Source organism: Equus caballus, chromosome 1 (assembly GCF_041296265.1).
Source record: "Equus caballus isolate H_3958 breed thoroughbred chromosome 1, TB-T2T, whole genome shotgun sequence".
In the NCBI taxonomy this organism is placed as follows: domain Eukaryota; kingdom Metazoa; phylum Chordata; class Mammalia; order Perissodactyla; family Equidae; genus Equus; species Equus caballus.
Window position 1 is genome coordinate 15,277,328 of NC_091684.1, and position 72,089 is coordinate 15,349,416.

Consider the following 72,089-nt stretch of genomic DNA (forward strand, 5'->3'; position numbering starts at 1 on the left):
TTCCCGAGTGAGGAACCACACGACTCACCTGTCCGTGGCCATGCTGTGGCAGTGGCTCACATAAAAAAAGAGGAAGATTGGAAACAGATGTTAGCTCAGGGTGACTCTTCCCCAGAAAAAAAAAAATCCATCAATAAATAAAAATACTGACATTAAAAAAAAACTAAATGAATTTCCATCACTAGAAGATTGGCCAATTAAATTAGGCTTCATGCCCACTGTGAGTGAATGAGAGCTTCATCATCAAATTTGGGGGGTGAATTTCCATGACATAGTGGAGAGTGAGAAAAGCAAGATGCAGTGGTGCATATAACATATGTATCTTGTACACTTGTTTATATTCATGTGTCTGTGTATGATTCCAGAAGTATCGAGTAACGTATAGGACACCAAACACGTTGGTAGAATGAGTTGGAAGTGGGAGGTGGAATAATAATGGGAAGAAGCAAGTTTAAAAAAGCTTGCCCTAAAAATCAGCTTATGGGATAAGATCTTAAATATGCAAATTATGTGTGTGTGGTTGCATATAAACTTCAAAAGAAAAAAAAAACAGATTTAGGTAGATTCAGATTCACCGACTTGCAGAGCCATCACAGCAACGTCGATGGTGAGGAATTTATAAAGGAGGACTGCATTTCCATGAAAACAACACTCCCAGCTCCCACGTCTGCCTGTGTGTCAGGAGAGGGCTGTGTGGCACGGACCCGCGCGGGCCTCGAGCCCACGCACACTGGCTGCTGGGCAGAGGGCTGTGGGCACAGGTGATGGAGACGGCTGTCCTTTATGCAGCTTCGTCTTGTCTCACCTAACACTTTAAAAAAAACAAATCCTTTTGTACTCTGAAAAGTATCAAATTGACGATGTTTTTAACGCTCCAGTGTGAGAATCCCCCCTTCTCTGGCGATTTTAAGTGGTACATTAAGTGATTCTCTAAATTACCCAGACCGGTGGTGCTCTTAGCCCCCAGCTGCGCTTGAGTGTGGGGAAGGCCTGGGACTTCTGACTGCTCTCTCAGGATTTGGGGCCAGGCAGCGGGGACCCTCCTGGTCACTGGGTGAAGGGCTGTGGGGTCTCCTGTCAGGCACTCGGGGAGGCCTGGACGTAGTGCCAGTGGAAAAGCAATCCTCACACAGCCCCAGGGGAGGCAGTATGCCTCCGGGGTCCTTTGATGGCTGCACACGGCCAGCATGGCCCATTCCCCACTCCGGCCACCTGGAACCAGGCTGCTGCCCTCTGGGCCTCAGGACTGGGATAGGCCCAGAGTGAGGCATCATTTCCGAGGAGGCAGAATCGGGGTCCTGAGGGACTGACTCAGCCCACGTCGTGGGGATTTTGGTCTCTAGCAGTCAGCCCAGGGTGTTATAATTGTGATACACATTGTGCACATGAGAACATGGGCAAAGGAAGGGGCTGATGTTAATTTAAGTTCCTGGAAAGTTTTCACATAGAGGAAAAAGCATGAGGTAGAATTCTCCAGACTCAACTCTAACAGAGATGGGAAAGGAGGAAGGTTGAGGTCGCGGGCGTCAGACATCCATAAATGTCCCAGGGAGGAAAGCGTAAGCCCTCCCCTGGACTGTTGTGGAGATCAGCCATGGTCATAAGCTCAAGGTCAAGACTTAGAGCTCTTCTCCGGCCCAGGAAGGAACATGGCAGCCCCTCCACCTAGACCCATCCGGCTCTCTCTGTCCCCTTCCCGGCAGCCTTCCACGTGGCACATATGCCTCCTGACACGCTCCATTTTACTTGTTTATGGTCAAGTTTCCTTTATTAAATTGTAAGCTCTCTATGCTCACGGGTTCTCATCTGTTTTGTTCCCTGCCATATTCTCATTATCTAGAACAGTGTACATGGAGCTGCCCAGCAGGTACATAATATGGGAACAAATAAATAGTGAATAAGTGAAGCCCAGAATTTCAGTGAAAAACTGAAAATATAACTGTTCAACAATGAGAGTAGGGAAGTAAATAATGTGTGGTACATCTACTTGAAGGGATATTATATAGCCATGAAAAATGTTTTGGGTCATGGCATGTGCTCCAAATGACAGGCTGATTATCTCTGGGGGTGGGTTTGTGGGAGGGGTGGTGCCTTCACTTCTCCTAATAGGTAATTCTGAAATATTTACATTTTGTATTACTTTGTATTTCATTTGTAATCAGAAAAAGAAAAATACATTATTTAATATGGGGAAAAGGTTTGAAAGTTTTTGCAATGACATGAAAAAATGATTTTGAAGCAGGGTTTATTTAAAAAGAAATCAAGGTACAAACCTTTAGACAGAATAATTTTATATATTTATATGTCCAGAAAAGGAAGACTAGGAGGAAACTTTAACAGTGATTATCTCATTTTTTTCCTTTTGCTGTATACTTCTCTGTCATTCCAGATTGCCTGCAGTAGGCATCTAGGCAGAAAAAAACTTTATCCAAAAATATAAATTTAATGGAGCTATATTTGAACATGAGAAATGTGATTATGTAGAAATAAAAGACGGGAAACAGGAGAGAAGTTTGTTTTTTTTAAGTTGTTTTAATTTTATTGTAACTTTAAAAACAATCTTTTACTTTAGAACAATTTTAGACTTATAGAGAATCTACAAAGATAGTTCAGAGTTCCCATATACAGTGTCCCCATTATCAACATCTTGCATTAATTTAGTACCTTTGTTACAATGAATGAACCAATATTGATACATTATTAACTAAAGTCCACACTTTATCGAGACTTCCTTAGTGTTTACTCAACATCCCTTTTCTGTTCCAGGATCCCGTCCATGACAGTACATGTCGTCATCATATCTCCTTGGTCTCTTCTTGGCTGACGGTTTCTGACACTTGCCTTGTTTGATGCCCTTGATAATTCTGGGGAATACTGGTCAGGTATTTTGTAGAATGTCCCTCAACTGGGATTTGTCTGATGTTTTTCTCATGATTCAACTAGAGTTATAGGTTTTGGGGAGAAAGACCACTGAGGTAAAATTATAATAACTTTTTATTCCAACTATCACCTGGATAGTCAGCTCGCTGAGGGCAGGAACCATGTCTTATTCTCACTTGATATCCTCAGTCGGTAAACCACAGAGCCAGTGCATGGCAGACGGGGCCTTGAATCGGGACTCCTAACCGCCAAGCCGTAATTCCTTCCACGTATCATACAGTTTAAAAGGTCTCTTTCACCTTCGCATCTATGAAATATTGAAGGTTGAACTACTAGTCTTTAGACCATCATCCAATTCTGAAAATCCACTATGATTTTTTTCTTGTTAGATCAGATTGAGCGTTTGGCCTCTGGCGAAGGCCGTCCCTACTGCTCAGAAGACAGGGTTTTCAGGAAGGGGCAGATTCTACAGCCTCAGCTGGAAGATCATCTCTGTGATAAAGCAGCTTTACTTCAAGTCAGCCTTCTTTGGGTCTGACTTAATTCCCTCTTGCTTCAAAAAAAAAGCCCACCACTATCCTGCACTGAAATAAGTCTGGTGACATAAAAACCCTCTGCAGACTTGAAAGTGGTCAGCCCTTCTCTCTCTCTCCGCATCCCTGCCCTCCCATCCCTGCCCCAATCAAAATGCAAAATCCTTCTAGCTCCCTTAATCCTGCTTTTCAACACTCCCACGTGATGGCTGCCTCCCTCTGGCCTCTTCTCAAGATCTCTGCATCGTTCTCCAAACTGGGGGCCCAAAGCAGAGCTCAGGGACGGACTTGGCCCATGTGAAAATGGCTGAGCAGTCCTTTCGTGGGTCTTCGAAGCCCTCTCCTATTGATTTGTTCCCATGTCAATGACTTAAAAGAGAACAGCACTTCACTGTCAATAGGACCGCTGCCAGCTTCTCCGGGTAGCCTGGCATTTGGGGACTGCCTCGGTGTCCCTCATCAGCTAGACCTCACAACTCTGATTCCTGGGTCTCTTTGCCTTCTGGGGTTCAGGATGCCTGCGTTCACACGGTCTCTTTGCGCTGCTTGCTGCAGTCATCAGCCACTATCTCTGCCCCACGAGAAGAGCTGCCATTGAGCTGGGTGGCAGTTTTAAACCTTCCTGTTAGCGCCATCCTGCTGGCCCAGGACAGTCCAACACATGGGCGACGGCACCAGTGCTGCCACCCACCTGGACAGGAGGACTGACAGTGACATTGACATCGCAAACAGCCAGCTCTTCTGTGAAGGGACAGGTGGAGCCCATTCAAGTGCAGAGCAGCTTATGTCAGAATGGTCGGGCTGAACCACATGCGCGCGCACACACACAGCTTATTGCTGCCTTCAAAAACAAATTTAAAACACATTTATGGAGTTAACAGACCATGAGAGTTATTTTTAAATAAAATTAATTTGTAAAGGTTTCAAGATGTTAACAAATGATCAATGAGACTGTTTCATAATTGATTTAAAAAATTCATTAGGTACACAGTGTGGCTTTCTTATTAACTTTTACTTGAGTTTCCACTTGAGGCTTTGTTACACTTCAGTGGCTCCAGGAAGAGGAATTCTTGTGGTCGCTCAGGTTCCAGCCTCACCCTGGGACCCCACCCTTTGCTTCAAGGCTTTGGGCCGGGACATTGACCCAAGATCATGCCAGAGGGGAGGTGGGGCGTGGGGAGGGGGCTTCAGGAGACTGAGAGTCCTCCAGGTGCCACCCTGAGTCTGTCTCATCTTCCCCAGAATGTGTCTCAAGGCAGCAGGCAAAAGTCAGGGTGAGGCACCCACACTCCCAAAGCCCACTGCCCCTCTAGATGGGTCCAGGGCTGTCAGCCTCCAGCCCATGCCAAAATATCCCCATGACAACACCCTTTCATCCCTCCATCCATCCATGCGTTAATTTATCTGGTATCCATTGAGTGCCCACTAAACGCCAGGCACTTTGCTGGATACTGGAAATTTAACTCCCTAATTTTCTCTTTTCACTTGTTTCTTTCCCAGGAAGGGGAGAGAAGAAGCAGGAGCCCAAGAATCTCAGCAGAAAGTGAGCTGCCAGTTGGTGACCAGTGACTGCAGGGACTTCCCGTCCTATGGAGGGCAATTCTGGGAGGCAAGTTTGTAGAAGTCTTTGAGGTCCTGGTGGTGGAGCCCCCATTGCCCATCACTTCCGCTGCCCACGTTGCTTTATTTTTCTTCACAGCACCTATTACCTAGATGTGTTCTACACGTGTTTGATTTCTCGTTATGGTCTCTCTCCCTCACCAAAATGTAGGCTCCATCCATGTAGACATTTTGTTTTGAAACTGTGATTTCCCTAGTGGCCAGATCAGTGGCTGGCACTCAGTAATATTTGTTTTGGGTGGCTGGCTGGCTGGCTGGCTGGCTGGCTGGCTGGATAGATGCATGGATAGGTGGATGGGCAAATGGGTTGGTGGTAGATGAATGGATGGATGGATGATGGATGAATGGAAAACAGACATGGCTCTCGCCCTTGTGAAGTTTTTAATTTTGTGAAGACTATGGATTAAATGAATGAAATGAGTCATGAATGTAAAGCAATGCAAAATCGCAATCGCGTCAAACGCCGCAGAGAAGGAAGAAGTACTCAGTATCAATGAAGAATTTAACAGAAGGCTTTCATCCAGTCTGGGGACCTCACTCTTAGGAAGTGGACTGAGCTAAGAGCAGCTAGTGAGGAGGAATCCACTGGAAGATACAAACTGTCCCTCTCTGTGTGGTTTCCAGTTGTACAAACCTTGACCCTCATTTCTCCCTCTTGCCGGTTTCTGCCCCCCCAGGACAGAGTCACTAGCAGGAGGCCAGGTTTCTCAGGACGAAGTGGCCTGCCAGCTGGTGGCCACGACTCTCCGAGAAGAGACACAGGAGCTCGTGCTTCCTCCTTTCTCCCCCTAATTGCCCAGCTACGACAGCCCATGGTGGGGCTACAAAACCAGATTGAAAACATAACTTTAGCCAAATGGTGCCACCTGGGGACGGGGTTCTTTGGAGAAAAATAGAACTTCGGGTGACCTAGAAATCAATTGGGTACTTTATCTCCTCCTGGTACCCTTCAGTGCAGCTGGGTAGAGGGAAGGGCACTCAAAGTGGTGACAGTTCCCTCGGTTCAAACCCCTGCTCTGCGGTTTCCCAGCCTTGTGACCTTGGGATTGTTCCTTCACCCCTCACCCTCAGTCTTGTCATCAGCAGAATGGAGACAACGGTTGTAAAGGTGTTTTCTAACACAAGGCAGTAAGAGCTTGATAAATATTACTGCTTTGTGATTAGTGGTCAACGAGCCTTACAAAAACAATAAAAATGGACAGTTCCTCTGGTGCCAATTGAAATGCCTGTCTCCACTCACTCAAAAAATAGAACTCGTGGGTGTTCTCTGTGTTCCAGCACTGTGCTGGGCACAGTGAGGCTGCAAAGATGAGCCTCTAGATATACGATAACATAGTAAGCCAGACGCATGGGCAGGCGTGGACAGAGCAGATAGCTCTATTGTTCATTTTAAGCATCATTGTTATAATATTATAATTTGTTCCATGGTATTGTAATCTGTACAAGGTTGTCATAACAAAGACATTGGGCTGGGCTAGGAGCCCTGGCGGGTGGGAGTCGAGGAGGGGACATGGTGGAGCAGGAGAAATATATAAATAAGGAGAACACCCAGGGTCAGTCCTCAGGGGGCCCGGAGCCTGCCTCCACTTCCTGGCCTCCAGGCCCCAGTGCCTGCCATCTACTTGCACTTCTCTTCTTGCCCACTTGTGGCCCAAGCTCGAATTCCTTCTGCAGGTCTCAGGCCAAGTCTTACATTCTGCAAGATCTCTCAGCTGCCCTCCGGGCCACAACTATCCAGAGACGCCCTCTTTTATTCCCTTACCTGCCTCCATTCTTTTCCATCATAGGATTTATCACACTTGTAATTGTACATTTATTTTGGGTAGGGGTTTTTTTTCCGGTAGGTCCCCCGCTAGACCCTAAGCTCCATAAAAGCTGAAACCACACCTGTGCTGTCACGGCTGCATCCCCACCTCCTGGCCCAGGGCCGCACACTGAGCCATATGCTAGTACATACTTATCAAAAGATTTGACTTCTTAGGGAGGCAAGAAATACACGGAATGACCAGAAAAGAATTTAAGGGAATATAATTTATCCCCTTATATTTTTATCATGCTTTTCGTTCACACTGCCTTTTGCCAAACACAGAGGTGGGTGTAAAAACTCCACGGAATGGAGCGCACCTCCATACAAGTGGTTAATTATTATTCTCTCCCATAGTTCTGCTTATTCCCCCAACATCCCTGATACCACGACAAGGATTTTTATCCCCATCTTAGAGAAGAGGAGTCTCAAAGATGGGCAGTGACCTGCTCTAGGTCACCTGGATAGTATCTGATTTTAGATTCTAAACTTAACCCTTCCAAACACAGGCTCCCACCAAGGGCCCAGGACCTGCGCTGGTTGGTTAAATGTGGCCGCTGTTAGGTTTGAGTTCAAAGAGCCGCTAGAATGGCTAAGGAATCTTGCAAATGAATTGAGTTCGCGATCTTGCTTGATTTTTTCAGCAGACTCTTCCATTTCTTCCTCTAGGAAAAAACCCATATTCAGAAAGGGCCCGGGGTCTCCGGAAGGGAAGGTCCTGAGCATCTCCAGGGTTTTCTCCGCCAGCCCTGCCTCGGGGCTTTATCTTCACTGCTGAGTTTGGTCAGTTTTGCATCTTTGCCACACTTGTCCAAGTCAACCCCTCCTTGCCCGTGGCTTTAAGGGTCTAAGGAAGAACACAGAGGAAGAGGCTATGGGAACCCTGCCTTCGAGGAATTCCAAGCCCTGCTGGAGGGGTGAAGCTCCCGTAAATGCAAAGCCAGCCCCAGGCACTGCTCAGAACCCCGAGAGGCAGAGGGAGGAGCCCATCTCACTCTGGAGCCAAGGAGGGGCCCCCGGGAGAAGGCAGGAGCTGAGCTCCACAGTTCTTCCTCAGTGTGAGGAAACATTCCCGCCCAGCAACAGAGACTCAACTCAAACAGGCTTCAGGGGGGAATACAAGAGGAATTTGGGCTCATGTCATTGAAACGTCCTGGAGTAAGGCTAGATCCAGCCTCAAGAACTTGCCTCTCCTCCTCAGCTCTGTTTTGTCTGTGGCAAGAAGGCCTTGTGCAGGTAGGGCCCTGGCCACTCCAGGCTTACACCTTTCTAGGTTCAAGTCCACTGTGAAGGGAGGGCTGCTTTCTAGATTGTTCTGGCCAGAGACCCAGGGTTTGCTCTGGCTGGTTCTGATTGGGCCTCATTGAGGCCAGAGGGATGTGCTGCTCTGATTGGCCAGGCCTGGTCACATGCTCACCGCTGGAGCTTGGGGGTCGGAATCAACTCCCACCAAAGCGAGTGACTGAGAGGCAAGGAACCAGGTTTCTGCAGGCAGCGTTGGAGGCCACTGCTGGAAGGAGGGGAACTGTCTACTCAGCGGGACAGAGCAAAACTTTGCTTTAGAGAACTGTTACTATTATCCTGCTCTTAAAAGTGAGAAAATTGAGGTCCAGAGAGATTAAGCAACTTCCCCCAAGTCACACAGAGATTTAGGGAGAAATTTCTCAAATTGTTTAACCATCATGCTCCTAACAGTACCCATGACACTGGGTCACCTGCTGCTGTGTCCTGAAAAATCACCATTTCTGTCTGCTCTTGTGGGAGACAACGCTCCAGGAAGAATGTTTGTCACTCAGAGCGGCTGCAGTCTGAATAACCACACCATCTGCCCTGTGGGTGAGTGAGAGCTCCACATCCTTCTCGATGAATAGAGCTCGGAGGCATCCTCCCTCCACCACTCTTATTTTCTTTTTACTCCTACTGGGTTGGAATTGAAACATTATTGTGGTAACTATTAGTTTCAAGGAAAAATTGTAATTGCTTCTAGATCCACTCACTGGTTTCAAGAGCACTTTAACCTTTAACTTTCTCAGTACAAAAGCAAGCTTGCTGCGCAGGGAATCTAACAAGACCATCATTTATTGCTGGCAGAGTTCATTAGTCAATCGTAACAGTTTAATTATTAGCATTTTAATGCACGAGCATTTAACTAGACAGAACAACAAGCTTTGGCATACAGAAAAAGACTTCTTAAACAGAGCTGAATTAACCCACACAATTGTTTGTATTGTGGTGTGTTATTAAAACGAGATGATTAAAATGCAAGAAACAAATGGATCCATATATTTAGCCAACAAACCAGCATTTGGCTTCATGGTATTGAGAGCATGCTTTCTTTTTTTCTTTTAAGCTTGAATTTTGAATTTTAAAATCTTTGTTTTAGTTTTTCTGCTCCAAATTATGGGCTAAAATGATAGAAAGAGGATCCCGTTTGATCCACCGATGGTAATGGGCAGCTTTAATAAAGAAAGAAGAGCCCCAGAGAAGGAAGCCTGCAAACGGCCGGAGTGCTCCAGCCTGGGAGTCCTGCTCTTATGGGCTCCATGGCCCTCGATTCTGGCTGCATAGAGGAATCACCTGGAGGGTTCTTTCCACTGCTCCGTCCAGGCTGCATCTCCAGAGAACCTGCCATTCTGATGATCCAGAGTCTAGACGGCGGGGAGACTGGGGAGCTATTGTTTAATGGGTATAGAGTTTTGTTGGGGATGATGAAAAAGTTCTGGAGGTTGATAGTGGTGATGGTTGCACAATGTCGTAAATGTGCTTAATGCCACTAAATTGTATGCTTAAAAATGGTCAATTTTGTGTTATGTATATTTTACAATAAGAAAATGGAAAAAATTAATAAAGCTCGCCATATTCACATTGCAGAATCAATGTGTGTTATCAAATGAGATTGTGGATAGAAGCCTTTTGTAAGTTTAAAACGAGGCATGCATTTAAGGTGGTAGTAATATTCTTTAATTATTTGTTTTAATCATATTGTTTTAATAAGAGGCTACAATATAAACAGCTGAGAAGGTTAATTAATAATGTCAAACCTAAATGAGTATAATTAACGTCACTCAGCAAAGGCCTTCACTAGACTCAAAACATATTTTCTCTCTGGGGTAATCATTGTCTGATTTTTCTAAACAGTTTCTCCTCTGACTGGGAGGGAGGAACTATTAGAGAAGATGGGAAGAGACAGAAGGCCTTGCATTTTTCATTTGAGGCTAGATATTCATAGAGGGGTCTCACATGTTGTCAGTGCCACCTACCTCCTGGCTGTAGGAAGAGAAGGTCCTCAAGCCCCAGGATGGCCTCTGCTATGAGAGACACTGGAATGGACAAAGTGTAACAAGCAACAGTCATAAGAGCCAGCATTCCTTGAATCTTTACGAAATGCCAGGCTTCTGATGGAAATAATGGTTGGGGATGGTTGGAAGGTTGTACGGGCAGAGAAGAGGTGGGAGATCTCCTCCCACTGCCAGGTCAGAACAAACTCAGAATCCCAAAGAATTTTCTGTTACTTCTTTGCTTCTGATTCAAGCAATAGGTAATCCAACCCAGAGGGTCTCTGGGGATTTGGGCCTGACTCCTAGACTGTGAGGATATCATTGCCCCTCAGTGAACAGAGAGAATCGCTCCTGTCCCCCTCTCTTGTGCCCTTTCTCCTCTCTGACCATCCTTTTTGGTTCTTTTAACCTCTTGCTCTCCCCTTCCCACCCCTCATGCATCAAAATCCTGCAAAAGGAAGAGGGAAAAGTGAAGAAGCCCCAGGATGCGCTGCCTCTGGGTTTGCTGAAAGGTCAGACTGGAAAGAATAGTTCTTGTGCCTTTTTGTGCTAGAAGAGCTTATGACTCCTTCTCAGCTTTGAGTCATAAGCTATGAAATGTAACAACCCCTTCCTGTTGTTGACACTAAGACAGCCAGCCTTCCAGAAGTGCAGGGTTGGAGGGCAGGACAGGGGAAACCCACCCTGCCATGTTTTATTTATTTATTTATTTATTTTATTTGTCTTTTTTTTTTTGAGGAAGATTAGTCCTGAGCTAACATCCACCACCAATCCTCCTCTTTTTGCTGAGGAAGATTGGCCCTGAGCTAACATCTGTGCCCATCTTCCTCTATTTCATATGTGGGATACCTGCCACAGCATGACATGATAAATGGCACGCAGGTCGGTGCCCGGGATCCGAACCAGTGAACCCCGGGCTGCCAAAGCAGAGCTCACAAACCCAACTGCTATGCCACCAGCCAGTGGCCGTGTTTTATCTATTTTGATTAATTTAAACAGTGCCTTGTTGAATTATTTCTGAAATAATTTAATGCAGCTTGCAAAATTGGATACACTATAACAAGATAAAATAATTTGATTAAGAAAGAAAATGAGGTAGGATATAATGGGGAATAACGGCAAATACCACAACGTCACACCATATGGGATAAAGAAAGGGATTTGGGGGCAGGGGTTGGGGGGAGGAATTTACAAACCAAGGATCCACAAGCAAGGGATCAGTCTGGTCTCCCCTCCTCTCATCATTCCGTTAGAAGAATACCAGGGCCCAGGCACATAGTGGGTCTGTGTTCCAGGGGAGCGATGGATTCTGCTGGTCTGCCTTCTTACCATGTAAGCATGGGAAGATCCTAAAGAACTTAGGGACAAACAGACTATTTAGATGACTGAGCTTAGATGTCAACTGTTTACAGCCATTGCTGGGAAATGCCGCTACCCAGAACTTGCAGACCTTGGGGGCCTGCGGGAAATTGCAGCCCCTACTAACGGAGAGGCTGCTGTGGCCAGTTAAATTGGGAAACCCCTCCCACTGGAGATGGGACATTTGGGGGTGCCCCAGTCTCAGCTAGCTCACTGCCAGACAAGCTGAGCTGAGCATCCAGAGGGATTCTCAGCTGACCCTGTGTGTCCTTGCACTTCAAAAGAAAGTTTTTGACCAAACCAAGAATGAATCTAAAACATAAAGCGGATGCCTGGAGCCTTCTATATTTGTAAAAGTGGGCCTCAGTTTTCCATATAATTTTTCCAACGACGAATGCAGAGAGAGAAATATGATTCTATTCATGAAGTAAAAATAAGTGGAAGTAAATTCTAATCTTAAAACCAGAATTTCCCCCATGAATCCTCTAGAAAATTCTAGGTGTGATGTAAGGAACACCATCCTCAACCAACTCCAGTAATTGATTTTATGTGGTTTTTTCAATGACACTACTAAAGGGTTTTGTGTGGCTCTGCCTTAATTTAGCAGTAGATTTTAGAGCTATTCTCTCCAATGCAGTAGCCATTAGCTACCATGGCTGTTTAAATTAAATAAAATTTAAAATGCAGTTCTCAGTCATGCCAATCACATTTCAAGAGCTCAGTAGACACATGTGGGTAGTGGCTACTGTATTGGACAGCACAGACGTAGAAAACTTCCATCAGAATGTTCCATTCGACAGCACTGTTTAGGGTTTTTTTTTTAATTTTTTTTTTTTTTTTTTTTGAGGAAGATTAGCCCTGAGCTAACTACTGCCAATCCTCCTCTTTTTGATGAGGAAGACTGGCCCTGAGCTAACATCCATGCCCATCTTCCTCTACTTTATACGTGGGATGCCTACCACAGCATGGCTTGCCAAGCGGTGCCATGTCCGCCCCCGGGATCCGAACCTGCGAACCCTGGGGCTGCTGAGAAGCGGAACATGCGAACTTAATCTCTGCTCCACTGAGCCAGCCCCTGCTTTAGGGTTTTGAGGATGAATCGCACACCCATCAGACTGTTTGCTCTAAGCATTATGTCCCTTTGCATCACCTTTTTTTAATTAAGATTATGATAGATTACAACCTTGTGAGATTTCAGTTATACATTATTGTTAGTAATGTTGTGGGTACACCACTTCACCCTTTGTGCCCTCCCCTCACCCCCCTTTTCCCTGGTAACCACCGATCGGTTCTCCTTGTCTATATGTTAACTTCCACCTATAAGTGGGGTCATATAGAATTCATCTTTCTCTGTCTGGCTTATTTCGCTTAACATAATACCCTCAAGGTCCATCCATGTTGATGCGAATGGAACAATTTGGTCCTTTTTTATGGCTGAGTAGTATTCCATTGTGTATATATACCATATCTTCTTTATCCAGTCATCAGTTTCTGGGCATTTAGGTTGGTTCCACGTCTTGGCTACAGTAAATAATGCTGCGATGAACATAGGGGTGCATGGGACTCTTGGGATTGCTGATTTCAGGTTCTTAGGATAGATACCCAGTAGTGGGATGGCTGGGTCATAGGGTATTTCTATTTTTAACTTTTTGAGAAATCTCCATACTGTTTTCCATAGTGGCTGCACTAGTTTGCATTCCCACCAACAGTGTATGAGGGTTCCCTTTTCTCCACAACCTCTCCAACATTTGTCACTCCTGGTTTTGGATATTTTTGCCAATCTAACGGGGGTAAGGTGATATCTTAGTGTAGTTTTGATTTGCATTTCCATGATTATTAGTGATGATGAGCATCTTTTCATGTGTCTATTGGCCATCCTTATATCTTCTTTGGAGAAATGTCTGTTCATGTCCTCTGCCCATTTTTTGATCGGGTTGTTTGTTTTTTTGTTGTTAATCTGTGTGAGTTCTTTGTATATTATGGAGATTAATCCTTTGTCGGATAAGTAGCTTATAAATATTTTTTCCCAGTTAGTGGGCTGTTTTTTTGTTTCAATCCTGTTTTCCCTTGCCTTGAAGAAACTCTTTAGTCTGATGAAGTCCCATTTGTTTACTCTTTCTATTGTTTCCCTCATCTGAGGAGTTATAGTGTCCGAAAAGATTCTTTTGAAACTGATGTCAAAGAGTGTACTGCCTATATTCTCTTCTAGAAGACTTATTGTTTCAGGCCTAATCTTTAGGTCTTTGATCCATTTTGAGTTTATTTTTGTGAATGGTGAAAAAGAATGGTCAATTTTCAATCTTTTGCATGTGGCTGTCCAGTTTTCCCAGCACCATTTGTTGAAGAGACTTTCTTTTCTCCATTGTAGGCCCTCTGCTCCTTTGTCGAAGATTAGCTGTCCATAGATGCGTGGTTTTATCTCTGGGCTTTCAATTCTGTTACATTGATCTGTGCACCTGTTTTTGTACCAGTACCATGCTGTTTTGATCACTGTAGCTTTGTAGTATGTTTTGAAGGCGGGGATTGTGATGCCTCCGGCTTTGTTTTTCTTACTCAGGATTGCTTTAGCAATTCGCAGTCTTTTGCTGCCCCATATGAATTTTAGGATTCTTTGTTCAATTTCTGTAAAGAACATCCTTGGGATTCTGATTGGGATAGCATTGAATCTGTAGATTGCTTTAGGTAGTATGGACATTTTAACTATGTTTATTCTTCCAATCCATGTGCATGGAATGTCTTTCCATCTCTTTATGTCGTTGTCAATTTCTTTCAAGAAAGTCTTGTAGTTTTCATTGTATAAATCTTTCACTTCCTTGGTTAAATTTATCCCAAGGTATTTTATTCTTTTTGTTGCGATTGTGAATGGGATTGAGTTCTTGAGTTCTTTTTCTGTTGGTTCATTGTTAGTGTATAGAAATGCTACTGATTTATGTATGTTGATTTTATACCCTGCAACTTTGCTGTAGCTGTTGATTGTTTCTGATAGTTTTCCTATGGATTCTTTGGGGTTTTCTATATATAAGATCATGTCGTCTGCAAACAGCAAGAGTTTTACTTCTTCATTGCCTATTTGGATTCCTTTTATTTCTTTTTCCTGCTGAATTGCTCTGGCCAACATCTCCAGTACTATGTTGAATAGGAGTGGTGAAAGTGGGCACCCTTGTCTTGTTCCTGTCCTCAGAGGGATGGCTTTCAGTTTTTGTCCATTGAGTATGATGTTGGCTGTGGGTTTGTCATATATGGCCTTTATTATGTTGAGGTAATTTCCTTCTATACCCATTTTATTGAGGGTTTTTATCATAAATGGGTGTTGGATCTTGTCGAATGCTTTCTCTGCATCTCTTGAGATGATCATGTGGTTTTTGTTTCTCATTTTGTTAATGTAGTGTATCACGTTGATTGACTTGCGGCTGTTGAACCATCCCTGTGTCCCTGGTATAAATCCCACTTGATCATGGTGTATAATCTTTTTGATGTATTGCTGTATTCGATTTGCCAGAATCCCTTTGCATCACTTTTGACAATGAGTGGCAGTAAGCTTGAGCTTTTCTTCCTTGTCAGGTACCTACTATTCCAGGTTGCCGTTTGGGTCCATAGGTACATGCTTTAACTATCAGTTGAGCTGGAAAAAGATCCACTGATGTCCTCCCGTTAAAACTGGGGGGCTTGTCTACAGCACACACCTGTACACTCTCCTTGTGTTTAGAGGGAAGCCAGGGAGAGCCCACAGCAGGGCCAGGTTCTCCTCAGACAGTGACTCTGGTTCTGGGCTGACACTCAGACCAATAGGCAGTAGAAGTTCTAACAAACCCACCATGTGGCATGGCTCCTCGTTTTGGCTGAGAAGTCTCCTAAAGCACCTGGAACCAAATACCACTTACATCTTCATTTTATCTAAGTAATGCCCCCATCTCGCATCTATGTTTGGGCAACAGAACTTGCTGGAAAACTATCCAAGGCAAACTAGTTGCAAAATGAACCCAACAGGCAGTAGGCCTGAGGCATCACACAGAGTGATTTTTAACTTCCTCCTTTCCCACTTGCTGACTTTCTCAGCAATGTTTGCATAGGATCCCAGGTCCTCCATAGGGTTGCAGAGGAGCTGGAGGTCTGGCCACTGTTATATAATGTACGATTGACCACCCTCAGGGGTCTTTGATGACTCATGATAGGAGAGGATTTCAAACTGTGCTATGATCCCATACATGATATTTTCGGGTTCCAGACACCATCTTAGTCTATGAATTGCCTGCCTTGGAGCATATGTGTGGGACACATACACATAGATTAAAATGTAGAGAGGATTACAAACCATGGCATCGCTCAAGAAACCACATCAGCTATTCTGCACCTTTGTAGACAGGAGTCCTTTTCCTTCACTCCCTCTTTAACTGACATTTATTTTTTATTTCAGCCTAAACTATCACTTCCTTAGGGAATCTCCCCAGAATACTCCATGTACCGCCCACCAAGACTTGGTTAAACGCCTCCATTGTAAGATTCTCTCTTCACCTGCACAACATTCCCCATATCTGTAACCACTGGTTCACTGTCAGCCTTGCCTGTTAGAGTGTGAGAACCGTGGGAGCAGGGATGGTTTCTAGAGAGTTCACTACTCTATCTTCAGGTCCTAGGGGAATGTGTGGCAGAGTGTATACTCAGTAAAGATGTGTGGAATAACAGAATCCATCTCTGAGCATCTCTATAAGGATGTGCAGATGGAGAGAAGAAACTAGAAGAGGAAAGGTCCTGACGTGCCAAAAGAGAGGAATCAGAGAAAATGTTTTCCTAAGAAACTGGTACTGCAGGAAGCAGGAGAAAATTTTAGGAATCATCTGATTTGTATTCTCAACATCATATCAAGAGCAAGTGATAATTTAAAAAGAACATCAGAGATTAGGGAACTTTATAAAATTATGAGAGACACAATTGCTGAATTGAAAGCAACAAATAGCAGCCGGAATAACTTTTAAAATTTGAAGTCAATGACATACAAAATTAGGCCGAGAAATTTTCCCAGAATAAAGAGATGAACATTTTAAAAGGAAAGAATTTCTAAAAAAAAATGATTCAATAGATTCAATTATCATTTATCAGGGATGTTAATGCAGCTAGCCAAAAAGATGGAAGACACAATAACCTACCAAGTAACAGAAGAAAATTTTATAAAACTAAAAAAATGAAGACAATGATTTAATAAGTCTTTAGATCCAAAGGGCTCCCTGAAGATCAGGACATATTAATTAAAATACCCAATATATAGAAATATTCTGGTAATTATGTTTCAGCCTCAGGCTAGAGAAAATTCTATAATCCTACACAAGAAAGGGAAACCTGTCTGGCCTCAGAATTCTTCTCCTTAATATAAAACAAAAAGATTATACAGCACTGGCCATTAAGGTCTTTTTTCTTCTTGGAAAAAAGTAAGAAATAATATACAAAATTTAAAGTACACAAATCATGAGTGTACAGCTCAATGAATTTTTTTAAAAGAAAACATTCTATAATCAGCACTTGGTTAAGAGCTAGGATATGACCATGAGCCCAGAATCCCCATCACACTCCGACTGCCATTCCATACCCCAAAAGGGTAACCACTGTCCTAACTGCTAACACCATCGGTAAGTTTAGCCTATTTTAGAACTTTATGTAGACGGAATCATAAAGTGTGGAGTCTTCTGTGTCTGGCTTCTTTTGTTAAACATTACATTTTTTTGAATGTAGCTGTGGCTTGTGCATTCTCGTTGCCATTTAGCGTTCCACTGTATGCATATACTACAACTCATCCATTCTACTGCCGGTGGACATTTTACTAATGAACATTAATTGTCTTTGGGGAACAGATATATGCATTTCTTCTGGGTGTATGCCTACAAGTGGAATTGCTGCATCATAGGTAGACGTACGTTTAAATTTAATGGATATGGCCAAATCATTGTCTAAAGGGACTGTACCAATTTATATTCCTGTCAGCAGTATATGAGGCTTCCAATTGCTCCACGTCCTTCCAACACTCGGTACATCTGTCCTTATTTTTAGTCATTCCGGCAAGTGTGTAGAGGTATCACATTGTAGTTTTAATTTGTAGTTCCCTGATGACTAATGAAGTTTAGAGCCTTTTTATATGTTTATTGGCTATCTGAATACACTCTTTTCGAAGGTCTATTCAAGTCTTTTATCCATAATACTCCTTCATCTTAATTACTATCATTTTACATAAGTCTTGATATCTGGTTTTATAAGTTCTTCATTTTGATATTTCTTTTTCAAGATTGCCTTAGGTTTTCTTGGCCTTTGAATTTCCATATAAATTTTAGAATCAGCTTGTTGACTCCATAGGAAAAAAAAGCTGTCTAGAATTTCTTTGGGATAGCATTCAATCTATAGATGAATTTTGGGGTAATAGGCATCTTTACAATATAGAGTTTTCCAATCCATGAACATAGTATGTCCTTCCATTTACTTGGGTGTTCTGTAATTTCATTCAATAATGTGTTGTAGTTTTCAGAGTGGCTATCTTGCACACCTTTTGTTAGATTTACTCCTAGGTATATGACATTTTTTTGAATGTAGTATTACCACAAGGATAGACAAATAGATCTCAGCAGAGGTTCTATTCTATTCTAGAGTGTGGAAAATATTTTATATTTTAATCTGGGTGTTTACACAGATGTGTACAATTGTCAAAACTAACCTAACTGTACTCTTAATTAATGCACTTTATTCATTTTTCCTATGTTTGTTTTACCACAACAAACCAGTATGAAAAAGAAAAATATGTAAAAGACATGGCAGACACTTCAAAACTGGAAAAATATATTAATAATAAAAAATGTAAATTACAATAAGATACAATAATTTTTGACAAATTAGCAAAGTTTTCCTCTTTTTGATGATATTACCAGTATAATTTTCATAGGGTCCTAGGATGCAAGTACTTTTATGTACTACTAGTGGAAGTATAAATTAGTATAAACTTACTGAAGGGCAAGTTGGCAAAAGACCTAAAAATGTGCATGCAGGTCCACTGGAAATTCCACTTCCAGAAATTTATTTTAAAGAATCTATCATGGATATAGCATAAATTTAGCTATTAGGATGTTCACTGCAAAGTTATCTATGATAATAAAATACTGAAATCTATCTAATAATAGAGAAGTAATAAAAAACTATGAAAGATAATGAAATAATATCAACCATTAAAAATATGATATAGAAGAAAAGTTAATGATGTAGGAAAGTATTCTCAATCAACATTCAGCAAAGGAAGGTAATCTACAATATTAATAACTCAGGAAGTTCCCAATTTATCTATCTATCTAGATCATAAATCACCATGAAAACTAAAAGGAAACAGCAGTGATTTCCCGCACTGATGGAATTTTGAGCCTTGAGTAGTACTATAAACATCTTTCAGAGCTCTGGACACAAATACAGAAGCACCCTCTTTACCCAAACAAGCTTGGTCCCAACCTGCACACCCCACCCACAGCTTTCACTCTTGTTCTCTCACTGAAACCTCACAGCAGCCCATTGAGGTCGGCATTCCTCTTTGGATTTTTACACGTGAGGAAACTCAACCCAGACAGGATGATCACGTACTCAGAGAGGTCCAGGTAATATAAGGAGGAGAAGGGATTTGAACCCAGGTCCACCCATTTTCAAAGCCCACGCCCTTGTCCCCACATGAATACTTCTTATTATCACACCAGAAGCAAGACCACCAAAAAGTTGTTATAAACCCTTACACTGCAGTGCAGAAGGGCCTCCTTCAGGATAAATACAATCTGTTTGGAATGCACCAGCTTTATTGAAAAATATTACTGAAATCAAAGCATTTTGCACTACTTTATTCATTATTTTTAGGATACTTCAGGATTTTTGCAGGATTTGTTTTTCATTTCACTTCTGTAAGCCTGCCAATGGTTTAAAGGCAATATTTCAATTCAAGAAGAAAAAACAACTTTCCCAGCAAATACTCAACAATGTTTTCCATCCTTCTTTCATACAGTTTTTGGAAATTCTCCCCTCCCCCTCCTCCCACCCCACATCCCTCCTCCCCAACTCCCATAAAGTGCAAATTTAACACTCAAGCTACTGTTTAAACATCCCCAAATATTCAAAACAAATTCAATTTGTGGTTGCGAAGTTTTGAAATGTTAATTATATCACCAGCCGTTCCACCTGAGAAGCCACAAATCATTCTGATACAAAGGCAAGGAAAGCGCAAACTCGCCATCCGGGAGCAGCCGGAGACTGTCGCCTGCCTTACAGGGTCATGAAGGACTGCAGCGAGGGCGTCCCGGGACTGAGAAGCTGAGCCAGACCTCGGAAATGAAAACAAAGGCTTCACTCCTCCATCCACTTCACAGACACTTGTGTTTTCAGCAGGCGCCAGGTGCTGCTGGCCCTCAAGAAGCTTCCAATCCAGGTTTGGTTGGGGGCAGGTAGATTTTAGAAAGCGTTTTTCATTCTGCTTATGGCGCGCACTCCTGTAATACTGTGCTTTCAAACTGTGCTCCCTGGAACTCCGGGGGTGCCTCAGGGGTGCCCTGGGGGCTGTGAAAGGGAGGAGAGCGAAGGGTGAGGATTCTTCACCGACAACCCCACCCCTCACTTCAACCACAGGAGTTCTGCTATGATCTGTTTCAGGCACTTGGATTCCCCATCAGTTTTATTTTGGACGAAAGATAATGTGGCTTTTAAAAAAAAGTTGGAGAGGAATCCCTGCTTTAATGCATTGTGACAGTGGAATGAGAAGAGAGGGCCACACTGCTCATCAGAACATGGAAAGAAGAAAAGCATTTCAATCTGCAAGTGCCCAGAACCACCTCCCTTGGCCTGAATTCTTCTTTTAATAGCCGATGAAATTACAGACCAGAGCAAGGGAGAGAGACAAGCTCAGGGTCACAGAGATGTCTCGGCAAGTGCACAGCAAAAATTAGGAAGTGTTAGCGTAGCTTGTCCATACCAGAAAACTCAGCCACAGGATCTTAGGAAGCAAATCACATTTCCAAAATGCATTTATTTACTTAAGTCCTGCTTCTTTTCAAAGCACAGAAATAAGTAGGTGTAGCAACCTGAGAGCTAATATTATTCTTGAATGTCGAAATTAATTTTGAGCTTCCTACCACTCAAGGTAAAAAGAGAAATCCACTAGGTTCTATAGTTCTTATTGATGAGAAAATATCAATTCTTTTTAAAAGAGATTAATTCATGAAGAAATGTCCTTATGTAACCTTACAGAGGGAAAAGGTTGTGTTCTTCTTCTGATGGAATATACCAATAATTCCAAAGATACTAGCTTTCCCATCTAGGCTGCCTCATTGGGTCAGTTCACATGTTAGCATGTGAACTCCCTCACTGGCCATTTCCACTGATATTATAAATGAAATCATTGGTTTTGTAAGTTGAGAAACTGAAAATCCGTGGTTTTCCTTTTCTCATTCTTCAGTTACATCAATTACCCCAAACTTTGCATTCTGTGTGACTTCTATCTGCAGGTAAGAAGTAGAAACTCCATAGAGAGAAGAAAGGAGCAGAGGGAAAAAGAATAAAAACATTTGTGATTTGGGGGCCCTGAGTATTCCGTACGCCATCTCATAGTTTAATCTAACACCGTGGATTCCCGCTCTGTGTCGCTCACTTCTCGCACTGTGAAATCCGTGCTCCGTCTCTGCTCCTCTCTGCCACACCACAACCCTTTGAAGCGCCTCCTGGTATCACAGGTACAGAAAAGCCAAGGACTAATGAGCTCAGAAGCTGGCCCTGGTTACAGGGGTCTTTCGTCAACACTTCAGCCACCTGCTGTGACCCAGGGCTGATCAAGGCGCTCCAAGTCCCAAAACAATACAGATCAAGCCCCTGCCTTCAGAGACCTCAGGCTCCTGGCCAGACACAGCCAGCAGTCAACAAACAAAAAAGAACAACAAAGAAACACCAACAGGTAAATCACAGACTGTGACACATGCTGGGAAGGAAACAGACCAGGGGAAGCGATGGAAGGCAACTAGTTGGGGAGGAGCAGGCACAGAAATCTCCTGATTTCCACGGGAGATCAGGGCAGGCCTCTCTGAGGAGGGGACGGATAAGCTGAACCTGGAAGATGAGAAGCAGCCAGTGAGCCGAGGACCAGATGGAACCAGGAGAGCCTGGGTCTGCACCCGGAAGTTCAGGAGGCCTTGGGCCACTTCCTGTCTAGTCACTCCGACAGCCCTGCAGGGTTGGCATCTTTTTCCACTGCATAGGCACACACACTGGGGCTCAGAGTGGTTGAGTGACTTGATCAACACCACACAGCCAATAGCAATGGAGCAAGACTTTAATCCAGGAACATTTGGCCCAAACCTCTGCTTTTAGCAATGACCTCATTTGGTTTGACTCATTGATTGATTGATCCTCTACCACTGCTGGCAACTCAATTTACACTGCGCCAGTCAGTTAACTAGTTAATTGTCTGTCTATACATTTTGATTCATACTCAGCCTCATTCTAAAGGGGGTTTGAAACCCCAGATTCTCTGTACTTGCCGGAGTCTCCTTCAAAGAAAGCCCCTCATTCTGATTGGTGGTACAGAGATCCCATGAGAACGTCTTCTCAGGTGCAAATTCAGACTTTTAAAGAAATTCTCGCATCCAAGATGCCCAAGGTGATGCTTAGGAACCTTCTGATGCTCTGCTGGGAGCTGGGGGCCTTCCCACAGCAGGCGAGTCACAACACATGTTCTCCCAGGATGCTGCCACTCAATTTTCAAGGGGTCCTACGTATACCTGGAAACTCAAGCCTCCCTTTACCAGGCCAAAAGCCGAGCAAAGAAACAAAAACCCTCCTACCTCCTCTGGTGATGCAGCAAACATTCCCTGGAGGGCCAAGTGGGCAACATGCGCTCTGCTCCTCCGCCTGTCTCCATTGCCATCATCCTGAACGTGGATGTCACCATGGCAGCGTCCCTCCACCCCCTCCCCAACCCTGATTCGAGCTGCAAGCTGTGAAAGCGGTCTAGAGTGGCAGAAAGAGCTCTTTCTAACCCTGGGCTCACTTCCAAGCCTGCTGGTTGATGAAACCCATTGCAATGACCAAGACGAAGTGCAGGAAAACGGGTCATCCCCTGAATGGCCAAGTGTGCCAGAAACAGGTACATTACATCATTGCCACACAGGGCCTGATTCTTACTCAACCAGGTGTGCCATTTGGGGGTTTTTCTAAATAATCTGCCAGCTGAAAAAAGAGGCTGCCTTTCAGGGAGCCCTTCCTAGCTCAGAATAACAGCCAGCACATGTTCAGCTTTACCATGAGATAGGAACTATTCTCAGGCCTTAGCGTGTTAACTGAGTAATTCTCACAACAGCTCCATGGAGGTAGATGTTATCAGCATCAGTATTTTACACGTAAGGAAAACAAGGCACAGGAGTTTGCATCACTTGACGGAGGTCCCACCCAGAAAGGAGTAGAGACTGGATTCCAGATCCTAAGTGCTCACTCTGCTGGATCTCCCCACTGGGTGCAATGAAATGGCTTTTCCAAACCATATGGGAAGGTTCTCAGCCTGTTACTCATGCAAAAATCAGAAGCTCGTATCCAGCCATCACTATAGACAAACAAGGAAAGATGGAGATGGTGCTGTCAACACTAGCAGGTGGTTTTCCGATTCCAGGCTCACTCTGATGCATGCAGAAAGCATGCACTGAAAAAAAGTAGGGGGCCGGACATGGGTAGCAGAGATCAGAGAGAATGTTAAAAGTCGCCATCATGGGGCCTGAGTTAGCAGCTGCCTGTGACGTGTCATTCCCCGGCTCTGATTGCCCCATCATTTGCAGGTGACAAGCCTCAGCATCCCACAACCTCAGGTGTATTCGAGCCAGATCCACCAGGTGACGTTCCAGGAGACGGTGCTGCGTCCATGGGCATCACCGGGGCCTCCGTCCCCTGGGTTCCTCAACGCCCAACTCCCAAAAGGAACGCCTTCCCCAGGCAGGCATTTTTATTTGGGGCGGTGATGTGTAAATTCAGAGAGAAGCTCTGGGCTGGAGACAACATTTGCTTCCTTCCAGAGAGCAGTGTCAAGAAATTGCATTTTCGAGGTAGAAATGGTTCATCCCTGTAGTGACACGGCCTTTTATCTCCTGTTAGTTCTGAGACAGGATTAGAGCGAGAGAGAAGTGGAGACAACACACAGCCTCCCTCCTCGCCCTCAACCCCAGGCAAGCAGGAGGCTAGACACCCAGGGAGCCCTGTCTGGCCCTGTTCACGGCCTTCAGCAGTGGGAGGACACAGGCCACACGCGTTCCTCAGGGGACACACACGTGGACATGCGTGGACATCATATTTGGGTCCAAGTGAAAAACCATAGAATCCTGAGCGCTCCTGTTCTGAAGGGACCTTAGAGACCATCTAGCTCAGTGCTGCCCAATAGAAATGGAACATGAGGCACGTATGTCATTTAAGATTTTCTAATAGTCATAGGAAAAAAATTAAGCAAAAAGGAACAGGTGAAATTAATATATTAGTTAACCTAATATATCCCAAATATTATCATCTTGGCATGTAATCAACATAAAAATTATTGAGATATTTTACATTCTCTTTTTATATACTAAGTTTTTGTGTATTTTACACTCACAATGCACCTGAATTTGGACTCAATTAGCCACATTCAAGGGCTCAACAGCCACATGGCAGTGGCCATCACTGCCGCACAGGACAACAGAAGTCTAGCTCATGGATCCATATGGATTATCATGTGCCTTCTCTAGCATCTCCCCCAGGAATCATCTAGCTCCCTGCCTCTCAAGTGTGGCCAATTAGCAGCAGGAGCATCCCCAGGGACTCGTTAGAAATGCAGACTCTCGGGCCTCACCCAGGACCTATTTAAATCAGAATCTGAATTTTAACACTATCCCCAGGTGATTCATTTGCACTAGAAACTCTGAGAAGCCGGTTGCCTCCTCTTAAATACTTCCAGTGGCAGGGGACTCCCTCTCCCATCCCCAAGGAAGCCCACACCATATTTAACTGGCTCTAATTATTAGAAAAGCATTTCTCCTCCCTTTGTTGTGTTCTCTCTGTGAGCCCGGCACTACGTTAACTCAGCCTGAATCATCTCGTTTAAGCCCAGCCCAGCTGGATGAGATGGGGGCTAGCTGTGGCTCCTTCTGATTAGATGAAAAAACAGAGGCCCCACCATCTAGATGACTTGCCCCAGATCACGTAGCTAGCCAGCAGCCTGTCTCCGGCACCTGCTTTCTAAGCCACTCACAACACCAGGGCCTCGCTGTACCTTCTGCCTGCTGGCTCCTCCTACACCCTCCCTTGAGGCCACCAGGAGCCCAGGGGACTTCTCCCTCTTCACAGTAAAGGAAAGCGTAGTTGGTACTCGGTAGAGATGCAGTCTTCAGTACCACGGCTTTCTATTTTGGTGTGTTTCATTTATTACTGATTTGATGTCTTTTCATTCAATATTTCATTTATTGCCTGAATAAACTCTGTGGGTACCTGCCTGCTCAGCATTTCCTTTCCTCATCACAGTTTCGAACAAGTTTAGAAATTGACAACTAAGCAAATAGGCAGAAATTAATAAAAGTCATATGATGTCATTAGATAGCTCAAAGGTTCCTGGTTTCCAATTAAATAAGGTCCACGGTTAAAGCAATTATGTAAGGTACACATATTACGTGAGGGACCCCAATTATACAAGGTTCACACGTAGGTACCGCGTTGAGGAAGACCCTGAGCTTGCCACAGAGTGTCAGGAGACGACAGCGAGCTGAGGGGTACGCTCAGAGCGGGGACAAAAGTAAACAGCAGTAAGTGGCCGTGAAGGAGGTTTACCCCCTAACTGTTGTGGGTCAGTAAAAGCCCCAGAAAACCAGCAGAACGTTGCTTTCCGTCTGTCTTTCCAGTGATAGCCTGGAATTGCTGACTGCACAGTAGAGGGTGAGCGTTGACGTGGAACTTATGCTGTTGTTTTGGGAATGAACTACACTTCAATTCAAACGAAAAGTCCTTTGCCTTGAATAATCATGGAAATCACTGAACGAGACACTGTACTTTTTTGTAAAGAATTTGACACGTTTTAAATGACTATCATATTCTTCGGCTTTACAGGAAATTAAGAATCACTGTGTATCCGAGAGAGAGCGGGGCGTGGAAGTGGGAGATGAGGGAAAGGAATGAAAGGGGAAGCATGCATTTGAAATCAAGTGGCGCCAGCCCGGGACCCCACACTTCAAATCTACATAAAGAAAGGGCCTCTGTGTCTGTCTGTTTCCACATCACATGCAATGCCTGCACTGATTGCCTCCAAATTTAGAAAGTACATCTGGGGTGGCTAACCTTAAGATAGCGGCCGCATGGACACACACCATTCACTTGGGGGTTACCGCGAGGGATCCCAGAGAAATACACAGTTGTCCTCCCAAGCAGCTGATAGCAACCAGAGACCTTTTTCATACCCATTGATAAAGAAACGTCAAATATATCAAGAAGCCACAAACAGTATTTTCAAATATAAGTCCCGATTTAAAGACCTAACAGCAGAACTATCTGAACTGCAGCCCATGATTTATGATCTAGAACCTTCTGACATGGGCATTTCTACCTGGCTGCAGGCACTGGTTGATTTAAAGACGGTTAATGATTGTCCAATGCAGTCCAGGGACAACAGCTAGCTCTGAAATCCACCCCACACGCCACCGCTGGTGCTTCGGAAGCAGCCCACACTCCACGGCCACCACTGTTCCTTCCATTCGTCAAACACTCTGCACCCATGTTAGGTGTCCTCCCACAGGACACAGCCAGTGTGGCCAGGAGAAGTGAGATTGCAGCCGACGGGAAACATCGTTTGGTTAATGTGCAACAGGTTCTCTGGGACAGAACCAACCTTTGTCACCACTGCATCCTCGGGCCTAGGACAACGCTTAGCTCACAGTGCCATTCGGTACAAATTTGTCAACTGGCCGTCCTCGGAGACCTCACTCCCACGTTCCAAAGCTCTCCAGTTAGAGCAGCAGTAACCACAGCAGCTAACATTGATTGGAGGTGTATTTTGTCCCAGACACCATGCTGAACACTCTACTGACATTACCCCATAGAACACCTCAACAGCACGATGAGATTGCGACCATTATTTCAATCTTTCACGTGAAGAAACTCAGGGGCCAGACGATTCAAGCACATGTCCACTGCCCCCTGCCAGTAGGTGGCAGAGCCGGGATTCGAACCCAGATCAACCGCCGCCTTGTTTGGAGGCCCCTCACGATAACGTTTCATTCTTATTTTTGTTCTGGACATCCAGAGGCCCACAGTAACCCCGGATGCTCCTTTGTGGGGGAGCATCTTTGAAATGCCCCTGCAGCAGCTTCCTTTGAGGACCTTGGCATTTTCTCATTCGGAACTTTGCAAGTCATTTCGAGAAGGATAAATAGTTTGTGGTTCGTGCCCTCCAGGAGTCACAGGCTGCACCAGGGGGCAGAGGAAGAGACATAATGGCAAGACAGCGTGGCATTGAAACAGACTTCCACTGAACACTGCCAAGCTGGCGTCACCAAGCGAGGCACTCAGCAGGGTGTGGGGACACTGCACATCCTGCCCGCTAGCGGCTTACAACCTGTCTGCCCCCAAACAGCCTAGAAGTGGGTAGCCCACCCTTGAGCCCAATGGCAGGGTCAAGACCAAATGTGCTAGAGGCGTGCAGATGGGGTGAGATCACTATGGGTTGAGGTCATCGCCATTCTCTGGGAGATGAAAGCAAAAACAGCCCTGACAGATGCCCTGAGTGTCCGTGTCATCTCTAAGTATTTCCCTGGGGATGGTTATTTAGGGGAACTGGGATGGTAATGCTTGCTGTGGTCACATCTGTACAGCAGCCGCAGGCTGAGGGCTCCCCGGGGCTGCCTCCAAGCTTCACAGTTCCACTTTGGTTAGAAACCCCGGGAGGCCATCATCTCGGCCAAGGGTGCACAAGGCTGGCCCCCGGTTAGTGGGGGCTGCTGTGGGTCAGCGAGGTCGGCGAAACTTCCCGAACTTGGCTGACTTTGAACAAGACGTAGGAGCTGTTTTAATGCTCCAAAGGGGAACTTTCAGTGAAAATAGCCTGCACATCTTTCTCCAGAAGGGCTACAGGGGCACGCCCACTTCTCCGAGCCCTGACCACGGCTCTGGGGAGTTCTTCCAGCCTTCCCTGAACCAATTTCCCAAAGTGCTCTCTAATTAATGCCTCCCAGAAGAGATCCTCTCCTTGTCACAGAGCAGAGAAAAATAAAAGCATTCCTGCAAACGTTTTATACCCTGGGCAGAGCAGATTCCTTTTAGCCAGCCCAAATCAAGTGCCGTGAGGTGAGTAATAATAGAGACCAATATTTTTCAGGACAGCCTGTCAAAGGCCCTTCTAGGATGTTTCTCTCTTTTTAACCACAGAAGCAGAGTCAACATAAAGTTTGCAGGAGACATTATCGCTATGAATAGAACAGTTTGGGGGGTTCCTATGGAATTTCTGCAAGAGAAGAGCTGGTTTAGCCTGTGTAGCACCTGGCACGCAGTCTCTCAAGTATAATCTGTTTCTACACAACGCGTGGATTTATTCACTCACTCAGCAAATATTTATCAAGCACCTGCTAAATGCAAGACACTTGGATAGATGCTGGAGGGAAAATATGAAATCCCTGCCCTCATGGAACTTGCATTCTTGTGGGAGAAACAGACACAAATAAAATAATAAGATACGTCTGTTAAATATACTACGATTTGTGATAGATGCTGTGCAAAAAACAGAAACAAGAAGTGACCAATATGAAGGGAAATGTGTATTTTGGGTTCAGGCTCAAGAAGGACCTCCCTAGGAAAGGAACATTCATACTGCATTCAGAAAGCAGCCAGCCTTGCAAAGGGCAGGGGAAAAGCTTTCAGGCACGAGGAATAGCTTGTGCAAATGTCCTGCGGCAGAATGGAGCACGACTGAATTGGTGAAGCTGAGAGAGAAGCAGTGGGGCTGCAGTATGATGAGCGGGGGGGTGAAGGGATTGAAGGAATGGGCAGGGGCCAAACCAGGTGCTCCATGCTCTGAAGATGGACTCTCTTCTCTGAGCTTCTGCCTGGCTTCCCTCAGCAATTCATCAGGACAGACCAGTGCCTGACTCCTCCCCCTCTCCCCTACCTAGCACCCCAGGAACACTATCCTGACGCTTCAAAAGAAAAACCAACACACTCTGCCCACCCTCTGCTTTGTTCCTGCAGCTTCTGCAGTGATGAAGGAGAAGGCTCCATAAAGAGAGCGTGGGTGATGTTCCCCCAGTGTGAATTCTTCCCACCCCATCGAGCCAACCCCGGGGTGGCTGCACTCAGTATGCTGCCACGGTCGTTGATAATAATTGTTGCATTAATTGGTGCTGTCCGGACCAGACAGACGTAAAAGATCCCACTGTGTCCAATAATTAATGTTTTTCCCTCACTGCAACGCCATTAATAAGGGGCTCTTCCAAGAAACAAGTAATTGGCTGGTTGGGCGTCATTAGGGTATTTATAGATAAGCTTTGGTCTGGAGACATAGAAGAAAGCTGATTATGTTTATTTAGACTCTATTATCTATTGCTAATGTGTTATCCTGCGTTCCCATCGTCCCCATTCTCCGGTTCCTAATGACACGGGGCACACTTACAACGTGATTTCAGTGACCTCAGCGCGGCTTTCTCTCCGCTGCAGGCAGGCGAGGCTGTTCACGAGTTCCCTCGCCCCCGCTCATCCACCAGAACCTTCCCTTTCTGCTGAGAAATTGAGAGCCCGGCTCTCGGAAGGACCAGAAAGACAGTTTCTCCTAATTAAACCTCAGAGGAGTGGAAGTTTCTTGGGTTTGTGATGATCTGAAGGGTTTTTGAAAATGTAAATCTGGTTGGGGAAACATTGCTTTGAAAAATCGAGGGAGGCAGAGGCAGCTGGGATTTGAGATGATGTCTCAGTGGTCGCCAGCAACGAAGTCTCAGCGACTGATAGAACCTGGCAGAAACGCACATCTCGCTGGACCAGCAGCTGTGCTCACACGCGCTCTCTGGACCCGGGAAGTGGGCACGCGGCGTGTGGGGCTGGCTGCTCCTTCTCCCAGAAGGCTTTGATCCATTCGTCCTTTGCTAGAATTTTCAGAAGAGATTTCTTACGTTTTTTAAAAAAAGTATAGATATGCACAACAGTATGCGTGTACTTAACACCACTGGATTGTAATAAAAATTATTAAAACAGTAAATTTTATGTCACGTACATTTAACCACAATAACATCATTACTAAGAGACTAAATAGAATAATACAATTCATAAGCAGAATTTAAAACCATAAGGAAGAACTAGGGTTTGAACTTTGTAACTGTAATATAGCTAATATTAATTTTAGAAACCGAATAAACTTCTAAACGGTCTTTTCTGCACACAAAACTATCCTCAAGTTAATTTTTAAAAACCCTTAAATTAACAGCAAGAATTCAAGACAATTGCTTTGTCAGTTGAATGAGCTGGATCAGTATTCATTTTTACCACTTTCTATGAAATTTATCCACTCCTGGCTGTAGGCTCACATGGATTCCGTAGCTTTTTCTGTGACTCATAAAATAAAGAACCCAGACCCATCTAATAATAAAAAGTATAACTAAATACGTACACACATCGACTCTCTATACACATTAATGTGCTCAATACACGGCCCCATTCACATCTCCCACTGCACTAGATGGTGGGAAAGCGTGGCATTAGGAGTCTGGAGACTGGGTTCCCGTTCAGGCTCTGCCCAGGTCACACGGCACACGGAGGGTAGGAAGACACACAACCTCATTAGGTCTTGGTTTCCACACATGTGAGATAAGGATGCTGCTAGTGCACACTTGGTCTTGGAAGGTGGCTGGAGGCGCTTGGCACATGCAGAGAAGAGGCCCCGTGAATATCCACCTGTCCCCATCTGACCTTGCAGATGTGAAAGCAAGTGACGCGTCTGGTCCCCCTTCCCCAGACGTCTTCTCCGTGAAGGACGCCCTCAGGATCCCTGACCTGCCTCTAGTTTTAAAATAAGCTCCCAGAAAGTTGACCTGTGCATGAATGTGTGATGTAACTTTGCAAATTAAGCGTGCAATCCTTTCAGAAAAACGATGCCCTTTCCTCCCCTTCTCCCCACCACTGGGACCAGGTAATTTGCGGGCACATCTGTTGCAGGTGTTGGGGAATACTCTTGGAGATATTCTTAGATCCTGGCCTGGGGTCTAAAGGGTGAGAGGCTGGCTCCTGGGACAAGGTGATGCCTGTGGCATTGGTCGGGTAACAGGAGTGAGCAGGGCTGGGCCTGGGCAGGTGGCCAGGGTTAGTAGGTAGATCAGTAAACAGGGAAGCCACAAGAACTAGGACTGCATCAGGGGCAGGAACAGGAGGCAGGCACCCTAACCCAAACATACACATACCCCGCATTCATCAGATACCACTTAGCAGATATTACCTGGCCCAGGTGAGCGACTTAACCCCACTCGGCCTCAGCAATCTCATTTCAAGGGAGGAGTACAGACGTGCTTAGCTCCTGGGCTGAGGCTGTTCTGACTGGCAGCACTTTAATTTGCAGAGTGCCTGCTGGGCACCCAGCATGGTGCTGTGTGCTGGACGGGGAGGGATGGAGGATCAAAGTGAAAAAGAAAAAGAAAAGAGAAAAAATCCAAACCGGGTCAAGATCCACACGAAACATGAGGATCCAGCCTGGTGCTCCTGCCAGACAATATTTTGTGGTGCCCCTTGGCTATTCTGAAACAAAGTTTAGAGGCATATAGTTTGTCTACACACAAGATGTTCTAATCAGCATAACATCTCAACTGTAATATAGAGAGGGGAAAAGAGAAGCAGTTTGTAACAAAACAAGATGCATTTCAATAGGTTGATTCTCTGACATGACTTCCCTAATGAACACAAGGACCTGCGTTTGCGTGTAAGTCGTTGTGAATGCCACAGCCACAAACACAGCCTGACAATGGGCGTGTTGTTTCGGAGACTCAAATACCGAGAGCGAGGTTGCCATGGGTGACATGATTTTCCCAACGTGGTGAACGCTGCTTGGTAACGTTCCAAACAAAACACAGCGCAATCTCCCCTTAATTTGTACATTAGTCCCATTCCTGGACAAGTCGATGTATAGTGGACGCCATGCTGAAACTTCCTTCTGTTTATGTGCATAAGAGAGCCACGTCCAGGCTCAATCATTAGAAACCAGCTTTTCGCCTACGTGAGTACCCATCAGGACACCCCAAAGTCAGGCAGGACCCAGGACAGTCCATTGTTGTGTGGGACTGTTCCATGGTCTCTTGAAGTCTTGCATCCTTGGTGCCTGCTCCCTGAATTTATGGCATTCCTTCTATCACCACAAATGGACTCTAGAGGACAATATTGCCCCCCTTGGGAACCACGGATCTAGCCCCTGCCTACCTCTCCAACACTGGTCTGGTCCTACTCTCTCCTCGTTCACTGCATTCCCGGCCACACAAGCTTTTCTCCATTCATCCAACACATCAAAGGGCCTTTGCACGTGCTCTACTCTCCACTAGGACCGCTCTTTATGCAGCAGCCTTCTCATCCTTCATGTCGCAGCTCACAGATATTTCCACGAGAGCACCTTTTCCCTGTCACTTGTCTACAGTAACACACACATCCCCCCCCCCCCGACTAGTCTCAGTCACATCACCCCATTCTTGTCCCTCAGGGCACAGGTCGTTGCTGTAATGACCTTTTTCTAGATTGTCTCCCCCACTAGACTGAGGTCAGCAAACTTTTCTGAAAGGGTCAGAGAGCAAATACTTTAGGCTTTGCAGGCCATATGGTCTCTGTCACAACAACTCAACTCTATCACTATAGCTCGAAAGCAGCCATAGACAACATGCAAATAACCGGGCGGGGATGTGCACCAATAAAGTTTTATTTATAAAAACAGGAAGGGCTGGATTCAGCCCAGGGGCAGTAGACTGCTGATCCCCGCACTAGACTATAAGCTCCTCCGTCTCTGTCTGTTTACTCTTGAAGGCCTCCGGTCTAGCACAGTCTAAGGCATACAGTGAGAGCTGAATGAGTGTGTGTTGAAGAGATGAGTTTGTTGTCCAGGTAGAAAGAGGAACAATGGAAAACAGAGAAAGACCTACCAATTCTTGGCACCAGGGAAGCGTTTACACGTTGGTTGCATACCCAGCACTGCAAGTCTTGAGAAGGGATGGCAGAAGAATTCAGGGAGAGCTTCCTGCAGGAAGTGGCCCTGAACAGCAGCTGAGGAAAGAGGGGAGTTGGAGCACGGGAGTCATGGCAGTCACTTGTTCAATCATTAATTCATTCCCTCATTCAAGGGACTCTTGCACAGTGTCCTATCAGATGCTGTCAACACAAAGATGAACACACCGTGCCACCAGGGAAGGACGAATCTGATCCTGTTCTCAGGACAGTCTAGGGATTTCAAGGATTCTGCGGCCCAGTCAGACTTCTGGGTGCCTGATGCATAGGAGAGACCAGGGTCACATCTGAGCATGACTCAGTAGGGCCCCAGCTGGACCTTCACCCCACCAGCCATCTACAGCATCCAACCCCACTCTGCCATGCCTGTGAAATCAGTGTGCAGCCTCCAACCCCACCCAGCTGCAGGGCCCACCCTGATCACAGCCTGCTGTTGGCCCCTCCACCACCCAGTGGCATAATCCTGCGCTTTTCCCAGGATGGGGTGCCGTAAGGGTGGGTCTTCTGCTGGAGGCTGGGGGCATTTGAGCAGTGGCGCCCCCGGCCATCAGAGCCCACAGCACACGTTGCCAAGTAACTGGGCAGGGGCGGCCCAGCAGCGTGATAGGCATCTTGAGACCATGAGTGATGATTTTTTGGTTTTTTAAGAAGTTATTTGAAATTCTTTTTTAAAAAAGACTCCAGGGTATCCACACTCTTCCCTGCAAAGCTCGAGGCCTCACACCTCCTCCAGACCTCAGCCCCGCCTCTCTTTCTCTGCCCTGCCTTCTGGGAAACTCACAGCCAAATCCGCAGCCCTCAGCCCCCAAGGCCTCGCGGTGGACGTGGTGCGCCATAAGTCTCCACTCCAGAGGATTTGGCTCCTTATTGCCCTTTCCATTGGATTTCCTGTCTATTTTTGAAGCTATAATGGATGCATCTCCACAGGCCAACTCAAGTCCTTTCAGGGGTGAGCTAAGCTCCCTTTGCATACACACAAAAAAAGCTGCAGAACGCTCTCCCTATCTCCCACCCCCTTCACCCCTGAACTCGTCTTATTAATATTGAGCTTAATTGTTTTGAAGTTTAGTTTCATTTAAACAGTCCAATTTATTCTTAGCATTCATAAATAATACATTTTCTATCTGCAAAGGAGGGGTAAGAATAGATAAACTGATTTCTCAACACAGTATTGATAACAAACAAACAAGAAAACATTCCCTACAGGAAGGAACGCAATGTCATGACCTTCTTCTTGTCTTAATCCTGGCTCTGTCCCCTTGTGGTGACCTTGATTGAGTGCGCAACGAGGGGCAGGCCCTAGTACGTCTGCACGGACACCATGAGAGCTGGGGGCTGTGGCCCAAAAGCTAGTAAGGGTCACAGACGAAAAAAGTCCCAAAGGGCTGCTCTTAGTGGAGGGACTAAGCGCCAGGCTTTGGGATCAGAGAACCCTTCATTCATTCCTCTGCTTCTTGGCTCATTCAATAAATCAAGTACCTTTTGGGGTCAGGCAGCACGCTGAGCCCTGTGGAAACAGATGAACAAGACTGGACCTAAGCGCACAGCGTAGGGAGAGCACAAGAAGCGAGGGAGCTGCCAAGTACAAGGTCATTCCAAACTGTGCTAATGCAACAGGGAGCAGTGGGGGTGGGGGAGTGGACACATTAGGGAAGGCCTCTCAGAGGAGGTGACATCTGAGCCGGCCAGGAGAAGGGCAGGGGAAGCAGAAGTCAAGGGTCCAACAGTGAAAGTCCAGAAGAGGAAAGAAGGCGGACGTGGAGGACGCAGAGGCGTAGAGGCCAGTAAGTTTCCCGCCTCTCCTGGGGGGTTTAGGGCGGAAAGGCAGCCTTCAGGAAGGCTGGGAAACTGTAGAGTGCCCGCAAATGTGCCTATGGGGACAAGACAGTGTCACTCCCCTCACAGAGAGTGGCAGAAGAGGACAAAACACTGATCCTGATAGTGGAAGAACGAAAACAAAGAACAGACAGACAGTGTGGGTGAGAAACGAGGCAGAGACGCTCGTTCCTAAAACAAGCCAGGGGCCCTCCTGCAAGCAGGCGCTGCTAAGATGCGAAACCCAGGGGGCCGTCAGTCAGCACCTTCAGTTCCAAGGGTCCGGTCCCTTACAGACCTTTCTGAGGGCCCCAGGCCTCTGCACAAGGCCCAAGCCTGGTGGCACCGTGTCATTTACGGCGCTGCCCAGAGGACCACGATGCCATGTTGAGAATCACCGATGATCTTTTCTTAGCTGACAAGTGACAGCTCTTCCCTCCCCACACCTGTCTGGAGATAACGCTGTTCTGGGCTGGCCTCAGAGAAGAGACAAGCCCACTCGATAAACAGCAAGGGCTTCTCCCCTCATCAATGAGCGGGTGATGCTCTCCGATGCTTCAGAAAAGATTCACCCAGGCCAGCTATCCAGGGGAGCTCATTTGGGGCCTGCTGGCGACGTCTGAACACCAGGATCACGCAGCGACAAGCGGGGAAGGCTCCAAACTCTACCTCGCCATCTTTTTAATGAGTAAAACCCTCTGGCTGCTGCCAGGGCCCTCGGAGACCAGCTATTAATGAGCGCTTAGAATAGACTGTGCCTGTTTTATACGTGTACGGTGGCCTGGGAGAGACACTTCAATTTCCATTTTACATCTGCTGCCGTGTTCAAGTGTCTCCTTAAGGGCAGGAAAACACTTGGCAAATTTTCTCTTTAAAAAGACATGTTCAAAGAGAGCATTCCCTCCCCACAGACACATTCTATATGTGAGCGCTTTTCAATTTTCAAAGTATATATTTAGATTATGTATATGAAAACCTGAGGATGCTGGGAGGCAGTGGGGCCTCAGCTGCACACACAGCTCTTCCCACCTCTTGGGGCCGCGTAACGAGGGCTTTCTGGTTTTGTCCTCAGAGTCAGTGGCTTCCTTCACTGAGATGAAGACGGGCACAGGGCATGGAGACAGCCTGTGTTTGGTTCCTATTGACCGGCCTCAGTCCTAGCCCGCAGACCACGTGGGTCACAACTTGAGGAGTAACACTATTTCCACGGAGACTTCCTATACAGCGTGTGACCTGAGATTCAGGAAAGGGGGCTGGACCGAGGTGTGAGCCACCTGGGGCCCAGAAAGGAGGCGTGACTGGCCCAAACCCAGACGGGGGTCAGGTGACGGGGCTAGCTTCCCGCGGCAACTTTGCAGGGGTCTTTCCAAGACTGGAGGAGGGTCTTGAGTGGAGGAGAGGGAAGAGGAGGAGGTAGAGATGAGAAAGGAGTTTAGGAGACAGCAGATGCTGGGAGGTCTTGAGGACACCCCTGTTGTCCCCAGGAGCTACGTCTGCAATGGGGAGGGTGGAGATAGGGACCGCATGAAGTGGCCTTGTGGTGTAGGGGAAAGCACAGCCTCAGGCTCTTGCACTTACCAGCTTCTTAGTCAGCTCGGGCGCTACAACAAAAGTACCAGAGACGGGGCGCTCAAACGGCAGACGAGAATTTCTCGCCATTCTGGAGGCTGCAAGCTGAGATCAGGCTGTGGTGTGATCGGCTCACAATGAGAGCCCTCCTCCTGGCTCGCAGATGGCCGCTTCTCACTGTGTCCTGACATGGCAGCGAGAGAGCTCTGCAATCTTCGTCCTCTTATCGAGGCACCAGTCCCATCATGGGGGCTCCGCCCTCATGACCTCATCTAAACCTAGTGACCTCCCAGAGGCGCCACCTCCAAATACCGTCACATTGCAGGTTAGGACTGCAACATGCGAATTTGGGAGGGACACAAACACTTAGTCCATAGCACCAGCTGTGTGATCATGGGCAAGCTGCTTAGCCTCTCTGGGCCTCCACTTCTCATCTGTAAAATGGGATCATAATCCCTCTGCCTGCAAGCATGTTGTGAGGAGGACGTGACCTTCCACATGCACAGTGCCTGGTGCAAGGCAGAGCAGGCTCAGGGGTAACCCTCAGAATCCTCCAGAACAGGAAGCCCATCCTCCAATCGACCTCAGAAGACCCGCTGGATAAACATGTCATGAACAGAAAAAATCCAGATAAAATAAAACTTATCCCTATTTTGAAAGGGGACAATGTGGGATGAAAGCCACTGACAGTGCGAATTGCCGCTGATTCCATCACCGTGGCCATCCCTGGAACACACAGCACCAGAAAGCTCAGTGGTCCAACCCTTGCCCTGTGGCACCCCAGGGCGTTGCCAATTATCTCACAGGGTGACACCAAACTCTGACCAAAGCTAACCCGAGTTTTCCCGATTCAAAATGCCACCATTCTCAGCTAACAGCACTTTGGCAAGTGGGAGAGGTGCCACAGGGCCACGCTGTGGCAGAGACGGCCTACTGTTCTCTCATCCTCCCGTACTCATGAGCCTCTATATATTTTTTTTTTTTAAGATTTTATTTTTTCCTTTTTCTCCCCAAAGCCCCCCGGTACATAGTTGTGTATTCTTCGTTGTGGGTTCTTCTAGTTGTGGCATGTGGGACACTGCCTCAACGTGGTCTGATGAGCAGCGCCATGTCCGCGCCCAGGATTCGAACTAACGAAACACTGGGCCGCCTGCAGCGGAGCACGCGAACTTAACCACTCGGCCACGGGGCCAGCTCCGAGCCTCTATATTCTTGAGACAGCAAGGTGCCCAGTTAAAGACTTTCGTTCCCGGCCTCTCTTGTAGACAGGTGTGGCCATGTGACTAAGTTCTGGCCACTGAAACTAGAGAAACTTACAGGGAAGGACTTCTGGGAAGATTCTTGGAAAGGGAGAAAAGACAACTGAAGAAAAATCCTTTTGCTTTACCAACTTCCTCCTTCTTGCTGGCTGGAATGTGGACACAACGGCCGGAGCTGCAACAGGCATCTTGAAACACTGAGGACAGAAGCCAAATGTTGGGAATGGCAGAGCAGGAGGAGAGATGGCCCTGGGCCCCAGATGATGGTGAAGCTACCACACCAGCCTACCTAGGACTTCTTGTACATCAGAGAGGAAACCTGTATGCAATTAGGCCACTGTTATTTGAGTTTACTGTCAGGTGCAGCTGGACCTAATCCTAATATTTGTCCTTTGTTACTGGAGGCTGGTGACTGTGTGAAATAGGAGCTCTGGGTGCCTGGCTACCAACCCATTCTTGGAAGGAGACACGGGTGGGAGGTGGGAGGAAGGGGGCAGAACGTCATGGTGCAGGATGAGGGTCCACACCACCTTCCCACTAGTGCCCACCAATCCACCAATTTTGGCTAGTGCTAGACCCCAGATGAGTGATCCGTCTCTCCCTGTTTCACCTTCTAGACACCTCCAGCCTTAGCCAAAATCTAATTGGGGGGTGGAGGGGGGGCCCGCGCTGCAACAGGAAAAGGGCAGAAGTCAAAATGAACCCTGGTTCTAGTCCTATCTCTGACTCCTACCAGCTGTGTGACTTTGGGCAAAACACTTAATCCTTGAGTCTCGGTTTCCTCCTCTGAAAAATAGGCATCACAGTAACACCTGCCTCAAAGGGCTACATGGATAACGCAAATAAAGTGCATGGAATTCAGCCCTCAGGAATGACAGCTGTTCTCATCACAGATGACTTATGAACTGATACTACTGTTTTCAGAGAGAGGTCTTGGGGCAATGGCACGTCCTCTCTCCGTGAACGCAGGAGGTAGCATTGCTCTGTTCTTCCCAGGTAAATCACTTCCCGTGCCACCAAGGTCACTCCCAACTGTCTGAGACCTGGGTAAGATGACAGGACTGGGAGGGAGGGGACCCGGCTCCTGTCACTGGCTTCACCACAGCGGTGTGACCTCAGGCAAGTCGCCACCTCTGTCTGAGCCTCAGTTTCCCCATCTGTGAAATGAGGATGCCAGACTCCACCTCTGAGACCCCTTCCAGCATCAAAGAGCAGCGATCCCGCGAACACAGGGGGCCTGGAGAACCGGATGGAACCGATCCATCCACCTGCTCTATTTGTACCTGCTGTCGACTCTGCCGGCTTCTCGCCCCTGCCATCATTCTCAAATGTTCCTTCCCACTGTACTCCCATCACACCACGAGCCCCATTCAGGAAGAACCATCATTTCTGCAGACACTGAGCCTAGATCTGAGGACCAGGCACGGAGAGATTGGAGAGAGTGGCTTACCTCACTTTACGCAAACCTGATATAAAAACTCAGATGTGCAAACCCAATAAATTGGAAGATTGTTGGTTTGTAAAAGAATCACCTAGAAATAGAAATAAGCTTGCTCATCTGCGTCTTGCTCATGAGAGCCTCTGCATAGATGGAAATCATGCTGACTGCTGGCTCCTGAGCTCGAGGCCTTAACCACGTACTTAACATGTCATGATATATATTTTACTTAAATTAAGGTCACACAGACAATGAATGGTTGAGCCAGGATTCTAACCTAGATTACTAGATTCTGGATTACTGCACCATAATCTTGAGGCCTGAAAGAGAAACAGCACAAGATGGGCCGATGCCAGGCAGTAGGAGAGAATTTCATCCTGGAACCAGCTGCCACTGGGTGGCTGTGTGACCTCAGGGCAGACATGGAATCTCTCTGTGCCTGTGTTTCCTCCAGTATCAAAGGTGGGCTTTGGCAGAGTGATCCTTGCTGGTAGATCTTCAAGCTGCCAGGAAGCCCCCACCCCACTCCGTACTCAGTATACACCAGGGCCTCCAAGGGGAGAGCACATAGCCACGGAAGCAACACCCTGTTTGGGAACCTCTGCATGGGCAGAAGGCTGGGGACCTTGACTGCACACGTCTTCCATTCCCTGCCCACCCCTGGCCATCTCTAGAACCCCATGGGGGCCTCCACTGGGTTTCCAAACACAGGCAGATCTGCTTACAAACCTGAATGCGTAAATCAGCTATTTGGGGTAACTGGGGACCCCTCTACAGATCCCCTCAACTCCCATTCCACTCAGAGACTTTCTCCACCCGCTAGTTCCATGAGGAGGAGGGGCCCCTCACTTGCATCAAGGTTCACCTGGATCAGCCATGCGGTGCCAAATGATGTCACTGCTCCGTGGCATCCCAAGAGACTTTTGCAACATATAGACAGCATTGCTGTAAAAAATTTAACAGGCCAACAATTGACACTCGAACGCTTTTGGATTCACCCATGAATCGGATGCCCACGTGGTGCCAAAAGCATTTATTGTCTCATAATTTGATTTACTTTCTTTCCGTGCTGCTCCCAGTGCCTGCAAGTAAGGGCAAAATGGCTGATGTCTCCAGATGCCACGGAGGCTAATAAAGCTTGCTGTGCTCCCAGCATGCTCTCTGCTGTCAGAAACCAGCAATTAACTTAATAGGGTTCTTGAAATGGAGTCGATCCGGGAAATGTGGCATGTGTTGACACTCTCCCGCTGATCCAGGCAGCCTCCCACCATTGACTTGCAGGGTCTGTTTGCTATTTGAATTATTTAGGAGCTTGTTATGTGAATTAAAAAGCAGCACTTTGCAGCATTAAGTCTAATATTTTATGATCTTCAATTGATTAGGTGGGCTTTCAGGATTACATGGAAAGGTTAAGATAAAACACGCCTCAGACAGGCAGCTTTCGCCAGTCTGCTCTGCTTTTCAAAAACCTACGGGAAAACCCAAAAGGAGCCTGCCTCCCTTTTCCCCTCCAAGTGCAGCTTCGGGAACCGGTTTTCGGACCATCAGAGAGCTTTCCCGCCCTGAGGATTCCAGGCACCTGGGTTCTCAGGCCCAAAGGAGGCTGCACCCCCATTTGTCTACCTTTCTTTTGTCTTTTTTTTGGCACAAAGATGCCACTGATGATGTGGTGCCCAGAGGGACCGCATTCCAAGCCTGGGCCTGCACAGGGAAAACCCTGATGCAGACTCCCAGCCACTCATTTGGACCTAGATGGGGCCCTGTGCCGTGCCCGCCCGTGGCCAAGGGTGCGTGTAGCACACGCCCCACACAGCAGGAACCTTACAGACCGCCAAGCTCCAGGGGCCTCCCTCTGCCGTGAGTGCCAGTTCATGCTTTCTTGCCCTGCCGGCTGCCACCACCCTCTCCCCCCGCCTATGACAATAGCCTAGCTTCTCCCATCACTTCTGTTCCAACCCCCTCTACACTGTGCAGCCAAAAGGATCTTTCTAAAACCCAGCTCTGGCTATGACATGCCCCTCCTCAAAAACCTTCAATGGCTCCCCATTGCCTGTTAAGTATATACTTATCAACCTGGCCCCTGCCTCTCTTTCTAGCCTCGTCTTCTATTGCTCCCATAGGAACCAGCCAGACGGAGCTACTTATTATTCTTTAAAAACACCCTCTGTTGTCTCAACTCGCAAGCTTCGCTCAAGGTGTTCACTTGGTGCATCGTTCCCCCCCTTCAGCTACTGAAACTCAACCACCCTTGATAAGGAACAGAGTAAAGAAGTACAGAATATAGAGCTTCCTGCGTTCCAAGCACTTTAAATGTTATCATATAGTCCTCATAATAATCCTGTAAGGTAGGTACTTTTATCGTCTCCATTTTATACCTGGTAAAACTGAGGTTCAGAGAAGTTATTAACACCCCCACGGTCACTCAGCTAGCTGGGATTCAAACCCAGGTAGCAAGTCCACTCAAGTCATCTCAAGTCCACTTCTTTGGCAAAGGTCCCCTGCCTCTGCTGGGGCGCCCTCTTTCCCCTCAGAGGTTCGCGGCATCCACCTTTCCCTGGCCCTGACTGGTGCAGCCTGCAGGCGGAGGGACATGGCTCTCTTCTCTCCCAGGATGCCAGTGCCCTGGGACAGTCTGGGCCTCCCTTGTCTCGTCCCAGGGCTTAGGACCAGAGTTTGCACGTAGCAGGGGTTGTCGGGAGCAGGCTGTCAACTTGACCTCAGGATGGCTCCCCACCCAAAAGTCACTGCCCCCAAAAGAGCATTCACCGGGTGCCTACGGCACTTTCCCAGCGGCAGAAGGAGGCACTGCACGTGCCGAGTAAGCGAAGGGCAAGCTCTCAAGGAAGAGCGACTCGAATCTGAACTCGGGCACCACTTCTTTTAACCATGAAACCTTGGGGAATCGAGTTAATTAACCTCCCTGAGCCTTGGTTTTCTCACCTGTGAAATGGAATAGCGCTCCCCACTCCATAAGGAAAACTATCTAAATTAAATGCATTAATTCATCAAAAGCACTTAGGGTACATGGCCCCTAGCACACCTAAGGGCTTAGGAAAAGTCAGCTGTTGTTACCACCGGACTCACCCCCATGGGAGTCTCCAACTCGCCTCCTGCAGCTCTGGGCCCCGGGGCCTAGCATCTCTACACCCCACTTCCTCACCTGGGACATGGGTTACTTAAAACTCACCTCCTAGGATTATGGGAAAGGATTTCATGAAATAGCAGAAGGGCCTGGAGCAGCACAGGCATCCAATATATTAATAATAATATACAATTTTTCAAATTAATATAAACTTCACCCAAGCTGAGGATTTTTATCTTTTCCAGAACACCATAAAAATTGCCCCTGATGCCTGAAATCAACAAACTTGTGCAAAACAAGTGATATCTTCCACCCCCCCAACCCCATGGTGGGCTCTGAGGGGAAAGTGGATGGATGCCACACAGCCCCGGCCTCCAGGGGGCGCTCGATTTCATGGGGGAGGCAGCGCTGAAAGAGCCGATTTCCCCCAAGGCAGAAGTGGGAGAGGGCTGCATGAGGGCAGGGGCGGGGGTGGCAATGAGCAAAGTCTGTACTCGGAGCTCAGCAGGGAGGAGCTGCTGCCCCATCCTCTGCCCCATCCTGTGACCTGTGATCCGTCAGACCCGTTGGTCGTGCCATGGGGATGCCAGCAAGCGCTTGGCAGCTGCACGCGGTATGGCAGAGAGTGTCTGTGTGATTGTGATGCCTTCCTAGGAGAACTTGGCCCCCAGAGGCAAGGCTGTCACTAAAATCCCTCAGGTAAGGAATTGTCTTCAGAACCCCTCTGTTGCAGAGAGGCCCCAAAGCCAGGAAATTGCTCTCAGAAATCCTCTTGCCAGCATCCATTGCGACTGCTGAGCTCTGTGGGTCCCATTCCCAGCTCTGTCACTTCCTAGCCCTGAGACCTTGGGCAAGCTGCCGTACCTTTCGCCATCTCATCTATAAAACGGGGGTGATGTTACTTTCTACCCCCTAGGGTGCTGTGAGGCTTTAAAGAGCTAATAACAGGTGTAAAGCAATTAGAACAAGGCAGGTGTATAGCAAGAACCATCACGTGTTACTACTGATACCCTGGGCAGGCAACCACCCCCACCCACCTACCTCTGTGTCCTTCTGATGCTCTGTGCCCTTGGACCGCCAGGGCTGTATCTTGTCCATCTTGGAAACTAAGCCAGAGGGAGAGTGCAGTGTGGTGGTTAGGACTGCAGGCTCTGGTTTGATGGTCAGACCCCGTCACTTCGTGGCTATGTAACTTCGTCAAGCTCTGTGTCTGCTCTGAGCCTGTTTCCTCCTGCACAAAAGGGGATAATAATAGAAGCTATTTCATAGAGATGTGAGTGTTTCATTAAGTGATGTAACCCACAAGAAGCACGTAGAACAGCTCCTGGCACATGGGAAGTGCTAAACCAGTGTGAGCTATTATTGTATCTACGGCCCCAGCACCCATCGCTGTGCCCCATCCAGTGGTGCTAAGCAACTGGTTGTGGATCCGTGAATGAGCTGACTATTTATATTTCACGTTCTCTGGATGGCCAGAGGTCTTCTTCAAATTTTCTCCCAAAGATAGGACCCTGGGACAGGAGTTGGCCACCGAGGATGTCATGTATCCGAGATACTCACTGTTTATAATGACCTCACTGAGTAAATAGTGTGAGATGGGGAGCCAGGTCTTCCAGAAATACTCTGTCCCTGGCTCTGGCCCCGGCACGGAGACACAGTGACCCTAGCCAGTTGACTCATCTCTCCACCATGAGCTGGGCTGCTGAGACAGCCCCACCCAGCCTCTCTCGCCTGGCCTTGCTGGCTCCTTCAGATGGTCTGGCAAGCCCAGCCGGAGCCAGTCTAAAGCAGCTGGCTCTGGGGAGGAGGAAAAGCAGGTGTGAATCTGTGATTAATGCCAAAGAGGGGCAATCAAAGGAATAGAAAAGCTCTGGCAAGGGAGGTTGAGGACAAAAGGCCAGTGCCGTATGATGTCACTGGAGAGCAGGGGGAGGGGGGTGGGCGAGAGGGACATTGAAGGGCAGGTAGAATGAAGGTGGGCATTACTGTGCTGTGGGGTGGAAATCTACAGGGTTCCGGGACCCAGACTGGCCTGGAGCCACCACCACCCTCAACTAAGAAAGAAATCAAGAGTAGGGAGGAAATCCAGAAGTCCTCTCTATCACCTCCCAGGATCAGGGAGCCATGGGGAGAGCTCCGAGAGACTGGCTCCAGCCTCATGGTCAAAACTGGTCAGGGCAGAAAGATGGTGGCATTGAGACAAGTCTCCAGTTGTCTGGCACCCTTCTTGAGAACCTAGATCTCTTTAGAAAATAATTGGTTTTTTAAATTTTGAAAATATAATTTCCATGCTGACGATTTCACTTCTTGAACGACAGGCCTAGGCACTTAGAAATGATGTGGTTCAACCACTTTGATGTACAGGTCAGAGGATGTGACTCCGTTCATCCCTCCTACGGTATTTACTGAGCACCTGCTACAGCGCTGATCAAGGTGCTGGGACCCACAGAGAACAAGACGACCGAGGTCCTCATTCTCATGGAACTTACATTTTTGGGGAGGAGACAGAGAATAAACACTAAGGGAACAGAGAAAAGCATTCAGATCAGGATAAATATTAGGAAGAAAACAAAGAGCTTTGTGATAGTCATGGGGGGAAGAGCCAGGTGTCACGAAGATGTATCTCAGGGGTGACAGCTGAGGCCTGAAGCAGAAGCTAGGACAGGAGCACCGGAAGAGCTCTGCCTGCAAAGGCCCTGAGGCAGGGACTCAGTTAAGGAGGTTCCAGAAAAGGGACAGGTGTACATGTACGGGGCTGAGGCAGAGTGAGCCTGCTGTCATTTGAGGGCACTTTACTGCATGCCAGGCACTGTTCTAAGCACTTTACTGGTTGCTCATTAAATACCCAGAAGGACCCTCAAAGGTCGGGTACCATTCTTAACTCCATTTGAGTTGTGGAAACTGACGCCAGAGAGGTTAAGTAACCTGCCCAAAGTTACCCACTGAGGACAGGACGTGCAGGATTCCATCCCTGGAATTCCGATTCCATCCCTGGAATTCCGAATCCAGAGCCCACTGGAGCAGATTCCAGGCAAAAGCTCCACGACACAGCTGCTGTGAGCCTCGGATCTGGTCACACAGTATGCGAGTGGTCAGCTCAATGATTATCGAGCTCCTACTGTGTGCCAGGTGCCGAGCCCCATCCCCAAACCCCTTCCTGCGTGCCAGGCTGCCTGCAGTGCGCCTGGTGAGGGGACATGCCCTCTCAGGCGACCCCTGCCTTCCCCGTCCACCTCTCTGGCCTCCCCCAGTGACTCCCTTCCGACCCGGGCTTCACTGGTTTGGGAGTGACGCTGGCGCTCTGGGTGAGAAGCGGCTCCGGTCTCTGGTCCTCGGACCCCAGGCGCGCCAAGGGACCCGTGGAGCCCAGCCACCACGCGCGCGCTCAGACGGGGCTCGCAGAGAGGCCACCCGTCACCCGCCCCGCCTCCAGCGCGCCTTTCGCTCACCGGAGACCCCTCCTTCGGGAGCCTTCTGGGGTGTCTCTCAGGGAGGCGAGCGTGGCCAGGTTAACCTACTATCAAAGCGCCCAGGACCACCCGCCCGCCCTAGGAATCATTTCTGTCGTCAGCTCGGCCGCGCATGTCCAGCGCCATAAGCCCCTGGTGCCCCCGGTGCCCCCGGAGACCACGCGGTGGGCGCCCGGCCCGTAGCGCGCAGACGCTGACCCCTGCGGGCACCTCGGCTCTGGGCGAGCCCGGGCTCCGCGACCCCCGCGCCGAGACACCCGAACGTTCCATCCCCCGAACCTCGGCGACCCAAGGATTCCCAGTCTCTTGGTGGCGCGGCCTGATTGGCAGATCTCCCCTTGGCAGGGGTGGGGGGCCGGGGGAGGGCTCTTGTGCACAATTGCTGTTTTTACTCCTGCCATCATTAATTCAACTATTGACAGAGCAAGGAGGGTCTGCCGCGCGGCTTTGTGTCACGCACTCACTGTAATTTACTTGAAAAGAATTAAATCACAATTACCTGCCATTCGTTTTGCATAAAACGACCCGTGAGGAGCCTGCAATCTCGGAGTGCTTGAAAGGACAACAGCCCCATTGTTGCCACATTAGAACAATATTTCTCCATTTGAAACTTAAAACATTCGAATTAGCAGCTTTGTTTGACTACGGTGGCCCACAGATAGGCAAGACTGACACCCATCCCGGACTGCAGACATTACAGTTAACCAGCGCAATTTTCGTTCAAGTCTAGACGGATCTTTTACAATCGTTGCATTTCTTGTACAAATGTACCTCTCAAATGTTGGAAAGGACAACATAATCTTTTATCTGTTACCTAGCCAGGTCGATAAATTATCTAAATGCCATGAAAATTCCTCCTAAAATCAGAGCAAACTGTAATTAACTCACTTGAGATTTGTTTAAACGTCCAAAGAAATCACACGGCTTCTCAAATAAAGTTACTTCTGTTCTCATTTTCTCGCCTTTCAGATGTGGTCCGTCAGGCAAATATAACTGATTAGCTTTTACACCAAGCTTTTAAAAGTGTATTTAAAATATTCAGTTCTGCAAAATTACATCACTGTGAACCAGTGTGTTCAGCAAATTTGAAACCAGGCTGGTTTTTTAACAACTTCTGTAAAAGTAAACTGCTGCTTTGAGTGAGCCGTAGTTTCCACTCACGTTAATGGTTTTTCAGTAACAAAATGTAACTGTGCAATCAAGCTTGAGTATTAGAAAGAACCCAGTTACTAATGGTAAATACCCTTGAAGGACCAGGAAAAACGCCAAATAAAAAAATATAGTTGGTAACACTGGGAGTTGTGCGCAGTGAAGTAATGTGTCATAGCAACATGATGCATATGAAAATAAAAAGAAGTGACAGAAAGGAAGGCTGAAAATATAAAAGATGAAGGAATGGAGGTAGGATTTTAAAAATCTGAGTGGTAAAAAGCAAGCTGAAATGCGGATTGAGTGCAGCAAATAATTAAAACATGAAATAAGAAAACCCAATAACCTAGGAAAGCAAATGAGAGAAGTAAACATGCATTTGCTATTTTTAACAGTGGACGTTGCTAATTTTAAAAAGTGCCATTTAATGATTGAAATGCTATTCATATTTTAAGAAGTTTCTTTTTTAAGAAAGAGTGAAGGCTGTCAGCTAATTTTTTTTTTTAATGAATAGCCTTTTCCTTTAAAGAAAAAAATATTTTATTGTCTGCTCCCTTTTATTTTTTGGAATGAGTGTGAAAATTAAGATGTTTAATTTTATTTTTGGTGACTTTAAATTTTTTTAAGTAATTTTCCCTGTATTCTTTTAGGAGAGAATAAACGTTTTGCTTCGGCACAAGACAAATTACACGTGGAGTAAACCAAGGACTCAACTCTGTTTTCATGACTGGTTTTTTGAACAATAATCCATAGAGGCGGGAGAGGAAGGGATTCATGCAGCAAATGAAACAAAGTCCCTGATGTCTATTTCTATTCTGATAGCACCTCCTGGAATATCGGCAACATTTTAAGTTCCAGCCTAAGCCATGAATTCCTTCAGAACAAATCAAATGTCTTTAAAGAATATTTCTGTTTGAAAAGGAATTAAGCCCTCCTGAAAGAATTTTAAAGGTTGTGATATTCACAGTCTGATAAAGCAGTACCTTTAATGAAATTCTAATTAGCAATTTCATGCACTTTGCTATTAGTCATATCAGATTAGTGCACATTTTCACAGCCTTCCTCTAATTAAGTGCACTTATTCCAAGTTTCAAACACTTTCCTTATAAGATGAAAACTGTGCTGAAATGTTATTTAGTAAACAGAGGAAGTGTGAAAGTGTAGGTGTGCGTTTGTACAGGGGCAGACATTTTTAACTGTCTACAAATTTTTTTATATTTAAGTTGGTGAACTCAGGTTTTCATCCCTGCTTTCTTGTATTCTCAGTGTTTGCCTGGTATTTCTAGAGGATGTATTCAAATCCTTAGCCCAAGTGCACATCATGTGTATTTCTGCTTAAAACATATTTTCTGTATGTGTATAAATGTAGCAGGATTTTTTCTTAAAACATCTTTTCTGTGTGTATATTATGTCTATGTTTGTGCATGTGTATATATATATTGAGAGAAAGAGAAACTATACAATATACAATAGTTAGTTTTTAAAATCTCTGAAAAGCAATGAACAAGCATTTGTCCATATAACATCCTCACCCCTGTCACCTTTTGTAGGCACCTTCTTTCCCTGAAAACAGCAATAAAATTTCATTCGACCTTCTAAATTTCATTCTCAAGCCCCAGCAAGGAGCGGGCAGGTAGCTTCGTGAGCGGATCCATGGGACACAGGACGTCTTCCTTCGTTTCAGACTCGGCTTCCCCGCGGCCAGAGCCCAGCAGTCAAGCCAGTCATTTCCAGGCGAAGCAGGACCTACCCTGGGGGCTCACACCCTACAAATCCCTGAATCCTCCATCATCCCTCCTCCCAGCCTCCTAGTGGGCCGCTCCAATTTAGGAGGATTGTATTGTCTGGAAATCAACCTGATCTTATCTGTAGCCTTTTGTCAAGAGGAAATTTTTGTTGCCTGTTTTGCTCAGAGGTTGAAACTTGTAGTATATTAACTAATTGCTTGCATCACTAACACGTGTTCTCTTGTTGGTGTCATTCATTTATACTGTAACATTTTTGACATTTTTAGATTGTCTCTTGGGACTCCTGGGCCTCTTAGCAGTTCCCTCTATGAAGAGTGTTTGCCTAATGATTACTGACTGACATCTCAATAACGAGCAGTAGGAGTTGGGTGCATCTATTGAAGAGTTCGGGGGGGGGGGGGCGGTGTATGTGTGTGTGTGTTTTAATTCATGGTCCACTTTGTCAAGTCATGTGTGAGCCATAATTTAAGCTAATAATTACCAGACATGAATTCAATGAAACATTGGTGTCTACACTTAAAAAAAAACATAGTCCTGAATTTTAATGCATTCAGAAAACGTTTGCCTAGGGCCAGGCTGGGTCCAACACGCATATGGAAGCACTTTAAAAGTGATAAATGATTTGGAATCTACCCTGTCTACTGGTGTGCTTCTCAGGAAAGAAAATTAGAGCTAACAGGTGTTAGATAGGGAGTGCTGGGGCATTTTAATAGAATTGTCAAAATCTTGGTACCAGATGTTGACATTAATGCACACAACTCGGAACGTAATGCCGGGCCGCCATTTAAATGATTATTTGTTTAAATTTCAAGTCGCCCGCAGGAAATCCTTACTCTCCTCAGCACCTTTCTCTACACACCATCTCCTTGCTCTTTCCCCTACGATTTGCATCAAAGTGCAGTGGCTGCTCTGCTCACATATGCATGCCTTAAATAATCCATGCCTGTCAAATTTCATTTTTTCTTTTCAGATCATACTCATCACATCCCCATCCTCGCTAGCCTTGAAGTCCGCCTCAGTGTATTCGTATATGAGAAAAAATGATTTAAATACAGCCAGTTACAGGATAATTAATCTTTGAACTACTCGGTAACTTCAAATGTATATACCAAGTAATCTGCATGAACTTGTAATTACTATGTATTTATACGATATTTTCCATGTAATCACCAAGTCCTTACATGGGTATGTGAGCCTTGTAAATTATGCCGATAGCAGGAAACTAATCTCGCCCACGCCACGTGCAAAAAGCCGGTTCAGGAGCCGCTGGTCTCCACCGCAGTCAGTTAATCGAAGGATCCACAAAGAGTCTATCCTTTAAAGGACACTAGAACGTTAGCCTGCAATAAAGTCCCAACTTTAAGAAATACCAGGGGATTGAGAGATGGGTGAGGTGGGCAGAGAGAGGCTTTCTCATCCAGCTTTCCTACAAGGACTGTGATTGGTTTGGGCCGTTTATTGCTGCTGGAGTTGAAAGGCAATTGGGGAAAAAAATCTCTAGGCGAAATCTGCCAGCAGACCCACAAGCAGCATTCTGCTGAGGCTGGGGGAAGGTCCTGAAATAAATTCCAATGTGAGTTTCAAGAGCGAACCCTGAGGCGGATTTGGTTTGTCATCTTTTTGAAGCCAATTAAAGCAGAGGCAAACTCTCCAGTTTTTCCAAACCGAGCATCTTGTCCCAACTCTCCAAAAGTAACCACCATCACAAACAAACTGTGTGTGTGTGTGTGTGTGTACACGTGTGCACTAGTTTAATGTTTTCAAAAGCCATATTTGTTCAAAAGCAACCATCCAAATAGAAAGGACCCTTCTCCATCCTTGGCAGGTCCTCTCCTTCCCCCTTGACTTGACAAGAAAGGAGGAGGGAACATACAGAGCTGTGGGCTTTGGGGGAGCTACAAGTGGCCACTCAGAACAGAGCAAGGGGACAGGGCAAATCTACCCTGGATTCTGGACATCTGCAGAGTCACAGGCTTTCCTCTTTTCTCAGCCCTGGTTAGAAATAGGAAGAAACCAGGGACAACCCTGGAGGCTCTACCAAGGCCCGCTGCCCCGTGGCTCGCACCCGGAACCTCCCCTGGCTCCCACAAGGCTCCAGGACAATGTCCCCAACCCACTCAGACCTGACGGCTGTGTGGCTTAGCATCCACAAAGCCCTCTTTCTTCAGGGGCTCACCCGTCTAGAACTGCACTGTCCAGTAAGATAACCACTAGCCACAAGTGGCTATGCAACCAATTAAATTTAAAGATTCAGTTTCTTGTTTGCACTAGCCACATTTCACGTGCTCAATATATGGCTAGTGGCCACCCTTTTGGACAGTGCAGATATAGAACGTATTCAAGACTGTTGGTCTGGAACCCTACATAATTCTCTGCTCTCTGTCCTGATGTCTCCCTGCCCAGAGACGCTGGCATATTGGTCTAGGGAATCGAAAGATAAAACCAGAGAGGTTTTCCTGGACTCATGAAGACGCTGCCTTGTCTCAATAAGCCCTCCCCTCGCTGCACCTGGCCTTTCGTGCAGGGCCAAGGTCAGACCCTGGGCTCAGTGTGTTACCCAGAGCTCAGTGTGCCCTCACTGGGATTCCTGTTGGGGAAAAAAAGCCCCAGCCCCCACAGAGCCCTGGGAGACATCTGAGGTCATGGAGGCCTTGAGTGGCTAGCGGTCAGTTCTGCTGGCCAAATGGTGTTTGCATCGTGGAGGCGCCAGCCTTTGCTAGTACAAACCTGGGACGCCGCTCTGCCTTCCAGGGTAAGAAATTTCAGGGTCATTTGCTAGGGAGAAATTCTGGTTGTTCATTATTATTCATTATCTTTCAACATATTTGCCATTTGATTGATAGCATGTACTACTCATTATTGCAGCTGTTCTTCCAGGGCCTGCCATATGGCAGGCCAAATGCCTCTTTATTCTCACAGCAACCCTGGGAGGTAGAAACTGTGATCCCATTTTACAGATGGTAAGACTAAGGCTAAGATGGACTCACTGACCCCCCTCCCCCCACCAAAGCCACATGGCTAGTCAGCAGTGGATCAGGATCCAAACCTCACCCCATTCGCCATTCCACACACACAGGCCTAGTCTTCAGCCCCGTATGAGCTGTCTCTGCTCCCAACAGGCAGCCAGGAAGCTAAGTAGAGTGCTTACCTTCCAAATCCTCAGCCATGCTCATTCTCAGCATGCAACTGCCTTATCTGCTTCCCTCCCCTAACGGTTGGTTGGTGAGCCCGCCCAGTCCGCGGTGGTTTGTAAAATGGCCCAATTTCCCACCCCATGTGCGTGCCCCCTTTGCAGTGGGGTTTTGCAGCTCCCTCCCTCAAGAGCTGGGATGTGTTTAACAGAGTGTATTTCTAAATCCAGGTTGGCCTTCTGACTTGCTTTAGCTGGTAAAATGTGGCAGAAACAACAAGATATCAATTCCGAGAGCGTGTCTTAAGAGGCATGCATCCTTTTGTCCTCTCTCTCTCTTAGAATCCTGACACCACCCCCAAATGGGCCCAGGCCAGCCTGCTGGATGATGAAGGTAAATGGCCAGTTGTCCCCACTTCCCAGCTAAGAGCCAGCCAACCTCTGGAAGCAAAGCTGCCTCACTGACCTGCAGATGACCCTAGAGGCATGAGGAAGCACCCTCAGGAAAGAAGAAGTGCCCAGATGAGCCCAGCCAAGCTCACCTACCCACAGAGTCATAAAGAGATGGTGGTCGGCTAAGCCACTCTGTCTGGGGGCGGTTTGTTTCGCAGTGGGCACTAAATACAAGACAGCTCCCAAGCCAGATATTTTTTATTATCTAAGGCATGCTCATGTTGCACCCTCTGCTTCTTTCATTGGCTGGTTATCTTTAGGGCTATGCAAGAAACTCATCAACCTGGCAAGATTCCATAAGGCTCCTCCTGTCACCAGTCCCTGAGCACCAGGAAACCTCTTTGCTCACCAAGCAACTGACAAATGAGAATTTTTATTTTCAAAAGTCTACTTCTGTGGTCATTGGACACGAGATTCATTCCCACTTTTGGTTCTGATTTTGGACCAAACCACAAAACCTCCCACATCCACTGAGATTCTCGCTTTGCTTTGCTTTCCTTTCATAGCCAGGCGTCCACAGGCAAACATTCATCCCTCGCAAATCCATCAGCAGCCGGCAGGGCTGAATGCAACGCTCCCAACTCGTTTCCAGTTTTCCCATTGGATCCATTGATTCCAGGCCTTCCCACAGTGGAACTCACTTTGGAAATCCTGTTAAGGCCTCATGTCTGGAACAGCGCTGTGGAGCCCATAACACATTCCATGCAGCTGGACGTGAGATGCTAGAAGCTGGGTTGTGGCCAAACTGAGCTGTTCCAGCAACCTCCACAGAGCCTCAGTGAAATGTCCCGTCATTCATGCTTTGGGTTTCATGGCTTTCCTCTACAGAGGTGAGTTCCTGGGATTTCTAAGCATTTTACACTCTGCATTCATTCAATAAGTAGGTCTTAGCCACCTACTGTGTACAAGCAAGACTCGGAGGGGCAAAGTGAGGACGGAAAAGAGGCCTCCGCTTGGAAAGAGCTCACTGATGGACAGGTGTGAAAATGAGGAAAGATGGTGAAGAGCAGAATAAAATGAGTGTCCAGCAGAGAATAAAAAAAACAGAGCTGACATTTATGGACACTCAGCATTTGCCAAACACTCTTCCAATAATTATTCTAACTGCTTTAATTCCTTTAATCCTCTCCCCAATCCTACTATGAAGACACTATTACCTGCCCCATTTTAGAGATGGGAAAACTGAGGCACAGAGAGGTTAAATAGTACAGGCAGTCCCCCACTACGTTCCTGAAAATATACATGAGTATTAAATGCATGGAAGTTGAGTAATAGATTGGTGTGTTAGAAATGGAACTCCAGGGGCCAGCCCCACAGCCTGGTGGTTAAGTTCAGCGTTCTCTGCTTCGGCAGCCGGGGTTCAGTTCCCGGGCACAGACCTACAGCACTCGCCAGCAGCCATGCTGTGGCGGTGACCCCCATACAAAATAGGGGAAGATTGGCACAGATGTTAGCTCAGGGCTAATCTTCCTCAGCCAAAAAAAAAAAAAGGTAGTAAAAAAAAAAAGAAATGGAACTCCATTTCAATGATGTAAAACATAGAAAATACCTAACACAAATGTTCCATAATGTACACCTGATTATTTAAATATCAAAAATTATTAAGGGAGGCCAGCCCAGCGGTACAGTGGTTGAGTTCCTGTGCTCCGCTTCAGCAGCCTTGGGGTTCACAGGTTCAGATGCCAGGCATGGACCTGCACACTGCTCATCAGGCCATGCTGTGGTGGTGTCCCATATACAAAATGGAGGAAGATCAGCACAGATGTTAGCTCAGGGCCAATCTTCCTCACCAAAATATATATATAAAATAATTAGTAAGGGGCTGGCTGCCTGGTCTAGTGGTTAAAGTTCTGCACACTCCTCTTCGGTGGCCCAGGTTCATGGGTTTGGATCCCAGGCATGGATCTACACCATTCATCAGCCATGTTGTGGTGGCAACCCACGTACAAAATAGAGAAAGATTGGCACAGATGTTAGCTCAGGGCTAATCTTCCTCAAGCGAAAAAGAAGAGGAAGATTAGTAGAGGATGTTAGCTCAGGGAAAATCTTCCTCAGCAAAAAAAGGTTTTTTAAAAGCCTATTAAAAATTATGAATATATCAAAATGATTAAAACCCTAAAACATTAATTAAATATAAATATAAACAAAAGTATTGCTAAAGTAACTTCTTACACCATATCTCTGACCTCCTGGCTGACCTGAAGTGGTGTTTATAAAGCAAAAGAAGCCAGTTTTCATCTAGGTCAGAGCATTTGCTGAGCAGGCCTTGCTGCAGAGCCAGAGAGCCCAGCTCAGCCCTAGACATGCTCCTGAGCTGAGAGGCTCTGTACCAGGTGAGGCAAGTGGAGCCTGGGAGCTGGAGGAGCCGAATTTGGCCCAGGGTTTCTCCTCTTGTAGCTGGGTGTCCTTGGGCTAATCACTTAACCTCTCTGAGTCTCAGTTCCTTAGTTTAACACGGAACTATGGGTAAGAACTTTCCAGGCCTCTTGGGCTTTTTGTAAGGGTCAATCCGAAAACATTGTGAATGAGTTGTAAGAACTGTTAAGCACACAGGCTCCAAGTCAGGCTTCTCAAAATGTGGCCCATGGACCTGTAGCATCAGCATCCCTCGGGAGCTAGTTAGATGCCAGTTCTCAGGCCCCACCCTCACCGATTCAGAATGTCTGAAGACAGGGCCCGGGACTGCCCTCTGGTAGAGGATCCCTTATGAGTGGGCAGTTTGAGAACTATGACCTTAAGTGACGCCAATTCCCCAGGAGAGTCCTAGGTCACAGCTGTGGTCCCGGGAGAATTATGGAGAGTGCCCCTTTCATTTTCAAAAGTATCTCAGGATGGATCATAAATTGTATGGTCCCTACAAACGGCTCCCATGAGCCTAGCAGCCTTCCTGAGAGATGGGGATCACATTATCACCATGGAGACTGGGCTAGGAAAAGGGAAGAGGGGAAGGAAGGAAGACAAGTGGGCAGGCTTTCTTTAGAAGCTGGCTTTGGGCAATTAGAAACAACTAGAATTAGAGATCGTGGGCATTGACCCCAAGACCCCGGAGACCTGGAGGATCCTGGCTGTTGGGGCCCTCTCGATGTCAACAATCACGCCATCATCTGGCCATGCTGGAGGTCACTCACTGGTCCCTTGGCTTTCCAAGAGCCTGGGTGTGGCTTCAGAGTTCTCCTACACACAGCACTCCAGGCAGCTATTACTTATTTCAGGCCTGAGTGCATCCGTCTCCCTTCATCCTAGAGATGAGCACACTGAGGCCCAGACGATGACTCCCCCAGGGCAAACGGGCAGTTCCCAGAGCTGGGAGTGCCTCACGCAGCTAATTCTTCCTGGCCCTTTGCAACCACATGCTACCTGAAAGTGAATTGTCTCGTGTGGCTGGGCCTGCTGAGAAGAAAGGAGAGAAGCGTTGCAACTTTTGGTGAAGCAAGCCTGAGCCATCTCGGGGAAGTACCTCAACTTTAACCTGACCAGGTAGAGATCACCTATTTCTCAGATGAACAAATCGAGGGATTAACTGGCCTGCCACGGTGGCTACAGGGAACCTAACCTGAACTTCCTGACACCACTTGGTCCTTGGACATTTGACTCGAAAGGTGGCTTGCCTTCAAACTTAAAGAAACTCACTTGCTGCTGGCCTGAAATTCTTACATTGGGCACTCATTCCTTTGGGTCTGGAGAACAATTTGGTCTTCTAGAGTCTTATCTGCATAGATGAGAAATCTGCAAATGTGGTCATAAGCTGGCAGGGAGCCAAGGATAAGGTTGGCTCGCCAGTTTGGTTATATTTACATGCCTGTCCTTTTTTTTTTTTTTGAGGAAGATTGTCCCTGAGCTAACATCTGTTACCAATCTTGCTCTTTTTGCTTGAGGAAAATTGTCCCTGAGCTAACATCTGTGCCAGTCTTCCTCTATTTTGTATGTGGGATGCTACCACAGCATGGCTGACGAATGTTATGTAGGTCTGTGCCAGGGATCCGAACCTTCAAACCCCTGGCCACTAAAGCGGAACACGCGAACCTAACCACTACGCCACCGGGCTGGCCCCTGCATGCCTGTCCTTTTACTATTTCCTCAAAATTTTACTTTAAGTTGATTTGCTTTTTTCTTAACAAGTTCAATACATGTATTTTAAAAGAACACATCACATTGCTATTGGAAATGGAAAACCAATTTCACTTGCCATAATTCATTAAAACTAATATATCTTTCAAAATATAAAAAGGTTCCTCAGTGTAGTACCTCCAGTCAGCTCACATGCCACAGCATGACACAGTGCGTGCGCGAAACACCCACACACAGGGAAGCAAGAGGAAGGGAGAGGGGAGGGGAGCGGCGTTCCTGTTTCTGCACTGAAGCCGCCCGGTGCTTTTCAGAAACATCCTGGGGTGGGGGGAGGGCGCCTTGGGCACGGCCTTGGTTGAGCCACTTGTATTCCGAGCCTCAGTTTCTTCGGCTTTAAAATGAGGCTGAGCACGGTCAGTCTCCTCTCAGGATGCGTGAGAGGACGATTAATTGGGATTCTGGCTGTTCATGAGCTTTATACACAGCAACACAGCGCAAAATTGAATGCTCAAAATGGTCGTTCCCGGCTCTCCCCACAGCGTGAGGCGGCCAGTCCCAAGCAGATGGACCTGCGCGCACAAGGGAGGTTACTGTTCAAGGAAACCTTGTAACATGTGTCATGGAAACATGGAAACAGAATACAGAAACTGGGAAAATGCAAATGTGAGTAGACCACCAAGACCAGGGAGAGCCAGGGAGGAGCATGCAGGTCGTAAGGGATCGAGTAGTTGCCCTAGGTTAGCTTCAGATTTAACCTGGAGCTTCCTGGTAACAGAAGTGAAAAGGTAAAAATACTTATAGAGGAGGAAAGCAAAGAAGCATTTCACCCTCTCGGGGGACACAGAGCTCTTCTTAGTCTTGAATTAAAAAGTTAATTTCTCACACAGGGTTTAGGATAGGGACACTAGATGACAGGAAAAACAGTCTCACCCCAGGGCTGTACGTCCTGCCTCCGCAGTCACAGAAGCTCCCAGGGCCGCTTCAGAATCTGACAGTGCATCCTGGCTTCTTTGGGAGTTTTGCTTTCTCTCTGTTTCATTTTGTGACTATCTCTACAGTGTGCACAGTGGGAAGAGTGCTGAACTGTGAGCCCGAGAACCCCAGTTCTGGTCCTGGATTGTGGGACCCCACGCAAGACAGCTAACTCTATCAAAACTTCTCCATCTGGTGGTGCAGCCACTGAAAATCATTTTAGAACTGTAATTGCATCAGAAATGCTCATGGGGCATGTTACAGATATGGCAGGATTTCACCTCTGTTAAGTCGGTCCACTGATGTACAAAAAGGCCAAATGCTGGGTGGTTAGGCACATAGGACCGAGGCTGGAGCCAGTCCGTCTGTCTGGGTTCAAATCTTATCTCCCACCACTACTTATCTGTGTGGCCTCGAGCAAGTCAAAACCTCTCTGTGCCTCTGTTTTCTCATCTGTAAAATGAAGGGACTGCCTGGTATAGTCATTTTGAAGAGTAAATGAATTACTATGTGAAAAGCTCTTGTAAGAGTGCCTGGGACACCGAGCGTTCAGTGAGGGTGTGTATGCACGTGTGTGCGTGTGTGTACCCGCATGTGAGTGTGCGTGTGTGTGGCCACTGAGAAAAGTCCAAAAGGGAAAGCTCCAAAATGTTAAACGTCAGCTGGCGGTGACTTCGGTTTTCTTCTTTATGCTTTTCTTTACTTTTCCGATGATTTTCTTTATTTTCCTTTTCAACTCAGGGGGAAAAATGCTTTGCGTTTGACTTTTATCATCTGCAAGATCAGGATCACAAATCTTGTTTAAGATACCTCCCAGGTCACTGTGAGGTTTAAGGAGACACCGAACTCAGGTTTATCAACTGTGAAGTGCAGTACACAGTTGGGGAATTACCCGTAGAAGCACACTGGAGCCGCCAACCTCCAGCTCTTGGGGCACCGTCCCCCATGGGTGGGTCTTGTGGCTGTGTCTCCCTCACACTCTAGCCCAGGACGTGGGTTATGGGCTGCCTCCCTCACTCAGGGAGTCCTCTCTGAGCCCCTTCCCCAAAAGGGCCCTGGAGAGGGAACATGTTTTCCCCTCAGCCATCACATGTCCACCAGCCCCTCAGGTTTAAAAGTTGGGCAGTCCCTCATCAACCCCTTCATGGTGGAAAGAATACTTCGCTGTGCCCTCCCACCCACGTGTACCCACACCCCTGCTACACCCTAGCCTCTGAATGTTTCCCGTTAAATTCAGAGATTTTAAAAAAAATATGCGGGGCTCTCTTTCTGTGGGTGTTTATCCCGCCACGTGGGGGCTATCTGGAGCCAGCCCCGTTCTCCAGCTCACTAATCCAAATTCATGCCTCGAAATAAAATTTTTAAAAAAACAATAGACCCTTCTGGGCTTTTCCACATTTTCTTTTTGAGTTGTTTTTTTCCCCCCTGAAAGCAAATTTGGCATCTTAAGCAAGATACCACAGTATATTTATGGGAGTTTAATAACTTCTTCCATTAATAACATAGACAAACTAATTTACCCAAACGTGTCTGTTTTAAACTCTGGGAACAAAGGGTGGGAGGATGGAAATCAATCTTTCCTTTGTACTTGAGCCACTGACCCGTTAAAGCTTTGAAGATCATTTCTTTAAGAAATTGTGAGGAGTTATTTAAAACAGCAGCTACCTTCCCATTCCAGCTGCGTAATCAAGCATAATAAATTAGAGTTTAAAAAAAGTTGACTCCGTTTTTTTTTTTTTGTATAACTGAAAATCCTTAATAGCACTTTGACAACTCGGCTCCATGGCAGACACCAGCGAACTTTCCTTCCACTGGAGCTGGTTAAGCCAAGATGAAGTCGCTGCAAGACATTCCATCTTGGAGGCCATTGGGGAAAACCCAGGCTTTACCCTTGACGCAGGGCTCCCTCAAGTTCCCGTCGCCGGCAGGAGTGAGCGTTGCTGTGGGACCCAGCCACTCTGAATGGGGCAGCAATTTCCGGCCTCCGCCCTGAACGCCCACCCCACTGAAGGCCACTCCATGGAGAAGGAGCAGTTCAGGCGGGCCCCCGAGGAGCCACACGGAGCCTCCCTCCCAAATCGGGTCAGCATTCCTCCATGCAAACCATTCTGATCCACTTTGATAAAAATCAGTCTCTGTGGGTCTTGAAAGAGTCAAAGGCCCTTCTTAATCAAATGATCAACTGTTCATTTTGAAAGCTTGACTGGTTCAATTAAGATCACAGGCAGGAGACAGGCCGGTCATATTACCCTCCTTACCAGCCGGCCTGGCCGGTCGCCGTCCCCAAGATGTACCGTTGACCAACCCACTTCTATGCCTGCCCGGAATGCTCCACCACCCTCAATGAAATCTGACCGCCCTTCAAGGCCCCATCCTGCTCCCACCTCCTCCCAGAAGCCTTCCCTGGCCCTACCAGATGGCAGTGACCTTTCCTCCCTCTGAAATTTTGCACCCATATTGTGTGTCCCTCCACTCGGGGTTTTATCGTGGTCTGCCTTGAGCTGCAGTTTACTTTCTTACAAGCAATCAGACTTCAAACTCCTTGAGGATTCTCCCCACGGGACAGGGCCTCCCCGAGCAGACCCTGATCACTGACTGAAGACGAGCCTTTAAAATCCCTGTGTGAGCCTGCGAACTGGCAGCCCTTGATGACAAAGGCTTGGCTCCCGAAAGTTCGTTTGTGAGTCAGCTATTTGGAATTTAGATTGTACGCTTTCATTTGTTCCAGTATAACAGTGTTCTAAAATGATGCAATAATGTTCCAGTGGTGGCCAGGTCACAGGCTAGCCCACAAAGTCCTAATTTGCCTATAACATAACAGCAATACTATTCAACAGATACACTCCAATTAATCCACTGTGAGCTTAATGATTTTTTATGGGCTAGCCTGGGAACTTGCCCCCATTATCCACTAAAGGGAACGCTTTGGTGGGAAGCACACTCATCTCCCACACTTCCTCCCGTCCATCTCCTGCCACAGTGTCTGGCAGGGCACAGAGAGGGAGCAAAGCTACGAATCTCCTCTCCTTCTGCTTTCTTCCCTTGCTCAGGTCAGCCTGGCTGCACCTAAAACAGAAAGAGAAGAGGGCTCAGGGAACCCTTGTTGGCCAGAGCCTGCCCCAGCAAAGCCAATTGTCTGATGGATGGAGGCGGTGGGGTGTAGGGTGGGGGCAGTGATGGTGGGGGGCTAGAAGTTTAAGGATGATGAGGGGCAGCACCCACATCACTAGTCTGTAGAGAGCTACCCTTCCAACCACACCCAAGCCCAGCCTCTCAGACCAGTCGTCTCCCAAAGGCATCACTTTAATCCAGAGATGTAACAGAGACACCCGGACGCTCTGATGTCACCTTAACGTGGGCTCTAATCTCTCTCCTTCTGTCCCTGGCACAAGGCCATGTGGAGCAGCACCTCCCTCCACACCCCCAGCCTCAGAACTCAGGGTCAGATAACGCCTAGACCTCCTGGGCCCTGGTCCTGCCAGTCTGTCCACACATGGCAACTAGCCACACTGAATCTCTATTTTTTTAAACAACAGCACTTAAGGGATAGAGCGTTTTCCATCTTCCCACCAGTTAATCTGCCCCCTAAGAGCTCCCACCTTCCGAATTTGTGCACTCCCAGACAATATTACATATGTCTCTTCTGATCAAGTGACCAATAAATTATGTTCAAGTCAGTTTTTTCTAGAAGTGTCTCCACCCCAAATTGTAGCCCCACCTCTATTTAGTCCACGTGACCCAAGAACACCTTTTAAACCAACATATTAACACCAGGGAGGTTGACCCTGGAAGGAAAGTGAAAGAGGCCTGTGTCGTGTGACTGTCGGGAAATTCTGATGGCAGGAGCCTGGAAAGGAGGTTTTGCAAGCGGCCCTACCTTGTCGCTCCGCCACTCTGCCGACGCTATGTTAGAACTCATTTAAAGCATTCAAGCATATAATCAAATTTCAGTAATGAGTTATTAATTAAGCAGGGGCAACCAATTCTCTGCTAACTGCCTCATAAACAATCGACAGGAGATTTGTGAATTTTGACTTCCTGACACTATTAAACAAATCAATATTAGGTTTCAGACACAGCAATTCAGACAGTTTTCTCTGTTATTTGGCAGCCATCTGCCTGGAATACTAATGAAAGAATTAAGAGCTCGAGATTTTGCATGTGTTCCATCAAAAAGATCCTTATCTGTGGGGAATTGGGGCCTGATTTGCATGGAAGAAGTCTTTGCTTTTGTAGGTACAATTTTTCTCAATATGTCACTCATTAGTATTTATAAAAGCACTGGGCAGTGGAACGGCCACCAGGCTTCAGAGCCAGCAGCCGGAGCCCTACCGGAGATAGCTCGCAACAAAGCAATTCATTTATTTATATCCTTTGCAGACTGGTTAATTTATAGCTAACCTAACCCGTGGAAAACTTGGGTCTAAGAATTCCGCCAAGCTTCTTACTCAGCTTTTATTTTTTGAAAACGTCTGTTTGTTCCAGCATAGAACAGCTAACTAAACAAGGAAGATAGAGTTTTGCAAAGTCTGGGCAACCTCTAAGTGTCAAACTGTGGTCGTCGACGTCATTTACCCTTGACCTTCTCTCTTTCCTTCTCTTCTCTTTATTTATGTCCCTTCGCTGTTCACTTAACTCGAGAGCAGTGCTGTTAAAAATGCGTTGCAGGCACAACGACAGAGATCTAACCCTGTGGATCTAAGGAAGAAATGGAGTGCAGGCAGCAGCAGAGCTGGGGGGCTCCCACTCCTTCCTGAAGGCACCCCAGACCCCAGGAGGGGGTTAGTCCACAGGGTCACTCAGCGTGTGGAATCCATTCGCTCCGTGGCCTCCTGGCTTAGTCGGCCAGAAAGGTGCCAATTAGGAGACGACCTGAAGGTTTCAGGATCGGGACAAACACAGTGACAAGGACCCTTTCCAGACATGCAGAGGCAGAAGCCCTGTTTATCATATCCTTATCTAAATTCCTTGATAAACCAAAACAAACAGACAATTATATATATGTGTGTGAGTGTGTGGGTATGTGTGAACATGTATACACACACACACATATTAGATTTACAATGGGTCCTTAGAGAGTCCCCCTGATGTATGCCAAGCTGATTTGATATTCCCAAATCAATTCACATGCGACATTTCAGAAGTGTAGCAACTGGTTGTGTTATACTCTCCATTGACCAAAATGGATAAAGGGAAGACAAAGAGAGGGATCCATCACGAGGCGGGTATTTATTATGTGTTGGGCCATTCCATACACTGTCTCATGTAATTCTCACCACACAGTGAAGTAGGCCATGTAGACAGCCTATCCTTAACTTGCCCGGGTCCCCCAGGATGTGGCAGACTTGGGACTGGGTGCCAGTTGACGGCATGACCCACTCTCTCTCCGTTCTAGCTTGCTCTGAGGCTTCTCACACTATCTCTATGTCACGCAGAATCTCTGCTAATCTTGTCCAAATATCATATTATAGTTTTCCATTTAAAATTGGCAATTACAACAATACTAGTCGTTAACCATACACATGGTTTGCTGTTTGGGGACATGGAAATTTCCTTCAATATTTTGCAGAATTATAACTTGGTTTTTAAATCTTAAAATATCCTTGTTACCTTTGCAGTCAACATCTCCTACTGCATCAGTACTATAAGTATAAAATTACTACAGATTGTTAAAATAAGTCATATAGTGAAAGATCAAGAGAAAATTCAGAAACTGTATCTGTTCATCAATCTTAGATTCTTTTCCTTGATAGGAAACATATTATATATTTAAAAATATCTTAGTTCAGAGTGCTGGCCATGTGTCAATGGACAACTTGAACACTCAGGGTTGACATTTCCAATTCCCCATTCCTGGTTTATACTATATCAGTCTTTGAATACTGTTTCTGGACAACAGATCTACTCTAGTCAGTTTAAGCAGAAAGGGATTTACTAAGGAGGATTAAGTAGCTCACAGAACTTCCAGAAAGGCTGGGGAACCAGATTTGGATGCTATAAGAAATACTATAGCCAAGGGGCCACTTTGCTAGGAGCAATGCTGATGCACACTGTGGGACTGCTGTACCATAAAACCCACTGGTCGGAACCTACGACACTGAGCGGTGTACTCCACCAACTCCACCACAGCCAGCTCCAAACACAGATGCCTACACTCCCCGTCAGCACAGCTGATCTTCCTCTGCATGGCTGCCAACTTCGACTACTCACTTCACTTCCAAGATTTGAGTGGCACAGCTCCTTGGCAGAATTGAGCTCATATGCAGATTCCTAGCTGCAAGGGAATCTGGGAAATGCAGTTTGTCTTGTTTCTAGTTCTATAGCATCTATAATACAAAAGGATGGGCTAGAAGGGAGTTGTGATGAGTAATAATTGAGCTAATCTACAAAACCAGCCACAGTAATGCTGGTCATGATTTTCCTTTCGTCCAAACAAACCCACACAACTGTATGGCTCACGACATCCCTACAGTGCATAGGTGCTGAGGTAGGACTTTCACATCTGTAACATAATTTGATTTCCAAAAATCCCCACAGCTAGGTACTTACCATCTTATCTGCTGATGAGAAAACTGAGGCTTAGAGACTTTAAGAAAGTTTCTCAGCATTGCACAGACAGCAAATGGGGGAGCTGAGTTTTGCCCTGCTGTACCCTGGTCCAGCAGGAGAGCTACGACAGTGAACAGATCACAGAAGCTCAGCCACTGATGAGGTGAGTGACTTTAAGTGAGTTTTTATTTGATTTCTCTAAGCCTCAGTTTACTGATCTGAAAAAATGGAGACAATTGCTACTGCATAGGTAGAGTAGTGAGTATCGAATAAAATAACATGTACGTATCCTCCAGCTTCAGAGCCAGAATATAATATGTCCAAAATAAGTGTTGAATAAGTAAATGCATGAAGAAATTTAGAAAAACAAATGCAAAAAAAAGGAAGACCGCTCTAACTTTTCACTCCCTGACAACCGGCCTTCTTTCGCTGAGTGGGACACGATTTACTTGATAATCTGCCTAATGCAGGAAGGTTTCACCGCCAAAAGCTCAATGTCAAAATAGGATTATGTGCCCAGGGAAAGGGACCTTTTATAGGAGCAGTGGCTCGCTTTAAAAACAGGCCTGTTAACACTCAGGCTTAATTAAACTGATTTCTTGATGAATCTAATGTGACAGGGACCCACACTGGTAACTGTTAACCTGCAGACGCTCTCAGGCTCTCCCTGGGGAGAGAGAGAAAAGGGCATTTTAAGAACTGTTGTTGAGGTAATTCAATGGACCTCACTTAATGTTTTAGTGGTGATGTAAGTCAAACTTGGAATTCCTTTTTAATTAATTTTGGCCAATAGATTGTGCATTTTTTAACATGACCTACATAGACTGGGTCACATAGGGACTGACTTATAGTTGGATTACACTAATTTTTTAAAATTCAGCCAACAAGTGGTAGTTGCCCTATTTAAATTTTCATAACTTATGGGTTTGGGGCCCTCAGGGGATAGATGGTAGGCAAAAATCTTGCAAGAAATCTCTGCCTTCATTTGTTCACCAAATATTGCATGTAGATTGAATACAGAATATCCTTCAAACACACATATATGCACAACTATTTTTCTTCTCTTTATTTACAAATTTTTAATTATTCAAGTAGTATGCCTAATTCTTGTTGCTAAAAGTTCAGAGTTAAAGACCCCTTTCACCATTCATTTCATTTAAAATAATGAAATAACTAACACTGTGTACTTACCATATCCCAGACAGTGTTCTAAGCATTCGCTTATATTCTCTGCCGGACAACCCTCAAGATTGCTACGATTACTACCATCATTTTACAAATGAGAAAGCTGGGGCACGGAGAGATTAAGAATTTGCCTGAGATGACACGCCAGCATGCTATAAAACTGGGATTTCAACCCAGGCTATCTGGCTTCTGAGGCCATGCTCTTAACTACCTCCATATTGCTGATTTTAATCCCATTGGCCTCCCCAGAGAAAGATCCTGTTGTCACTTTGCTGTGTGATGTCTCCCAGATATTTTTCTTCATGTTTACATACATAGACAAACCCATAAAAATATTTTTTAAATTGCATGTTATACATTAACAGAGTGGTTCTCAAAGTGTGGTCCTTTGAGATCAACATCACCAGGAAACTCCGTAAAATGCAAATTCCCAGACTCTACCCCAGACGGACTGAATCAGCAACTCTGAGACTGGGGGCCCAGCCATCTGCATTTTAGCAAGTTCTCCGGGTGATTCCAATGCACGCTGAAGTTTGAGAACCACTACACTAATGGTATGCAATGGGGATTCCAAGAAGTAGACACCAAAATAGGATTAAGCGCGTAAGAATCTCATTAAGGGAAGTCCCTATATGAGAGGACATAGAGCGGGAGGCATGCAAAAAGGGAACAGAGAGGAAACAGGAGGGATTCTGGGAAAACCATCAGACTGCAGGGCAAGAGATCTTGTCAAGGTGCGTCTGACCCTGAGGAAGAAAGGGGGAGAGATTAAGTAGAAGCCACCTAGACTGCCAGTGGGGAGTCCTTGAGCTCAAAGTTGGCTAAGAAAGGAGTCCGATGTCTCCCAGGAACAGGTTTGCTTTAGTATTCTTCCCACACCCAGTCACTGCAGGGGAGCAGCCCAGGGGAAGCATGGCCTTGACTCAAACACAGGGACGGATTTCAAGGAGCAACAATTACGTTGTCAACCAATGATGCCACCTGGTGATCCGTGAGGCTCATTCTCCTGGCCGCCATATAATGTCTTAGGGAATGTTATCATTCTGCAGCTTGCTTGCTTCTGTTACTCAACTCTCATGTGTTGGAAATCTTTTCCCTTCAGTGCATATCGATCTGCTAACTCTTTTTAATGGCTGCATGGTATTCCATTGTGTGAATATTCCGTTGTTTGGGTAATCATACCTCCATTGAAAGACATTTAATTTATTTCCAATGTTTTCACTGTTTCGTACAGTGCTTCAGTGTTCGTCTCATCTTGTGCTCTAGAGGAATCACCAAGAAGTGAAGTTGCTAAACCCCAGTGTCTGTGTGTGTGTGTGTGTGCGCCCGCGTGTGTGCACGTGTGTGTATGTATTGCATTTTAATAATCACTGCCACACATTCCCCTCCAAACTGGCTGCGTTGATTTATCCTTCCAGGGACAGAAAGTAGATAAAAGTAACCATTTCCCCACACCCCAGCCGCCACTAGATAGCATCAAACTTTTAATTTTTGCCTATCTGATTAATGAAATGATGTCTCATTGTTGTTTTAATTTGCATTTCCCTAATTACTCGTGAGATTGATCTCTTCTCATACATTTATTGGCCATTTGTATTTTCTCTGTGAATTGCCTGTTTATATCTGTATCATTATTATTCATTTACATCGATATTGTGATGGATAAAATACAGACCTATTTTTAAGTATGATTAAACTGACAGTATCTTTTTTATCATTTCATCTCTTCAATTAACAGATACTAAAAATAGTTTGAATGTTTTCATGTTAAATAGGTCCTCGTGCACAAAAGGGTGAAGAACCGGTGGGTTCTGTGGACTGGGGGTGCCCACCACCTGCTGCAGAGGGGGAGGGGCTGAACTCCTGCTCCCTGGGAGCGCCAGGCCTGTCCACACCAGGCTTTCACAGACCCTGCAAATGTGACCCCTGCACCCAATGGGTCCCAGACACCCAGCCAGCCCAAAGACAGTTTGTCTGGGAGGGTCTCTCCAAGTGGTGTGGCATCAGCTGAGGGCCACCAAAGGCAGGAAGGCTTTCCTTCCCACTCCACTTTCAGCCCATGTCCTGCTATGGAGTCAGGAGACAGGGGCTTGAACACGAGCTCTGCTCTTTACTGTGTATGCAAGCTCAGACAAATCATGAAACCTCTTGGAGCCTCAGCTTTCCCATGTGTAAAATGCAGGTAGCCGTAGCCTTCATAGAGCTGCTATGAGAATCAAGCGCAAGTGCAGCCCCCACCCCAGGATGAGTGCATTAGACACCCAGCGAATGGTTGCTACCAGGACTGTCATATGCGTTACCGTGGCCGATTACCATCAAAAAGAGAAAGGGGTAAAAATGCCTTCCAGGCCAGTGACATTACAAAGAAGGCGCCTCCTGTCCTAACCTCACACAAGAACCCCGGGCTGTGGCTCTTCCCACAATGCACCTCCACAGCCCCTTCTGCAGAAACCACTGAAGCAAAGCCTGGGACCCCCACTCGGTGTGGCCCCCCCCAGAAGCCTGTCGTTCCCCCGGTACCCCGGCCAGGCCCAATTTGGAACTGCCTTCTTTGCCTCTTGCTGCCTGCCTTAATCTTGTGACACCAATTAACTTTAATGAAAGTTACATGGGAAAATTGTGGGGTGTAGACACACAAATATGTCTTCGGCAGGAAGCAAGGACAGCCTCAGAACCGTGGTGATTTCCAGGTGGAAAGAAATGTGGAGCTTTCTGTCTCCTCCGGGTAAAGGAGGATTTGCAACACCCAAAGAAAATAACTCTGGAAGGAGAGGTTTGAACCATGCCAAGTTTGTGACACGAGGAAGCCGCTCCCAGAAAGGAAGTCCTGATGAAGACTGACAGCTCTGCTCCACTCCCGGGGGACAGGAGGGCATTTCTCTTGGACAGGTAAGCGGGCCCCACCCACCCTCCACATGAGCCCAAGCGGGTCTGGGACACACCTGACTGCTGCTGATGGATTTCCCCCACTTTCATTTAATTACCCTAATTCCTCACATCTGTACAGCCTTTCAGAGTTTCCAGCACACCCATTGTCTTGCTTTAGCCTCAGAACCACCCCTTAGAGTAAGAATTGTCTGGGTCCCCATTTTATGTGTGAACGAAGACGAAACTCCAGAAGGGGAGGTGATCTGCCCCGTGATGAAACTACTAGGAGGCAGGTATCCCACTGCCTCCGGCAGGCTTCCCCATGAACACGCATGTCCTGCTGGCTTTCTCCCTCAGCCTCCTGAAAACTTACTTCCTGATTGTGACAAGCAGAACTTACCAGAGGCAGGAGAGTAAAATCGCAGGTTGCCTGATGTCCATCATGACAGCTTCCTGCCATTGCCACATCCTTATGTTCCTATATCTGAGGGAGATCTCGAGAGTGTCCACGCTTCCTCTAGGACTCCACCTTGAGATGTACCTGGAGCAGGTGTCACATCCTACAAGGGGCTCTACACTCCCTAAGTCTTGCCCAAACATTTGTGGCTGGACCCTTTTATGTTTTCCATACCACCCTGCCCCACCAAAGGACCAAGAAAATGTGCACCCCGATTACACTGTTATAACATTCATCTTAAAAGAATTCCTTTGAAATGATCAAATAATAGCTCCCATTTCTCAAGTGCAGACTGTACGTCAGGCCCTGTGCTTTGTAGGTTGTGCACATTACCTGACTTGGTCCTCACCACAGCCGACTGAAGTGGCTATTTGTGGTAAGACAGCTAGTTATCCACCAAAGAGAAATCTCCCCTTCTTCCATAGAACGAGACTTGCAATTGAACACATGGGTGCCCAGCTAAAGACTACATTTCCCAGGCTCCTTTGTAGCTGATCTGATCACATGACTGCATTTAGATCAGTAGGATGTTTTGGCAAGTTATGTGTGCGACTTTTGGGTCATTTTTTAACTCCAAAGGCAAGCCTTTTACTGTGATCTCTCTCTTTCACACTCCTGCATATTGGTTTTGATCTTGCAGATGAGAACAATGGCCCAGGAGAGACAAAGCAACATCGTGGAAGGGGTCCAGGTCCTGAAATGACCACATGCATGGAACTGCCCGTTAACCTTGCCTGTTCACCCAGGACTGATACATGCCAGGGAAATAGACAGGTCTCTTTGGAGCCCCTATATTTTGACATCTCTTTGTTTTATTACTATAGCTTCATCTTTGACTAATGCAGTATTATCATGTCCACTTTACAGATAAGGGAACTTAGGCTCACAAAGATTGTGACTTGCCCACATTTATACGATACACAGCAAGGATTCAAGCCCATGTCTGTTGGATTCCAAAACCCCTGCAATATGATTCATTCACTCATTTATTCGTCTCAGCTTTAATGACTATGTAATAGAAGCAAGAATCCCAGGGCTTTGCCCGTACAGGAGGACCATAAATCCACATGTTGCCTCCTCCTTTCCACCTTCAAGAGAATGCCCTGCTCAGGAGGCGAGTTGCCCTAAGATGCAGATGAGAGCTAATTTCAAAACTTCTACCCGGTCTCTGTGGAGGCGTAAGTGGGCAGATGGCTCTGAAGTGAGTGCCAGTTCCTGATGCAGATGGATCTCGGAGGGCAGCCGGAGCCTGGTCACAAAAGGATTAAAAGGGAAACCGAGACCACCTGGATTAATGCGCAAAGGCTTTTTCCTCGGAGAGCAGGAGGCTGGGAAGATGAGGTTGCATTTGGGAAAATGTCTTTGTTCCTCACTATTCTCTAGACTGTTTGATCAGTGAGAATCAGTATTTGTCATTGAAAGATGTACAGGCAAGTGTGTGTGTGTGTGTGCGCTTACGTTCACATATTGGTGTGTATGTGTGGTTACTTGGGGGGTTGTGTGCATGATATTGTGTATGTAGAGATGTATGTGTGCTGTGTGTGTCTATTATACATGTGTTGTTGTGGTTATGTGTGTGAAGTTGTACGTGTGACTATGCATTCATTTGCAGCTGTGTCTACATTTGGGGTAGGGGGTGATCCACCAGTTGTCCACTGGATAAGAGGGAAGAATCGTCCCTTCACACCTCCCCCCGGCGGGAGATCTGGAGGAAGACCTGATGGGTATGGCCAACCCCATCCCAGACTGTCCTGTTCACGTCCCTTTGGTCTTCTCCCACACACCCACACACACACACACACACACACATGCGCGCGCACACACATACACACACGTGCACACTCGCCTTCTTTTTCAGCCTTGACCGAATCACTCAGCTTCTGGAAATGAGCTGCAGGGATTACTGAAGCTCACAGACTGGCTGCTGGACGGAGGGAGATGGAGTCCAGGGCCAGGCCCATCCTCTAAGCAGAGCATGGTCCCTAACGTGGGGTGGAGATTTATCTAGACAGTTTAAAGGAGGAGGCAGGCTCTTGGGGAAGAGAAGACTCGAGGACAGGGCCATCCTGGCTGAGAGCTCACACCTCCTGTGGAAGGTTGATCTTGACTTTGAGCTTTTCTTTTGGAGTTTGTGGGAATCCCATGAATTGGGCAGTTTTGCATCTTCCCCTCTGAGCATTGAATTCTCATTAGTTACTCTCATCTGGCCCAGCTGTGAAGCAACAAGTGACAAAACTGCAGGGCCAGAGAAACAGGATCATACAAGCGTGTGTGTCCTCTGCCTCACCCTCACCCCCGAGAGGTGCCCAGGCCCCTAAGCCTGCCAAGGTTCATAGCCCAGGAGAACCAGGCAGTGACCATCACTAAGGTGCACAGAGGTCCCAAGGGTGAGGAGCAAGGGCCGGGGACACCCCTGGAGAGGCAGACAGGGGACAAACCCTGAGCTACCTGATGTGTCCTGGATGGAGGAAACAAAATGGGGAAGGCTGAGCCTCGGGCTACACCTGCTGTATGCCAGGCCCGGGGCTTGGCGCTAGAGCTGTGAACGCTAACCAGGCATAGACCCTCCCCGCAATGAACCACAGTCCAGGAGAGCAGGCAGACAGGGAACCAAATCATCAAAGGCAAAGAAATGACCCCTACGCCAGGGCCTGAGCTGTAAAGAACTGCCAGCACTCGCTGAGCACCTGAGAGCTCACTAGGGGCTGGTCTAGGCACTCCTCGTATATTAAATCATTTGATCCCTAAATCTGTCCCATAAGGTCGGTATCATCACCATTTTACAAATGGGGAAACTGAGGGATAAGAAGCACAAATGACTTGCCCCTGGTCACACACCTAGTTAGAGGCAGGCTGGGATTTGAACCCAGGCAGTCTGGCTCCACCGTCTATACCACCCTGCCTTGCTGTGTGCGAGGCCTGGCAGAGACATGAAGCAGCAGGAAGTGGCCTGTGCTTGGGGAAGTCAGGGCAGACTTCAGAGAGGAGGGGTGCTCAGGCGGGGATGCCTGAGAGGCCCGAGTAAGTGGGCAGATGAAAGGGGACAGAGGGGAAAGTGGGTGGTGTTCTGAGCACCGTTGGTGATGCAGAGTTGATAGAGGAGCAGTTTTCAAAATGCCTTTTTCTGTGACCCATGGCGAGCAATGCATTTACACTGCGGCCTAGTACGTGTATACTCATGTATAACTGAGACCTACTTTCCTGAGTCAATGCTTACCCCTATTAGGTAGGATGAACTTTAATATTTCCTATTCTATTCTATTTCATGTTGTCTAAGTGCTGTATAAAACATCCAGCAAATTAGTTTTGGAATCCCCTGAAGTTTCATAATGAGTAGTTTGAAAAGCACACTCTCGGGTAAGTGACGCAGGAGGCAGAGGGCAGAGGATCAGCATCGCCATCACAGCTGGGCAGGGCGGGACTAGGATGACGGAAGTGAGATGCCCTAAGCATGAAATTTAATGAGGGACTCACCCTCGGGGTTGAGCAAGTGTGAGGGCGGCATCTGAGAGTGAGCGCCTCCTCAAATTTTGCACCTTGGTACCCCGTTTGTCACCTCATAGTCTCAGCCCTTTAACTGGGCACCTATTCTGTGCCAGGCATTGTGCCCAGGGCTTGGATGCAATCTTCCCAACAGCCTCTCTTTCCATAGAGGAAACTGAGGCCAAGAGAGATGCTCAGGAAGCGTCAGCTGTGACCATTAGCAGTCCCCAGAAATCTTGGGTGATTGACAGCACCAGGACAAGAAAACTACAGGAATGGGTGGGGTGAGTATGGTGAGCCGGTAGAGGGCCACCAAGAAGCAAGGCTGTCATCAATGCCCAGATGCACACATGCCACCAAGAAGAAAGGCTGTCATCAATGCCCAGATGCACACATGCCACCAAGAAGCAAGGCTGTCATCAATGCCCAGGTCACACGTGCTTGTTGATCTTGGAGCCCAAACATCCACATGGATTTCCCACAAACCAACTTCTCAAGACCAATTTTACAAATTGCAGAGAGCTCAGCTTGGGAAATCCTCAACAGCTGTCTACTTCTGTGTTCAAACAGGAGCGGTACAAAGTGCCCAGCGCTGGCTAGCCGGTAAGCTTTGCTATAGCCTCACTTGATATAGTGGAGTCCTATCTACTTAAAGAAAACTAAACCGTGCTTCACCAGAACAAATAAAATCATAAAAAACC

General features: G+C 46.8%; 2 long non-coding RNA genes across 3 annotated transcripts; one reads left to right on the plus strand and one right to left on the minus strand.

Moving 5' to 3' along the window:
• Positions 1-19,544: 19,544 nt before the first annotated feature.
• Positions 19,545-46,432, minus strand: LOC138923172 (uncharacterized). Of its 2 annotated transcripts, none has more exons than XR_011436413.1 (3): positions 46,215-46,432; positions 42,898-43,087; positions 19,545-20,033 (listed from the first exon to the last, which is right to left on the minus strand). It is a non-coding gene; the product is annotated as an uncharacterized lncRNA (long non-coding RNA). The 2 variants fall into 2 exon arrangements; XR_011436411.1 differs by lacking the exon at positions 19,545-20,033 and adding an exon at positions 37,062-37,533.
• Positions 46,433-55,027: 8,595 nt separating this feature from the next.
• LOC138923173 (uncharacterized) lies at positions 55,028-58,546 on the plus strand. Its single transcript, XR_011436415.1, has 3 exons — positions 55,028-55,283; positions 56,414-56,537; positions 56,933-58,546. It is a non-coding gene; the product is annotated as an uncharacterized lncRNA (long non-coding RNA).
• Positions 58,547-72,089: the final 13,543 nt, after the last annotated feature.